The sequence below is a fragment of the Lithobates pipiens genome, unplaced genomic scaffold, assembly GCF_037356315.1.
Source record: "Lithobates pipiens isolate NorthernLeopardFrog02 unplaced genomic scaffold, aLitPip1_a1.2 Scaffold_13, whole genome shotgun sequence".
Lineage (NCBI taxonomy): Eukaryota > Metazoa > Chordata > Amphibia > Anura > Ranidae > Lithobates > Lithobates pipiens.
The window spans coordinates 177,451,069-177,523,157 of NW_027507718.1; positions in this window are offsets into that span (position 1 = coordinate 177,451,069).

A 72,089-nucleotide genomic window follows, 5' to 3' on the forward strand; every position below is an offset into this window, starting at 1 on the left:
TATATTTTTTTGATTTGTACCATTAACAATATTCAATACACCCTTGTATCTATTTATTCTCCGAATATGAGGCAAATGCATTTCATAAAAAAAAAAGCTACAGAGGAGGCGAAGAAAGTTCAAAAAAGGACACCTCCTGATATGTGGAGATTTCAATTTGATTCCAAACAATGATATGGATTCTTCTGCTAAGTCCAAACGCTATGCTTCTCCCCTTGATAAGTTCATAACTTCGAACGACTTATTTGATGTGTGGAGATGTGGACATGCTAATGAAAGGGATTACACATATTTGTCACCACGGCACAATACCTACTCCAGAATTGACTTATTCTTGACAGATAAATGGCTGCTTGACAAGATTTCATCCTCCCATATACATACGGCCACGTGGTCAGATCACGCTACCATTAGCATGTCCATAACAACCACATCATCCCAACCAAATTCATATATATGGAGAGCTAATAACTATATTCTCCAAAATGAAAATTACTCCACAACACTCCAACAACACCTTACTGAATTCTTTTCAATTAATTTGATATCTATATCTGACCCAATGATATTATGGAATGCTCATAAAGCTGTTATGAGAGGGGTGTTTATGCAATTAGGTTCTAAAGCTAAAAGAAAGAGAACTCAGAGAATGGATGAACTTACTAAGGAGATAGCCAAAGCTCAGGAACACAATAAAAATGATCCTTCTCCTTTCATTAAAACACACATTTTCCAGTTACGTAATGAATTAAGAACCCTACTTCTAGAGACACATGAGAAATCCTATAAAAAATTCAGAGCTACCACTTATGCAACAGGGAACAAAGCAGGGAAAACAATGGCATTACGCATTAAAGGTTATCGATCTAAGACTAAAATTCCAATCCTCTACCATCCTCACACTAATGAAAAATTGCTTAAGCCTTCTTCAATAGCTGAAGCATTTAGTTCATATTATAATGATTTATATAACATTAAGAACGATGGTGATACCCATCAACCTTCTCAGGAGGAGATTGACACCTTTTTGGAGAGTGTCAAACTTCCATCTATTTCCCCACAACAATTAGAATTTCTCAATTCTCCCTTTACTATCCCTGAAATTCTACAAACTATCCGTATTCTTCCTAACTTGAAATCACCTGGTCCAGATGGCTTTACAGGGGAATATTTAAAAAAAATTCAAAGTACTCTAGCACCTATACTATGTGACATTTATAATTTAGCAGCCAATTCTTCATCATTTCCCAATGAAATGCTGAATGCTCTTGTTGTAACTCTTCCAAAACCAGATAAGGAACCATCTTCACCTAAAAATTTTAGACCAATTTCCTTACTCAATTTAGATGTTAAAATTTATGCGAAACTTATAGCCAAAAGACTAGATAGTTTGTTACCCTCTCTTATCCATAGAGATCAATCGGGTTTCACCAAAGGAAGACAAGCATCGGATGCTATAGAAGAATGATAAATATAATACACCATGTAGAACTCACCAAATCGCCATCCCTGTTTCTGTCGCTTGACGCTGAAAAAGCATTTGATAGAGTTCATTGGGGATACCCGTCATCAGTTCTGACTAAATTTGGCTTAACAGGTCAAATCAACAAAGCAATATTAGCCCTGTACTCTGTCCCCTCGGCTCGAGTGTATACTACGGATTCTTCATCACCTCCATTCCCAATAACAAATGGTACACGACAAGGATGCCCCTTATCCCCCCTAATTTTTAACCTTGTTATTGAACCCCTAGCTGAGAGTATTAGGTCCAACAAAAAAATTCTAGGAATTACCATTGCTGAACAAGAACATAAAATCAACCTTTTTGCAGATGATGTTGTTCTTATGATTACTGATCCTGTGAAATCCTTAGCGGAAATTCAGGAAACACTAAATATGTTCAGCAAAGTTTCTTATTACAGGCTTAATGTGAATAAATCTTGTATATTGAACTTGGGGATAGATGAAAATACTACTAAACATCTTAAATTAAAATTCCCTTATACATGGACAGAAAGTACAATTAAATATTTGGGTATTCAGTTATCAAATTCATGTAAAACACTGTTCCAATATAATTATATTCCACTTCGTAATGCATTACAAGAAAATCTCACTAAACTAGCATCCCATGAATTTTCATGGATGGGACGTTTGGCAGCATTTAAAATGCTTCACCTTCTACAAATTTTATACTTTTTTTTAGAACTCTCCCTATTCCAATTCCATTAAAATATGTCCAATCCCTTCAGACTCTGTTTTCTAGATTCATCTGGCAGGGTAAAAAAATCTAGATGTGCTCATTCAAACTTAGTGAAGAAACGTCAAGCTGGGGGAACAGGGTATGTGGATTTCCAAGATTATTATTTAGCCTCCGTTCTTACACAGTCTAAGGAATGGTTTCTATCTCCTCCATCTACAATTTGGGGGAAGATGGAAACTGCTAAGATCCCAGGAAATAATCTATCAATTTGGATTCCTTCCATGGCACTTGGAGCCAAGATACCTTCTCGCATCTCCCCAACAATATTAGCAACACTTAAATCCTGGGTTCGATTTCTGCATCTAACTTCCTGACACCCTCTTCCTACCAAAGTCCAAATTCTGCTAAATACTCTACATAATTTCATGAAGACAACCTCATTTACACCATGGATAGAGAAGGGAATTAAATATCTATCTGATCTACTTGATAATGGGGTGATCAAACCATTTCCTACACTTCAAAAGAAATTTCAATTGCCAAATTCAGATTTATTCCTCTACATCCGAACTAAGAATTTCATTTCCAACCTCCCATCATGGACCTATAATGTTCCCCAATCGGCTTGGTCCTTCCTTAAGATCACCATACATCAACAAAAAGGGATCTCTCTTTTCTATAATCTTCTTCAACAAAAAAGTGTGTTTACAAAGACTATCCCTTTAATTAGATGGGAAGAAGACTTGGGATACACCTATACAGTTGACCAATGGGAAAAAGCTTGTAACACCACATATAAAGCCACATGCTGCTCTACATTATGGGAAGTATCCATTAAATTGACTCAACGCTGGTATCTTACTCCTGAGAAAATATCTAAATTCAACGGCACATTTGACGACAAATGTTGGAGATTAAAAAATAAAACAAAGTTTTTGTTGCGCTAAAAGCATAAGAAAATAAACAAAGAAAATACAGCGGCTAACAAATATTGCTGGAAACAATATGGAAACAAATATAAATTATGATATAGCGCTTAAACAATAATAAATATAAAGTTCAAATTATTAATAAACGGATTCCAGGGAAATGGTCTAGACGAAATCATTGTCTTTTAATTCATGAGAGGAACAGAGGGAACCACCACCAACACCCGATATTACTGACTCTTACCGTCAGTACGCATATCAAATGCACGTAGGATTGAATTGTAAAAGATCGTATTTCCAGACTTCTCCTTATCACAATATGATTAATCCACATAGAGGGAACCGTCCAAAGGCCATAAAGGAATTTTTTTTTCCTCCTCTCTTATTTCTGCGCTTCTCAAGACCTCCTCAAAAAGCGTTCTCAGAAAAATTAATTTCCCCAATGGCCACATAAAAAATATAAAAAGAATGGTTCCATTGCGCAGATTTCATGATAAGTCAATCACTCTTTAATAAAAAGATTTTAAACTCACATTTCAGATGAGGTACAAACAGCATCAAAAGTATTAGCAGCATCCAACAACAAGGATAGAAACCACTCTCGTGCTCGTTCTAATGTCACAAGTCTCTCATTCGCCCCCACGTTTCGTCACAAACGTGCGTCCTCAGGGGCATGACCGTGACAATAGAGAGAGAGCTTTATATAAGAATAAATGTTAAAAAAATTGTTAATTAAAAAGATTAACCTTTTGCAGGTGTTATCTTCAATATGTGAAGGAAACCGCCATTTCGTAATGTGTGTTCCCGCCATGATTGGCATGCTTTCCATCACATAAAGAGGTAAAATAAACTAAATGCAGAACTTCCGGTTCGCCATGCCTTCCAATGCCCGGAACTTCCGGTTCATCATGTGTTCCAGCGGCCGGAAACAACTTAGAGAAGGAGAGGAGTAAATCGTACATCCCCATTGTATCACACTAATAATGAGCCATCCACCGAAATGGTGAACATTCCGCCCAGAAGTGGCATATATGTAACACACTACTAGTCACTTTAATATTGAAACGTCCGCCCGGAGTAGCGAAACAATCTCCGCGGAAGTGACATGTGTACACCTGATGCAGGCCTTCCGGTCTACCATGCGTTCCAACGGCCGGAACTTCCTTGCGTACCAACGGCCGAAAACTTCTGGTTGGTCATGGATTGCCATTCCCCATATACGGAGCAACACATAGGCCCTGAATTGGCTCCATGGATTCAAAACGTGTTTTTCTTCATTGGTCAAAACAGCTTTGCTCAAATTGAACAAGCCAGAGTCTTTTAAATGCGCTTCCTTTTTTGCGCGGATCTGCCTCCCCCCTCTGGTACCCCTTTTGGATTTAAACTTCTTTTGTAATTTGGAGCCCCTGGAAAAAAAAAAAAAAAAAAAAAAAAAAAACCTTTCTCCCATTGGTCTTCCCCCCCTCCCTGGCATTGCGGCCATAGGATATCTCGGCTCTTGCCACCAATCATTCGGTGTTCTGGGGGATCGGCTATTATCTACATGGAAGCTATTATCCCAATGATTAGGATATTCAGTAATACATTCGGTCCTTGGGTGGACAGTTGTATTGAATAAGAAATTGGTAGACAGAATTGTAAAGATATTCTGTCTCTACCGGTTTTATATATATTTTTTTCTTGTTTTTTGAAAAATGGAGTCAAAAAAAGTCAGTTCCTGCGATTAAGACGCAATTGCACCAAAGTTGAAGATTACATAAAAGAAGCAACTCTTTTGAGGACTTGTTTTCTGGAAAAGGGCTTTCAGGAGGAAATGCTCGAGAGAGCCTTCCTCTCAGCCTTACATAGGAATAGGGAGGAGCTGCTTGTGACGAAGGAGAAAAGGGAGGACAATTCCTTCAAGTTTTCTTTTGTCACAGGCTATTCTAATCAGTATTACGACATAAAAAATATAATGTCCAAATATTGGAAAGTACTTAAAGAAGATAGAATTTTAAGCTCTTTACTACCTGAACGCCCTAAAGTAGTATATCGGGGAGTTCCCCCGTTAAAACTACAGTTAGCTCCCAATGTCATCAGTCCACTGACAAAAACTTCCTTTTTTCAAAATATGGGAGGTTTCTTTCCATGTAGGAAGTGCCCCGTGTGCAAACTGAATTCCATTACCAGTAGAAGGACTGAAATGTTTCAATCAACCTCTACTCAGGAAACTTTCCAAATAAAACCGTTCATTACCTGTTCCTCCAAATATGTAGTTTATTTGATCCAATGTCCCTGTTCAAAACAATATATTGGGAGGACAAAACGAATGCTACATGTTAGGTTGGAGGAACATATAGCCAATATTAGAAAGGGCTTTCCGAAACATAGCTTATCAAAGCATTATGCCCTTAAGCATGACAAAAACCCTCAGGGTACCACCTTTATTGGTATAGATAGATTCCAAGGACATTGGAGGGGCAGTAACATGGTACGGGAGATCTCACGCCTTGAAACCAAGTGGATTTATCAAGCCCAGTGTTACGCCCCATTTGGCATGAACATTGAATGGGATGTCAACACATTTATCAGTAATAATTAAGGTGTATATTTTTTATCTTGCATTTGTATTGTTATTTATTTTTAGTGTTTTTCTTGGATGCCACTCTCGACTCCGATTAATGATCACGGTCTTCCCTCCCATTTGAATACATTCGGTCCTTGGGTGGACAGTTGTATTGAATAAGAAATTGGTAGACAGAATCGTAAAGATATTCTGTCTCTACCGGTTTTATATATTTTTTTTTCTTGTTTTTTGAAAAATTTAGTTTTTTCTATATATTTTTTTTCTTTTTTTCTCCAATTTTTATAGGATTAGTATTCCAAAAACTAGAATGTTTGTATAATGGCAGCCGCCTTATGATATCTATTATTCTCCCCTGTAATAATGTGGTGGTGGGATCTGATGATTTGGCGGATAGCCTGCCGTTATGGGGGGTGTTTTTTGTGTTAATACTATTTTTACCACCCCCCTCTGCTATGAGGTTTAACAATTAACATCATGTGGGTATTATATTAATTACCTACATTGGTGTTGAATGTTGTCCATTTTAAACAAAATTATTGTGGGCGTTTTAAGTGCATGTTGGAACGCACGTGCGTTCCATCATCAGTATTTTTCCACAATTGGTCATTTCTGTGCTAGATGCATGGACTGTTGTGGTTTTGGTCCATGCGTTTGTGGCATTTTCGAAGCTGGTGTGCGTTCCATATGTAGCATTCTAAGTGGGAGTCCGCATGGCGAAATAAATGTTCTGGTCTTTGCCCTTTTACCCGCGTCACTCCTGGGGGTGAGTGGCATGGGTATTGTTTACCAATGATGGAGCCAATACGAGGCCTATGTGTTGCTCCGTATATGGGGAATGGCAATCCATGACCGACCGGAAGTTTTCGGCCGTTGGTACGCAAGGAAGTTCCGGCCGTTGGAACGCATGGTAGACCGGAAGGCCTGCATCAGGTGTACACATGTCACTTCCGCTGAGATTGTTTCGCTACTCCGGGCGGACGTTTCAATATTAAAGCGACTAGTAGTGTGTTACATATATGCCACTTCTGGGCGGAATGTTCACCATTTCGGTGGATGGCTCATTATTATTGTGATACAATGGGGATGTACGATTTACTCCTCTCCTTCTTTAAGTTGTTTCCGGCCGCTGGAACGCATGATGAACCGGAAGTTCCGGGCATTGGAACGCATGGCGGACCGGAAGTTCAGCATTTAGTTTATTTTACCTCTTTATGTGATGGAACGAACGCCAATCATGGCGGGAACACACATTACGAAATGGCGGTTTCCTTCACATGTTGAAGATAACACCTGCAAAAGGTTAATCTTTTTAATTAACAATTTTTTTAACATTTATTCTTATATAAAGCTCTCTCTCTATTGTCACGGTCATGCCCCTGAGGACGCACGTTTGTGACGAAACGTCGGGCGAATGAGAGACTTGTGACATTAGAACGAGCACGAGAGTGGTTTCTATCCTTGTTGTTGGATGCTGCTAATACTTTTGATGCTGTTTGTACCTCATCTGAAATGTGAGTTTAAAATCTTTTTATTAAAGAGTGATTGACTTATGAAATCTGCGCAATGAAACCATTTTTATATTTTTTATGTGGCCATTGGGGAAATTAATTTTTCTGAGAACGCTTTTTGAGGAGGTCTTGAGAAGCGCAGAAATAAGAGGAGGAAAAAAAATTTCTTTATGGCCTTTAGACGGTTCCCTCTATGTGGATTAATCATATTGTGATAAGGAGAAGTCTGGAAATACGATCTTTTACAATTCAATCCTACGTGCATTTGATATGCGTACTGATGGTAAGAGTCAGTAATATCGGGTGTTGGTGGTGGTTCCCTCTGTTCCTCTCAATTAAAAGACAACGATTTTGTCTAGACCATTTCCCTGGGATACGTTTATTAATAATTTGAACTTTATATTTATTATTGTTTAAGCGCCATATCATAATTTATAAATGTTGGAGATTGTGCGTCAAAAAAGGTGATATGTTGCATACATTTTGGACATGCCCTAAACTTGGGAAGTATTGGGAACAAATCTTTCAAGTTATGTCTGAAATTACCAAAACAGTCATTCCTCCAAATCCCTCACTGGCTCTATTATCCATTGATCTTGATCGATATCCTATCCAGTTTAGAAATGTGTTTACACATATTTTGCTGTCAGAAAGGATCAGTATAACGAGGAACTGGAAAAATCCTGATCCTCCTTCCATAAAAGTAGTGATAGAATCGACTCAAACTCATTACATTTATAAATCAATTCTAGCTCTTCGGCCTCACAAAAAAGAACATACTCATAAAATATGGCAGCCATGGTTAAAATGGGCTAGTCCCCAAAACATTGCATGAGTTCTTTGTTCCTAGATAACTTGAATTAAAAAATTACTTACCCCGCTCTAATATTTTAATCTTTGTTTTGTATCTTTTAAATGACAGGTTACTATTACTGTCCCGAACACAGTTTAGCACCCATAGGGGTGTTTCGGGAATATATTTAGGTTCATCATCTTTGAATTACTTGAATTGGCAGTATATAAATATATGAAGATAATATTTATATTACTTTTGTGTATTGTCTCCACAATGGATGTATTAACCTCCCAATCGTTATCTTTATTATCCCTATTATAATTGAGATAATTAATATGGTTTTCTTTATATTATATTTTTTATTATTTTTGGATACTATCTATGTATCTAAATACTGTAACTGATCTGTTATTTAGTCAATTTCTGTCATTTGTCTTGATAAAAATGTAAACTTTAATAAAAACTATTGATAAAAAAAAAAAATTACTTGGATGGTTTGGTCTCATTTCAGATATTCCTCAGTTTTTATTACTTACTTATAAGGGCTTTATTTTGGGGGGCCCTATTTAAATTACATCTCTTGTGTGGCAGCTTGGATGCCTTTTGGGATAAACCCTAGCCTTAACATACTTATTTCTCTACAACTCTAACCTCCCCCCCCCCCCCATTTCTTTTTCTCCTGTGCCCTTCCACTGTTACCCTTTATCTCTCTCTCTTCCTCCTTATGTCCTCTGTCATGGCTTGCCTTTTGGAATAACTGCCACTACACTTACTTATGGTATGGGTATACATTTTGTTATGGTTCCTTGCTTCCTTGGTACTCTCTCTAAACATAATCTATTGGAATTCTGTGAATATATGCATACTCATCCCATGTATATTTATATCCTTTTCTTAATACAGTTTTGTAAGCACTTAGATTTCCAGTGACTTCTGGTGTTTGATTTTTTTTTGTGGGAAAACTTCCTCCAATACAAATGGTTTTTTCTCTCTGTCAGTCATGTTTGAACTCTTTGGACTTTTCTACTGTATACTTTTAACTAGTTCTCTCTCCCCCTGCTCCCCAGAAGCTTATACACCTTTTCTATTTGCTCCTTCAGTGGGTTAAAAAGAGTGAAAGGAAGTTAAGTATATGTAGCTGGGGGATATGGACAGCAGCAGTTAAGTAAACATGTTGCTTTATCTTGCATGGGCAATGCACAATTTAACTGCACACAAACCAAAACATAGGTTAAGAATAAAGCCTAGTACACAGTCTGAATGTTGGGCGACATTCAGCCCATGTATATGACAGCCAGTCCGACAGAATACGGCAAATGGCTGAGAGAGTTGACATGAGTGTTTTGGTGTGGGGGGGGGGGGGTGTCCCCTTTTAGAAAACAATAGCACAGCAGAGGAGAAGCAGCACCATGATGAGACTCTGATTTCTCTTCCTTCCTATCAGCAGTCTAATACCAGGTTAAATTCACATATTCACACAGTTGTCATTAAGTTTTTATTTTTATTTTTTAACAATGACATTTTTATTAAACATCACAAAATAATAATACAAGAGAGTAATATTTTTACATCTAGAATTTACATTGAAATTATAATGAAAAGGTAGGAAGAGAGATCTTCGTAAGCTGAGACTCACAGCCATGGAATTTAAGAAGCAGCACAAAATTACCGTAAGCACTTTAAAGTAGGATTTATATCAGTAGGATAATGCAATGAAAGAAAAAAAAAAAAAAAAAAAACTCACAAAAATTAGAATCTCACTTTTGTACTGTAGACATTGTAATAAATCCAAATCATGTGTACAAAATTAAGTCACAATAGGAAATGTTTCTAATAATTAGAATATACAATGTAACACAATATAGATATTTGCGTCTAAGATAATGAATGCTAAAAAGATCATATGGGAAAAAAAAAAAACAGAGAAAAAGCATATTAATAGGAGAGGTGGTAGGATTTAGACCTTAGAAGTGGTCATAAAAAGGGTCAGCCAATATGTTTACATTTAAATTCAATAAGACTACAGTAAAAATGATCAGTTAAAAAGATAAACTCTACAATCAGATGAGAAAATACTGGTTTTGTTCAAGTGCCCATCAAAGTTTTGTATGTATCAGAGTATATGCAGCTAAACCAGGCTGTCCAGATTTTATGATATTTGACTAGTCTATCGCTAGTCATGGCTAAAGGTTTTTTTAAAATTGCATTTGATACATTACATGTTATAATTACAGAGCTGCCTTTGTGACCAACTACAGTATATCTGAAGTTCAGCTTTAACCACTTCAGCCCCGGAAGATTTTACCCCCTTCCTGACCAGAGCATTTTCTGCGATTTGGCACTGTGTAGATTTAGCTGACAATTTATTGTACCCAAATAAAATCAATGTCCTTTTTTCCCACAAATTGAGCTTTTTTTTGGTGTTATTTGATCACCACTGTGGTTTTTATTTTTTATGCTATAAACAGAAAAAGCCGTCAATATTGCAAAAATAAATAAAAAATAAAAAAAAGCAAGATTTTTTACTATAATAAATATCCCCAAAAAATATAAAAAAATAAATCTCTCGGTTTAGGCCAATATGTATTCTACATATTTTTGGTAAAAAAAAAAAATTGCAATAAGTGTATATTGATTGGTGTGTGCAAAAGTTATAGCATCTACAAATTTTTTTTTTTTTTTTACTAGTAATGGCGGCAATCTGCGATTTTTATTGGGATTGCAACATTATGGCAGACACATCGGACACCTTTGACACTATTTTGGGACCATTGTCGTTTATACAGCGATCAGAGCTACAAATAGCCACTGATTACTGTATAAATGGCAGGGAAGGGGTTAAACACTAGGGAGCGATCAAGGGGTTAAGTGTGTCCTAGAGAGGTGCTTTAACTGTAGGGTGGATGGGCTCACTACAACATGATAGAGATCACTGCTCCCGATAACTGTTGTTAGGTAGAACAGGGAAATGCCTTGTTTACATCTCCCCATTCTGCCTGTCCTCACCGCAATCAAGGGCCGCCGGCAAACATAGCGTTCCCGGGATCCGCGGGCACGCCCATTTGCCTGACTGTGCCATTCAGCCGACGTACATCTGTGTGCGGCGGTCAGCAAGCGGTTAAAGTGGAACGTTAATTAGAAAGGTTTAGGAACAGGCAGATTTATTTATTTTTTTATGCTGTAGAAACATTTCCTTCGACAATAAAATGTCTTACCTGCATGACTGCACTGCACACTCAGCTCAGTACACAATTTCTTCATCTGCCAAGATAAACGAACTCCTGCGCATGTGCAGGAGTGACATCTGAACCTGGGCAATCAAATGGATGAAGATCAGAACCCAGAAAAGGACCAGCTAAAGATGTAAGCAGTTGATGAGGGAGCTCGGGGAAACTGCAGCGCTGGAATGGAGATATGTAAAGTTCCACTTTAAGGAACAAGTAAAATAAGATTTTTGTATTCATAATATACAGTCAGGAGTTACCAGAGTGCTTTTTGTAAATTTGAATTTATATTTCATCTTTCCCGATTACATCTATCTTTACAGGCTCCATATTTAACCAGGATGAACAGATCTCTTCTCACCTTATAAAAGCATCTATGGAAGATGTGTAGATTACTATACATGCTCGGGTAAGAACAAACTTCCCATAAGAGAAATAGAAGTTACAGAAAATTGTACTTGGGTATTTGAAGCCTACAAATCTAAGATTCACTGGTAGCTCAATAGGACTCATTAGGCATTTGGAGAGAATCAGCCAGGTAAACAAATAAAAACAGTTCACAGACACCACCTCATGGAGCAAATCCAGTACTGCAGTTTCCATTGAATAACGACGCCCTTCCATATTTTCTTCATGTAATATTTTATAACCTGTGCTTGTAAAGTATTTTTTTGCCTTGAGTTTTATTTACTTATTGCCTGTTGTGCTAAAATTTTCCTGAATCTGCACCTTTGTAGGCACCTATGTAAACAGTTTTGTCAGTAAAACACTCCAGTCCATAGAAGATTCAGATAATATATAGACGCTTGCTGCATTTTTTTAAAACTCTACTCAGCCTGTAACACCCTGTATGGATGCAACTGTATAGTCCAGCATGATTTTTAGTGTATATATATATATATATATATATATATATATATATATATATATATATATATATATATATATATAATAAAATGCAGAGCCTACTAAGTGAGTACTTTTGTGAGAGCATCAGAACCTGCATCTGCCAGACAGCAAGTGTGTTTTTTCATTTTGCTTTTTAGCCCTGTGTCTTTGGTGTCCCTCTAAGCCCTTGTACACACAGTTGGACATGCCGACAACAAAATCTGTCTGATTTTTTTCTGACAGATTTTGTCCGAAACTGGTGTTGCATACACACGGTCAGACAAAGTTGTCGGAAAATCCGAACGTTCGGAACGTGATGACGCTCTTTCGTTACGACGGGACTACGTTGCGGCTAGTAACCAATGGCTTTGGTCTCGTAATTTGATCTGAGCATGCATGGCACTTTGTCCAATCGGAATTCTCTATAAACGATCGGACAAAGTCTGATCGCATCATGTTGTCGGAAATTTTTATATCAAGCTCTCAAACTTTGTTGGTCGGATAGAAAAAGTCAGATGTAGCCGACAACTTGGTCTGATCGGACCTTTTCCGTTGGAATTTCTGACCATGTGTACAGGGGCTAACATTGCAAGTGGCTGCTTCAGCTAGATTCCATTGTATTATCTGTGGGGGTCAATTAATACGATCTCTACTGATTGGGAAAGAGGAGCTGCAGAAGGCTTGGACTGCATCAGTTAATCACTGAAAATGTGTATACATGGAGACAAAATAGCTTGAACTACTTTGGCACGGAGCACCAGAACTTCCACCAATGCTTTTCATGGTTCTAGAGAACAAGCTATCCCTGACCTTTGAAACTGCTTCTGCTGTAAAGTAAAATGCCATTAAAATAGACTCTAAAGATGGGTTTTTAGTCAGTTTCTAACAGCTTTGAACAGCCTTTTCTTAGCCTCTTATGCCGCGTACACACGAGCGAACTTTCCGTCAGAAAAGGTCAGACAGAATCATTCTGTTGGATATTACGATCGTGCGGGCTTCATCTGACTTTTTTCTTCAAAAATTCCAATGGACCTAGAAATAGAACATGTTTCAAATCTGTCAGACGGAATCAATTTCTATCGGGAAAAACGTTTGTCTGCATGCTGGTCCATTGGACCAGATACAATGCTAGGGCAGCCATTGGCTACTGGCTATTGAACTTCCTTTTCTAGTCCCGTCATACGTCATGTTCAAAACAAACAGACTTTGGTCCGTTCGTGTGTGGGCAAGTCCGTTCAGTCAGAAGTCTGTTGTAACTCAGTCGAAACACCAGGAGGTATTGGATGTGTAACAGGAGGAATGGCACGGGTGCCTGTGGTAGGTCCCGATATCATGAATAGCCTGCATACTGCTGGAATGCAGTGGATGCTAGATTGGAACTTGTGCAAAATACTGTCACACAAATAGAGCACGGGAACTTGCAGATTCAGGAATCAAAGCCATAGTCAAAACAAACCACAGTCAACAATTGGACAGACAATGCAATATGGAAGGCAGAAGCAAGGTCAGAAGCCAGCTCAAGCCAGGGTCAACATCACATAGGCAGGGGAAGTACAAAAACAGCAGGCAGAGGATGGAGTTAGAACACAAGCCAAGGTCAGCAATAGGAGATCAGAATCAGTGTCAGGAGGCAACCTGGGTCAGAACAAAGAATAATCAGGATGGAGTTCTGGTCCTAAGTCACTGAAGTCGACAAACACTCATCAGCTTTCCTTAGTTTGGTTATGCCTCTTGGAGGAGGTTTACCCTGTAAACAAACATGTAAAATTCAGCAGCTACAAATCCTTTGGCTGCTAACTTTCAAAAACACAGGGGTTGATTTACTAAAGGCAAATAGACTGTATTTTGTAAGTGCAGTAGCACTGTGAAATTTCAGTTGCTTCAGAGCTTAGTAAATGAGGTAAAGCTTCACTTTGCAAAAAATACCCAATCACATGCAAAGAAAAAAAAAACAACAACAAAAAAAAAAACCTGAATTTTGGCTTGCACATAAGTGGATGATGGAAGTCAGACGAGCTTCCCCGCATTTAGTTTTAGGCAACTGCACTTGTAAGTGCACAGTATATTTGTCTTTAATAAATTAACCCCATACTTACCTGTCCCTGGATCCAGTGTTCTCCTCACCCAACAAACACGGCACTTTTCCAGTCTTCGAGTCCAGGTGACGGGAACATAACTGTGGGCAGCGGTCTGACACCTTGTGGCTTTACAGCTGACTGCCCGCTGCGCAACCTGCAATGCGCCTCATGAATGGTCCCACACTCTATAGAGACCTTTGAGGTGTCCCAAGAGAGTGTGGGGGGGGGGGAAGAAGGAGGGGGTTGAACTTCTGCTCAGATTGCTGCAGAGGTCTGACTGGATGTGGGAGTGGGTACCTGTCAAAATCAGGTACTTGCTTCCCTTAAAAAAAAAAAACACATTGTAATATTGTAATTAAGGGAGGAGGAGGAAAAGTCAAACTTACCCTTTTGCATGAAGCGCCACTTCTAACAAGCCACTGGATGCAAAAAGCCAATGCCAGAAAAGCACATGCATTAGTAAACACATGTTACGCATACCCAGATGTTTGGGCATTTGAACATCCTGCCATACACACACTTTGAAATGTGTAAACTATAAATTAAGGCAAGCAGATTACCCCCAGGGCAAAGCAGACAGGTGTAATTAGAAGCCGGCAGGTAATTGGCCGATTGGCTAAACATTGATCAAAAATCAGTAATCAAAAATGCCTTTACAGGGACACACTGGTGTAATGGTCTTGGCTACTAGACAGTCCTTTTGTCCCACAATGGTAGCTCAGTAAAAATAGCTCTTCTGATCGAGCACAGCTCAGTGTGGGCATATCAGGAGCCGAAACCTCAAAAAGTACCAATGGGCTGAAATCAACCAGAGCTACTATGTAAAAAGCACAAGGGGCGCACTAAAGCCACCAATGAAAGCATATAAAACCACTGCAACAGCTTTCAGTGGCAGAAACTCCTGGGACTTCTCACAGAAGCCTGGTTGAGAAACCCAGACTAAAGCCTCCTACACACGCTTAGCTTTTCGGACGACCGAACGTATTTTTTTGTGGCATGTTAGTCTCATGTCAAAAGTGAAGAGGTCTCTCACAATATGAAAATTTTTCGTACGACAGATAATGTCAGAAGTGACGTAATGTGTCGAGTAGATTTGTATGTATTCTTTTGTTTCTGAGCATGCATAGTTTTGCCCTTACGATTTTTTCTAATGAAAACTGCACTAAATAAACGGAAATCAGACGTTGAGTTCACATCCGACAAAAATGTTATAGTCTGCACATACAGGTTTTGTCTGACAAAAAAGCAAAATTGGCTGTCGAAAGCACCGTACCAATGATCCGAAAATAATCAGACAGCTCGTCGTACAAAATGTTTCCATCCGATTTTCGTATCGTGAGTATGGGCCATTAGAAACACCTGCTCTGTGACTAGCAGGCTGTGATAAAAAGTAATAGCAAAAGTGTTAATATTTCCGTTTTTCTGTTATGAAATCTGAAGGTTAATTTCTCCATAATCCCTATAGCTACAGAAATTACTAATGCCATGTACACACGACCGGACTTTGACAGCAAAGGTCCGATGGAACTAATCCACCGGGGCAATTCATTCGTGTGTGGCTTCATCGGACCTTTGCTGTCTAAAAATCAGACGGATTTTAGAAATAGAACATGTTTCAAATCTTTCCGTCGGAACCAGTTCCTATGGAGAAAGCCGCTCGTCTGTATGCTGTATGCTGTTCCAACAGACCAAAAATGACACATGCTCTGAAGCAAGTACAAGACAGAAGTGCTCGGTCTGGTAAAACTAGAGTTCGCATTGGAGCTAGCACATTCCTCACGCTGCAACTTCTGTAATCGTTTATAAATGCAGTGCATTATTGTCTTCTTTATAATGCTAGAATAAAGTTGTTTTGCTGCTCATATTCACACAGAGTTCTCACGGCAAACAGATTTCTGGATTATTTCTCCTGATCTCATGAATGATATTGTATTTTTTAAAAGCCCGATCTCAATGTTTTCAATTTTTTATGGAGTCATCTTTTATTATTTTGGATTTCATCAAGATTTTTTTTTTTTTTTTATGATTTAAAAATTATTTTCTAGTGATCTCCATTTTTTTGTGTCAAGTTACCACAATAACATTAATAATATTTAAATTTTTTGTGTGTCAAGTTGTCAATAACATTATTAATGTTTTTTTTGTGTGTGTCAAGTTTATTTTATTTTTGTTTTTTTGCATGTCAAGTTACCACAATAACCTTTTTTTACATTTTTTTTGGTGTCTAGCTACCACAATAACATTATATTTGTTTTTTTTGGAACCTCAAGGTTGGTGTCCCTTGTTAATTTGACATTGTCTTTTAGAAATGTATTTGAATAAAAACACATAGGCAAGTTTTTTCATAAAATAAAATATCCATTTATTCTGGTTAAGAAAATAAAGATGAAGGCAACGCTGAAGAAACTTTAGGAATTTGTGGCCTTTTGGCCCCAGGGCCCACATCAGGTCTGTGGAAAAGAAAATTGGGATCTTGAGGATCCATATAATAGGGAGCACAATCTGGTCCAGCAGATGACATATGTCCCCAGGCTGTGGTACTACACCAGCCTGTGTCTTCTGTCAGACCAGACTGAAACCAAGTCATCACTTTCTTCTTTTCGCTGCACCCTTCCCTGCAGCCTTCCTTGGAGGCTGTGGCTCTGGTAGTGGACTTGTGGCAGGAGGAGAAGGAGGGGCTTGCTCATATATTTGGCTGTTGGTAATTAACTCACCCCTCAGCCCCTTGTGAAGGGCATCAGAAATAATTATTTTACAGAGGAGGCATTGGCCCTTCTCCAATTCGAGCAACCTGCTGGCTATATAGCAGCCATAGGCCTCTTCAGCTTTGGGGGGCTCCTTAGGACATTTGTAGCTTCTCTAATGAGGCGCAGTGATGCCCTTCCTGGGCCTTTTTGTATGAAGGCAGAGGGGAGGCACCTGCGATTGGGTGAGGCTCCTACTGGGCCCGGCCACCTGCTGGCTGACACTGGGCCCGGCCTCCTCCTGCCTGTCACTTTCCTGAACTTCCTCCTGGCTGAGCTCATCCTGTGTATAAAAATGGGATATAGTTTAAGTTTTTGGTTCATCAGTCACACACAATTTTTAGCTCATGACTTGCAAATTCAGTGTTAATACATATAAAAGAGTATCATTCTGACCCCAGCATTTTTTCGAGCTGGTGACAAACATTTTTGGCCACTACTGTCAATTGATATGTATACATAATTTTTGGGACAAAATCATTTAATTGTTAATAAATTATAACATCTAGTTAACATCATTAATATTAGGACACTGAATATGTCTAAAAATAATATACCTGGCTCAAGCTGGGCGCATCCACTTCTTCCAGGATGGAAAGCCCAGGTTGCTCCTCATCAGCCTCTGCTAGGGAGGAGGGAAAGCTGCAGGGAAGGGTGGAGGGAAGAGTCAAAAGCAATTCCCTGGCTTCAGTCTGGTTGTAAAGAAAATGCAGTTTTTCAAATTACCACAAGCTTGGGTACATATACATCATCTGCTGATGCTCCTTATCTGAGGGAAACCAGGATCTTGTTGTGCTCCTTTCTGTACCTATTCTTATCCCAATTTTACGTTCCAAAATCTCCAAGGTTGTTTCTGGGATCCAAGTCTGCACAAATGCCAGAAGTCTCTCCAGCGTTGCCTTCCTTACTTGTTTGTTGTAATATGCACTGTGCTTGACCTCCCACAGATTCCTCATCATCCTGTACTTGTCAGTAAATTGTGACATGAATTCAGGGTCCTTAAACTTCTTATTCATTTTTACACAAGACAAAAACACTAACTTTAGCCCAAACTCTCATAATCTTATCCCAATTTAGGCCTCAATCTATAGGCAGTATAGGCCACTGATGTTCGAAAATTTGTATACAAATTACCTTTGTTTTGGTCGCTCGCAACTTCCGTTCCCATTTCCTCCACGCACGTACGGCACATGCGTATTAGCTTTATATACACTGTGCATGCGTGAAACTCTGTCTGTGTCGCCTGAGACGTTCTTTTTCACGAATATTGCCCGCCCCCTCTCTCTACGGTGCGCAGTAGGAGCAACATGGCAAAACATACAGCAGGTTAATTCTTCTAGTAACGAGCAAAGCCCGGAGCCTGAAACATCCTGATAAGGGAAGAAGAGATTTAAGGCCTCCAATATGGCCTTTGAAGAGATGGTGGAGATGGTGTACATCTTGCAGAGAAACGATTATGATGGGAAGCAAGGACCATACACCCAGCCGAATTTGCGCAAGGCCAAAATCATGTCCAAAGTTGTAAAGACCCTGCAGCAGAATTTTGGGGTACGACGCTCCAAAGATCAATTGAGGAAACGCTGGTCCGACCTTAAACTGAGGGAGCCGGATCAGTACAGAAGAATAAAGAAAGTGCTTCAAAAAAGTAAGTACGTGTCACATGTTCCTATTCTGATTATTAACTTGCATATCTCCCATCATGAGCTATCTCCCATGATGGGAGATAGCACATGTTGACATTACCTATTTGGAATACCAATTTGTGTGCATCTTCAAAATTTGGGTTTTACAGGGGCGACATCACCCCATCTGATGAAGGCAATATAGACACATTTTTTACACTATGTCTGATATTGCCTTCATCTTTTCAATGTTGAACTTTGTAAGTTCCAGAGTTGTGTATATGTTAATGTTTGAAAAATTCCTGTTTGAAAAAAAAAAAAAAAAAAATGTTTTTTAAAAAAATATATACTTTAATTTTTTTTATAAATGCACATGTGAATGTGCACAGATTAAAAAGTCTGCTAATCAACAATGTGTGGCTTCTTTCAATGCTCAATACCAGTTTTGTAAGTTATTTGGTGTTTACAGTGACAATGGGGCTTATTTACTAAAGGAAAATACACTTGGCACTACAAGTGTACTAGGAGGGCCTAGGAGACAGCCAAAAAGAAAAGCAAGCAATAAATACATTTCTAAATTTTATCTGAGCATTTTTTTTTTATTCATAAAAAATAGACATTGTCTGGCATTGCAATGGCCCCCCTACCTGTAAAAAAATTAACATATTTATCCCGAACTTCACAGGCGCTTTGGGGGGGGGGGGGGGGGGCCGAAGCCAGTATCCAGGCCTGTCAGAGGATTCTCTGGAAGTAGTCTGGCCTCAGGCCCAACTGATCCAAGATAATTTCTTGATTTTTTTCTTAAAAAATTGTGCAGGATGCAGCATGCTAGGACTATAAGATTAAGTTTGTATTCCGCCAGATGTATGGCTGTCAGAAACAGGCGGAACCGGCTGGCCATTATCCCGAAGGCATTCTCCACAACTCTTCTCGCTTTGGCCAGCCGGTAGTTAAAAACCCTCCTATCCGGGGTGAGGGTCCTTTGGGGGAATGGCCTCAACAGGTGCTCACCCAGACTGAAAGATTCATCTGCAATAAAGACAAAGGGGAGTCCTTTCACGTTATCTGCATCAGGTGGCAATCTCAGGCCACCACTCTGGAGACGCTGGTAGAACTCCATCTGGGCGAAGACTCCTCCATCGGACATCCGGCCATTCTTCCCCATGTTCTTCCCCACGTCCACATACAGAAATTCCTATTGTGCTGACACCACCGCCATTAACACGATACTATGACACCCCTTATAGTTAAAATAGTATGACCCCGAATGGGGTGGTGGCACGATGTGGATGTCCTTCCCATGTATAGCCCCTCCACAGTTGGGAAAGTCCCAACGGGTGGCAAAATGGGATGCCACAGTCTGCCATTCCTGTGTCGTTGAAGGAAACAGGGGAGTCAAACAAGAAAAAAAAATTACAAGTACTTTTGCACATAACATTGCAAGCACATTACACAAAAACATCAATATAACATTTTAAGTATTAGTTAAAGACTAAAATACAAGGCCCACTTATCAGATTCCTCACCCCCTCTGATGGCCCATTGATAAAACTTAAGGGGAGGGGGCTTATAAATTAATTTAAGGACACACAGACCATTTGGACGCATTTTTAAGGGGTGTTTAGGCTAAAGCACTACAATGGAGCTGACGAAATACATTGTTAAGTGACTAGACTAGGTGGATATGGGCCCAGCATAGCATGTTGGGGAGGTTAGTGAAGGCAAATATGCATGAAGGACAAAAAAGGAGCATTAAAATTACAGCATGCATGAGGACAAATTCACCGCATATTGCATTCATGGTAATTAGGGATTGAGGAAAGAAATACAATACATTAGCAAACATTAAATACAATAAAATGTGAGGTTAAAGCATAAATCTTACCTCAATATAGTCCTTCTGCAGGACCTGAATGATGGAAGAACAGGTCTCTGGGATAATGATCCCCAGAGCCTGGGGGGAGATGCCTGTCAAGAACTTGAGGTCCTGAAGGCTTCTCTCAGTCGCCAAGTACCACAATATGGTAACTAGTCTGTGCTCCGGAGTGATGGCTTGCATCATGCAGGTATCCTGCCTGCTGATATGAGGGTCAGCAAAGCCAAACAACTGTGAAAAACGGGGCCCGTCATACTGAGAAAGTTCCTGAAATTGTCAGGCTTATTCTCACGGATCTCACAAAGCAAAGGCATGTGAGAGAATTGGTCACGCTGGAGCAACCAATTTTTCATCCATGAACTCCTCCCCACCCTGTTCATGGACTGGGCTTGGGTTGAAGAATGAACTACAAACACACTGAATACACCAATACGAACTGAAAAGCAGATACAAACCTCACAAGCACAAACTGAACAGTAGTTAAACGATCTGAAAAACACAAGTCTGAAAAGCGCGAATCGTCTCTCACCAAACTTCTACTAACACGAGTTAAACACAAAATTAGCAGAAGGGGGCCAAAGGGTGGTGCACGAACTATTGAACTTCCGTTTTATAGTCTCGTTGGACCTGGTGTACATCACCTCAGACTTTGGTGTGATTGTGTGTAGGCAAGTCAGTTTTGGCGGAACTCTGTCGAAAATTCCTTCGGAGTTCAGTCCAACGAGAAGTCCGCTCGTGTGTACGTGGCATAAGGGCTTGTTTTAAAGTTTGTTTTCTGTTTGCACAGTATATAAAAAAATACGTTAGTGTGCATAGTCTTTGGTGGTAGTTGCAAATGATTTATTTAGGTCATTTGACATTAGCTTACATGTTTATCAGACCCAAATTTTTGAGAAACATACACTAAAGTTATTTTGTGCACAAACACAATACCCATGAAAAAGTGACAAACTCCAGCTCCATAAAATTGTCTAAAGGTGACCCTTTAAAAGCCTTTACAGGTTTTCAACTTAATATATGAATGAATGATGGCCCTAGAATTATTGCTCTTACTCAGATATGTGTGGCGATATCCAACATGCGGCACAATGATCACAGGAAAACCAAACACAGTTCATGTAAATATGCATTTGAAGGTGTTGAGGAATCAGGCTTTAAATAATAATTTGGGGATTTTTATTCTTTATCTTATTCCATCTGACTCTACATTTACCCTGCTTTCTACTGAATCAAGCTCCAATAGCTGATTCCTCGCCACAGCAGGCGGGGAATGACAATGCTAAACCCAAAAGGGATGCTGGGGGAACCGACTGTCACTAATAATAATACAGTGATCAGTAATACTACTATACACTGTCACTGTATTGCCACTGGCTGGGAAGGGGTTAACATCTAGGGCAGGGATATGCAATTAGCGGACCTCCAGCTGTAGCAAAACTACAAGTCCCATCATGGCTCTGCCTCTGGGTGTCATGCTTGTGGCTGTCAGTCAGTCTTGCAATTCCTCATGGGACTTGTAGTTCTGCAACAGCTGGAGGTCCGCTAATTGCATATCCCTGATCTAGGGCAATCAAGGGGTTAAAAGTGTGCCTCTGTGTAAAGTGTGCTGCTTTTTACAAACGATCACGGTTTCTCATCCCTGCTTTGCAGATGACTCCCTCTGTACAGAGCTCTGTGTCGTTTGTGATGCAGTCAGGCTTACTTAAGAACCCAACCAAACCTCTGCAAGTGAAAAACAAGGGACATATATTGTGCTGCTCCCAATGAAGGGATTAACAGGAAGCAGGCACCTCTTAGATAAGACTGTAGTATTTAATAAATAGAGCACATTAAAAACACCCACATTGTAATATCGTTAATCAGGCACAGTAGAGTCTGGTTACACCAATCTCCGTCACAGCTTTCAGCAGGGGTCACGTTCTATGGGTCCATGTATGTCCGGCGTCCTGACCAGCAGGAGTCTCAGTGTTCAAGTGGAGTCCAAAGCGAGGCTTGGAGGGCAGCTGGTGGATCACAGGAGAGCACTGGAACACAGCATGTGGCGTGATGGCGTCACAGACATAATTGCGATTGTTTCCGAGCATGCGCACTAGGGAGATGTCTTTAGAAGGTGCTCCTTTCTCACGCTGAATTGAATAGGCTGTGATCAGCCTTTTTATGTGCCTTGGTGGTGCTGCTACCCAGTGGGGAAAATTGTAATAGCACTCTAGACATACAAATAGAGGGTTACGAAATCTTGATTAGATAAAAGCACACTGAAGATATGTACATACATATCCCTCTGTGTATTTATTTTTATATATATATATATATATATGTTTTGTGTGTGAAATCACATATAGAACATCAGCTACAAAAAGGGGGAACATGTGATTAGACATTATAATATAGTATAGCATTCCCTCTCAAACACTACGGTCATCATCTGACTTTATCCTACACTCTCTAACTCACATCTTCAATCTCTCCCTCACCTCTGGCATTTTCCCCAATGCTCTAAAACATGCACTGGTCACCCCCATACTTAAAATGCCGTCCTTGGACCCTACCAATCTTAACAACCTATACCCTATCTCCTTGCTCCCATTTTCCTCTAAACTCCTTGAACGCCTGGTTTACAACCAACTGAGTGACTACCTCATTAAAAACAACCTTCTTGATCCCCTTCAATCTGGATTTCACACTCAACAGAAACTGCTCTTTTAAAACTCAGAAATTACCTACTAACTGCAAAAACCAATGGACACTATTCTGTACTCCTACTTCTGGACCTTTCAGCTGCCTTTGACGCGGTTGACCACCCTCTCCTCCTCAAAAAACTTTACTCCCTTGGTCTCGGGTGACTATGCTCTTCAGTGGCTCTCATCCTACCTATCCCAACGCACCTTCAGTGTCACTTACAATTCTACTTCCTCCACTCCTCTTCCCTTCTCTGTCGGAGTCCCCCAAGGTTCTGTTCTTGGACCTCTTATTTTCAATCTACACCTCTTCCCTGGGTCAATATCATTTCTATGCTGACGACACACATCTATCTCTCCACCCCAAAACTCACTCCATCAGTCACATCACCAACTTACTAACAGACATATCTATATGGATGTCACAACACTTCCTTAAACTCAACTTATCCAAAACCGAACTTATAATATTTCCTCCCCCACCCGCCTCTTCCCCTGACTTTTCTGTCAAGAGCAATGGCACAACCATCCACCCATCCCCACGTGTCAGGGTGCTAGGTGTTATCCTGGACTCTGAACTCTACTTTCAGCCCCACATCCAATCACTTTCCAAAGCTTGCCTCCTCAAACTCCAAAACATCTCTAAACTATGTCTCTTTCTAACCAATGAAACCACAAAGCTCCTGATTCACTCCCTGGTTATCTCCCGCCTTGACTACTGCAACTCCCTCCTCATTGGCTCACCTTTAAATAGACTATCCCCCCTTCAGTCCATCATGAATGCTGCTGCCAGACTCGTACACCTTACAAACCGCACAGTGTCTGCTACCCCTCTCTGCCAATCCCTCCATTGGCTGCCACTTGCCCAACGAATTAAATTCAAAATACTAACACTTACTTACAAAGCCATCCACAACTCTGCCCCCAGCTACATCACTAGCCTAGTCTCAAAATACCAACCTAATCGCCCACTTCGTTCCTCCCAAGACCTCCTGCTCTCTAGCTCCCTCATCATCTCCTCCCATATCTGCCTCCAGGACTTCTCCCAAGCCTCGCCCATCCTCTGGAACTCACTACCCCAATCTGTCCAAATGTCTCCAAATTTATCCACTTTTAGGCGATCCCTGAAAACTTTCCGCTTCAGAGAAGCCTATCCTGCCTTCATCTAACAACTGCACTATTTTCTCCATTAGCTCATCCCCCCCAGCTATTACCCTTTTGTATAACTTGACCGTCCCTCCTAGATTGTAAGCTCTAACGAGCAGGGCCCTCTGATTCCCCCTATCTTGAATTGTATTGTAATGTCTACCCTAATGTTGTAAAGCGCCGCATAAACCCCGTATAATAATAATAATTCTTCATTAATTTGTCCAGGATTTAAAGTATCTAGTGAATATATCCAATATGTCTCACTCTTACATAGTCTATGGAATCTCTCAGCCGCAGATTTTTGGGATTTTTTCTATGATCCAGACTTCCAAGCCCTCTGTGGACTTATGATGTTCAGCAAAATGGCGGGGGACACCGTTTGTCCTTGCCCATCTTTATTTTCTTTCGGTGTTCGCAAATGCCTCATTAAATATATACGGTACAAGTTATGTGGGAAATTCAAAAAACTTAAACGGCTCATGCACTCTGTTTATTTGCAGTGGTGGGACAAATATTTTTTAGAAAAATATTTGGATAACAGAAACTCACCTAGAGGTCTTCCGATTCTAACAAAAACTGTTCCTTTTTGAATCTGAAGATGCCAAGGAGTGGGGGTAGTTTAGCAGAATTCTGCACGACCAAATGGATTCATATTTTGGTGAAACACAGAACTTCAAAATTTGAACAACTTAAGAAGACAGTGCAAACCTTGTCTCAGGAGATAGTTGATATGGGCCATAAAGCCCCCCCTACCCTGGCTAGAAATCCTCAAAAACTAAAAAAACAGAAGGTGACCTTATCTATAGCAAATTAGGAAAATTTAGGCGTGATATTAACCACTTGCCGACCGCCGCACGACGATGTACATCGACAGAATGGCACGGGCAGGCATATGGGCGTACATGTACGTCCCTGCCTTCCCGCGGGTGGGGGGCCCGATCGCCCCCCCCCCCCCCGGTGCCAGCGGCGGTCGGTTTTCGTTCAGAAGCGATCCGGGATGAGGGGGCGGCCATTCATTCATGGCCACCCCCTCTCGATCGCTCCTGACGAATGGAAGTGAGGCGTGACATCACTTCCTCTCCTGTAATGTAAACACAGGAGAGGAAGTGATGTAATCTCTCCTCCGTGTCGGTATTTTTCGTTCCGGCACCGAGGAGAGAGGATCGGTGAGTTGCACCAACACGACACTTCACAGTAGAACATGCCAGGCACACTCACACCCCCCCTTCACCCCCCGATCACCCCCCCAATCACAGTGACACCAATAGCATTTTTTATTTTTTTTTGCATTGGTGTCATTTGTGACTGTAATAACTGTTAGGGCAGTTAGGGTTAGCCCCCTTTAGCTCTAGGGTACCCCCCTAACCCCCCCAATAAAGGTTTAACCCCGTGATCACCCCCCGTCGCCAGTGTCACTAAGGCTGGGTTCACATTGCAGCGGTTTATGAGAACGGATGTGATTCGCACCGCACTGCAGTGCAAATCACATCCGATCTCTGTGCGATTCGAGTTCAGCCATACTGAATTCGCGCCGCACCCGCCGCAAATTCGCACGGGACCCTTTTTTTTGGTCCGCAGCAGAATCGGATCGCATGGGTGTTCACACCATGCGATCAGAGTTTGCAGATCGCACTGCGATATGCAAACTGATCTGGGGGTGTCATTAACATTTCACTGACACTCCCAGCAGTTCGCATAGGGCAGTGTGAACTGCCGCCGGGAGGCATGCGATGCGGGAACCCGCCGCGGATTCGTGGCGTTCCCGCATCGCTCCAGTGTGAACCCAGCCTAATAAGCGATCGTTTTTCTGATCGCTGTATTAGTGTCACAGGTGACGCTAGTTAGGCAGGTAGGTATTTAGGTTCGCCGCAGCTTTTTATAGCGCCAGGGACCCCCATATACTACCGCATAAAGCCCCCTGATTGCCCCCTAGTTAACCCTTTCACCAGTGATCACCATATAACTGTTACAGGTGACGCTGGTTGGTTAGTTATTTTTTTATAGTTTCAGGGCACCCGCCATTTATTACCTAGTCTCACTAGTGTACCCCTAAATTTAGGGGTGTCTACTTTCCAAAATGGGGTCATTTGGGGGCGTTTGTGCCATCTTGGCATTTTATGGCCTTCAAAACTGTAACGCCCTTAGAAAGCCTAAAGGCGGTGCTTGGTTTTCGGGGCCCCGTACGCGGCTAGGCTCCCAAAAAGTCCCACATATGTGGTATCCCCGTACTCAGGAGAAGCAGCAGAATTTATTTTGGGGTGTCATTTCACATATGCCCATAGCATGTGTGAGCAATATATCATTTAGTGACAACTTTGTGTAAAAAAAAAAAAAAAAAATTTTTTTTTGTCATCATTCAATCGCTTGAGGCAAAAAAAAAAAAATATTCAATGGGCTCAACATGCCACTTATCAATTTCCTTAGGGGGTCTACTTTCCAAAATGGGGTCATTTGGGGGGGTTTTGTACTGCCCTGCCATTTTAGCACCTCAAGAAATGAGATAGGCAGTCGTAAACTAAAAGCTGCGTAAATTCCAGAAAACGTACCTTAGTTTGTAGATGTGACAACTTTTGCGCAAACCAATAAATATACAGTTATTGACTTTTTTTTTACCAAAGACATGTGGCTGAATACATTTTGGCCTAAATGTATGACTAAAATTGAGTTTATTGGATTTTTCTAATAACAAAAAGTAGAAAATATCATTTTTTTTCAAAATTTGCGGTCTTTTTACGTTTATATCGCAAAAAATAAAAATCGCAGAGGCAATCAAATACCATCAAAAGAAAGCTCTATTTGTGGGAAGAAAAGGACGCAAATTTTGTTTGGGTACAACATTGCATGACCACGCAATTACCAGTTAAAGCAGCGCAGTGCCAAATTGTAAAAAGACCTCTGGTCATTGACCAGCAAAATGGTCCGGTCTGAAAGTGGTTAAGGACTACACCAATAACAACATTTTTACATGGCTGCAGAAACCTATATCTAACCCATTATTTGCCAATTACTCACCATCCCCTCATCAAGCTGGTGCCTCATTACCCTTCATCTCTAATGCTCACCCCCCTTACCCTCCCCACCTCTATTACCAAAAGGACAGACTGTTCATGGCCACAAAAATGCTCTGCGACTCCATTCTCCCATGAGTTGCACTACACATAGAAATAACATTCCTATTCAAAAACCGTCACAGAATAAATTATTGCATGATCTCAATCATTTCTATAATCGCCCCCCACCCCGAGATTTATACCCAGACTAAGAATAATACATTGCTGCAGGACACAAGTGACCCAAAGCAGATAACTGATGATCATGGGCCCTCTATTACAAATTGGACAGCCTTGTAATGATCTTCCTCTGCACATTCCCCCAACTATTACTCAAACAAAAATGACAAATCCAGGCTATTCAGTAAAAACAGTACTCACTGCCTCCATCACTATGGGACCAGACATTATCTTTGAACCACATTACTGTAGTTGAGAACAACATTAGCACATCGGCCACTACCGCTTTGGGGGGCACTAATAGGGAACCCATCACTTTTGGATCAAATCGCACCCTAGATGGTTCTTTTTTTTTTATTATTGTCACACCCCTCTCCAGCCACTCCAACAAAAAGAAATTTCATCGGAGAGGCTGCAGAGGGGGGACAGGTAGACAGATGTCAACCCGTCCAAAAATCAAACTGTTATCTTTAATTTGTCCCAACACACCCTATCCCCTGCAGAACCATCTTTGCTAAGTCGGAGGCTTAATTTTGCCCCTTCAAATAAGTCTGATCCCTCTATTAATCAAGGATTTGAATAGGTAAATTAGAAACCTCACTTTAAAAAGATTTTTTTCAGATAAATACAAAAAATGCTTCCAACATAGACAATGTGGAAAACATTGCTATAATTGAGCCTCCATTGGAGTCACATGAATTTGATTTGGACACTGACGTGATTGAGATGTTGGAACAATCACAACCATTCTTATACAGGACTCGATCTATGCACACAACATCTACACACATCTCCACCAGTTATACATTCCACACTAAAACCTGAATCCATATTTTATCCATATCAAAAGGCCCACATCCTACCACTTTTTATAATATGGTATTCTCAGATCTAAACAAAAAAAAAAAAAAAAAAAAAAAAAAAGGTGTTCTTACACAGCACCACAGACCACTGATCTTGGTCATCTCAACACTCAAGAACAAGCAGCTTTACAATCCTTAAGTAAAAACGATTAATTGATTATCAAAACTGCCGACAAGGGCGGCAGAATCGAGCTATCCAACAAAAAATTCTCAATAAAGGTGAAGCTTCCTTTTTATGCAGAGACTACTACCATACTGTGTATTATTATATTGCAAAAATACATAAAAAACAGACAAACCCTCCAGGTAGACCTATTATTGCTGCAATGGGCAGTATTTCCGATCTATCCAAATATGTTGACCATCATCGACAACCCCTAGCCCAGGGCTTAAAGTCCTACATCCGTGATGGAACTCACCTGTTGGACTTACTTAAGGAAAGCAGGTGGGAAAGTGAGTATATTTGGATGTCATTGGATGTCAACTCACTATACACGTCTATCCCTCAGGTGCAGAGGATTATAGTGGGCATTTTTATAAAAAATAAAATAAAAAATAATTAAAAATGCAAACAATTTTTTGTTATAGAAAATGAAATTAAATAGAGAGAGATGATGAGAGAGAAAGAGAAAGGGGCTGAGAGAGGGTGAAGGGTAAGGGAGGGAGGATGAGAGAGGCGGGGTGAGAGGATGTGCATTAGCATGCGTGAGAGTAACAGCAACACAGCCCAGCTAAGGCAAGTAAACGAAGGCACAGAACCCGGAAGGAAGACTGGGTGAAGATGAAAGCACCCGGGACCCACCGGATTGATCAAAGTGCAGCGCTGGAGGGCTCAGTCTGACAGGTAAGTGTACCCTAATGTGCAAATATGCTGTGCATACTAGTACATTATGACATAACCTACCTCAGGACGTCTAAAAAGTAGTAATGTTAGCAAAATTTACTACCGCTTTAATATCATGGGGCTGCCTACTAACCCGGTGGCTCTTGAGCAGTGCCCAAGTGCACAGTTGCCAACATTGCAAAAATATTTTCAGGGACACTTTTTCCAGTGGTATATTTAAAGTAGTTGACATCCCCTATGTTTATATATACATCACAGTAGTAGTCACAATTAAATGAGTACTAACAATGGGCAGAACAAATATGAGGACTGAGACAATTTCCTTTAGTTGAACTAACAAAAGTGTGCCCATTCTAGAGCTGGTAACATTGAGGATATTCAATATAAATTTTAAAGAATTGTTTTTGTGGGTAAGAGGCATAGGGGAGGAGTATGGATGGTATACAAGTGGGAAGTATGTGCAGGTGAGGGAGAGGAATGCGGTGGGTATAACAGTGGGCACTATGTACAGGAGAGGAGTGTGGAGGGTATGCTAGTGGGCAGTATGTACAGGAGAGGAGTGTGGAGGGTATGATGGGGGCAGTATGTACAGGAGAGGAGTGTGGAGGGTATTATGGGGCAGTATGCACAGGAGAGAAGTGTGGAGGGTATGACAGTGGGCAGTATGTACAGGAGAGGAGTGTGGAGAGTATGACAGTGAGCAGAATGTACAGGAGACAAGTGAGGAGGGTACGACAGTGGGCAATATGTATAGGAGAGGAATGTGAAGGGTATGACAGTGAGCAGTATGTACAGGCGAGGAGGATGAAGGAATCTGGGAAGGAAAAATGTAAAGGTTTGTGGAAGGATGTTTAGGGACTGCATAGTGGTTAAGCAGGCCATACATTAATTGAAATTAAGCCAATTAAGCAGAGACCAGCCATAGTCTATGTATTGGCTAGCTGGTTGTACAAAAGTCAATCCATTGATCAACTTGCGTACAACCACCCTGTCAGGTTTTTCCCCAAAACAATCAGTGCTGACAGCTATAGTTAGCAACACTGATCATTGTATTCTATGGGTAGGGAAGGCTCTCCACTGGCAGAACACAACACCGCTGTGGGGGTGATTCCCCCATCCACAGGTCAGCAGGTGAGATGGTATGTGGAGACAGGCTGGGAAGAGAGGTCTGTCAGCAGGGGGGTGTGAGGTGGTCATGGAGGGATATCAATCAGTGGGTGTGGGTGGTGGGGGAGTAACTGGGAGTGATATCTTTTAGAGTAGGGTCTGTCATCTGCAGGTTGGGAAATGGTCACCTGTGATATAAGTTGAAGGGAGGTGGCTAACATGGGAAGTGGCTGGGGAGTGACCTGGTTGATGGGGAGTGTGAAATGGATGATGCATTTCAAGCTTCTTTCACATTTGCGGTAATGCTTACTGCCCTCTTAAAAGTGATCTCTGGTGTATTGCATTTCAACGAGTAGTATAGTAGCAGCCGATAGGCGTTCATGAGGTGCTAGTTCTTTTTTACATTGCTGAATGGCAGTTTTACATTGTTGAACTACTGCTACTGCGAGCGAGTTTGGCTTACAGTTGCAGAGAGGCCCCATTGAAATCAATAGGCGAGTTTGACAGGCGGTGCTGCCTGTCAAACTCTGCAAGCTCCAAGCTATCCATTGAGCTCAGTGCCTCTGACAAGTGAGGAGAGGCACTGTGAGCTCATCCTCTCAGTCTGCTGCAGAGTGGCTTGTATTTAAACTGGCCGCTCTGTATGTAGCTTCTGACAGGTTGCACAAGGAGCCCTGTATCTCCGGAACCATGGATGATAGGAGCCCCACATTTTGACCAGTGGTTGAGTAGGTCTTCAGCTACATACCCTCCAAATCTATGTGACCCCTGGTCACTGAGCCATGAACCTCAAAGTCGGTGGTTTGTTTTTTGTGATTTTCTTTGTTTTTTAATGGGCCCATCTTAAGGTAAGGGGCCTGAAGCTGCATCTCCAATAGGCCCTATGTTAATCTGGCCCTGCTAGCAGCCCTTGACCATTTTCTTTCTGAAGATCCTTATACAAGTCATGGGCACACTGACCTTATTTTAGACTGTACCAGATTTTGCCTGACTCATAACTACTTCTGTTTTGATAACCAATCTTATTTACAAGTACATGTGACAGCAATGGGCGCTAATTTTGCACCACCCTATGAAAACCCGGCCATGGCCTATGGGAACAAACCTTTGTCAAAACAACCTCTATTTAAAACATCTCATTTTTCGCGAGGTACATTGATGGCATAATCAGCATCCCCATAAAATAACAGCAAACTGGGGGATCTTTACTGTACATAATTAGCAGGAGCATACCACCACCCTCTAGTCATAAACTAGGGAAGAGGCACCCATGTATGTAAATAAAAAAGCAGCAAGGAACCTAAATGGCTACAAAGATTTACAATCTCACCAGAGGATCTGCCTTGGAAGGAATAAGATCCAAACAGGATCTGCCTTGGAAAGAATAAGATCCAAACTTCACTTATGACGGCAAGCAATATATTTAAAGTGGAGCTCCACCCTAAAGTGGAGCTTCCGCTCATTGGAACCCTCCCCCCCTCCGGCGCCACAATTGGCACCTTTCAGGGGGGAGGGGGGTGCAGGTACCTGTACCTGTACCCACTTCCGGCATAGATATCTGCAGAAATTACACCCCTTTCCGCAGGTCCCCCGCTGTCTGCTGGGAAACACACGGATTCCAGAGACAGCGGGGACCATCCTTATTGCGCATGCGCAGTAGGGAACCGGGAAATGAAGCCGCAAGGCTCCACTTCCTGATTCCCATACTCAAGATGGCGGCGGCAGCATCCAAGAGACGATCGAGAGATCGGCTTCAGGTGCCGACATCGCGGGCGCGCTGGGCGGGTAAGTGTCCTTATTTTAAAAGTCAGCAGCTGCAGTATTTGTAGCTGCTGGCTTTAAAAAAAAAAAAAAAAAGGCGGAACTCCCGCTTTAAAGACCTTCAGGGACTTGAACCCCCTTTCTGGGAAACACCTTGGTCAGTTATTATTGCATAGAGTTCGGTATAAGCAGGGTCCAGCGCCAGGTGATCACACTACAGGCAGTCCCCGTGTCCAGATATCTTCCAATGTAGTGGGGTCTGGGAAGCATCAATTTAAGCAAAATAGCTATAGGAACAGATCTGGATAACAGCAATTTCTTGATTCCAACTGGAACCATCTGAGCATCTGGTATTGAAAATATTTTTGTAACAAAACACTGCGCTATTCTTATTAAAAAATGAAAAAATATATAAAAATATATAAAATATATGAAACACACAAGAGAGCTGCTAACACATCACTGGGGTATCGAGTGTAAGGTAAACAAATGCTATATAAAACTATAGCGCTTCTCAGAAAATTTTTTAGACACCAAACATAATTATGCCTTACTTATAAGTGCAAAATTATACAAATGTGTTCAGTGAAAAATCTCACTGTGGAATGGTGCACATAACACATAAATTCTTACATAAATATTAATGGCTTATATAAACATGTATTTGTGACTCAAAAATGAAAGAAAATACTTTTCCAAAAAAATATATTCCAGAAAACGAAAAAAAGAAGAAAAAAAGGGGAAAACAAAGTCCCAATAACACAGTACAGAGTCCTTTGTGTATAGTATCCTTCTATAATCCACAAGTGTGCAGGAAATATGTTACACCTCCTTTCAGAGAAACTCGTGCAATAACCACATGAAGATTCCCGTCACCAGGCGAATTGAACGCTTACCGGAATAATTGGATCCTCACAAATTTACATTTGGGGGATCATACAGACTTTTGCAACCATATGCAGATTCTCACAGCAGCCAGTTATCCAGGGGGGCCTCGAATATAAACAATCCCTTCATATGTTGAGAGGTAATTTTGACTCCAGCCAGATATATCCATAGGCATGTTTAAATACATACGAAGAGAAAACAGGGACCAAAAATAGTGTAATTCCGTTTTTATAGAAAAATAAAAGATAAAAGTACAAAACTCACATGTGTACAGTAGTTTAAGCGCTTAGCAAGGTAAAACACGATTGCAGTAGAGTCCCGGCGCGTTTCGTCGTAGAAGACGTCATCTGGGGTACCACTCAACTGCAACCTACTCACTTAAATATAAAAAACAGTGCAGCGCTTAATGTATAACACGTGACTAAATGTAGTGAAACAATAAATCAGGACAAAATACGTTCCAAGTTAATGCTTTCAAAAAGTAAAACATCAATAATAAACAATACACATGTGCATAATGTGCAATAAAGAAATGGGCTAGTTAATGCTTTCAAAAAGTAAAACATCAATAATAAACAATACACATGTGCATAATGTGCAATAAAGAAATGGGCTATTGAACCAAAAAAAGGATCAAAAAAAACTTTTAGGAGGAAAAAATATTGTTTAAACTACAGCTTAGTGCTGTGAAGCACAACCTAGTGATTAAGTGAGAAAACAAACAACAAAATTGAAAAATAAATCAAAACAAATCCCATGCTTTGGATAAATGAAGTGATTTACAAGGCCTCATAAATGTGAAGATATAAGTTCATTGGGTAGAACGTGAATGGAACTTTAAAGATGAACGTGAATGAAGCTTTAAAATTGGTCCCAGGTGTCACTGGTGCAGGTGCTTGACCACGTAAATTCTTTCACTCTACAGTTTAAGTAAGTAATAAAGGCTTACCAGAGCCACCTTTAGTATGCGCAAATACGAACTCCCCAAATGTTGGGATCGGGCAGGATCATTCCTCCGACACTCCTCGTGTAGATGGATAACTCGAATCACTTTTCCGGATAAGAAGGTGAAAAATGACCCACACCTTCGGGTGCTCCTTGAGCGTCGTCCGTTCCGGTCCGTTCGAGAAAAGTTGGCGTGTCACCAAATGGATGAGAAAGAAAAAACGCCCAATCGTATAATAAAGTCTAAAATATATGTACTTTATTTTCCAACAAAATAGGCGTTGAAAGATACAAATAACTCAATAGAGTCGTATAAAATTAAACGAAAAAAATTGCTAGCAAAGATGTAAAATAAAGCGGATAAAAATAGCACGAGATGTAGACGTATCTACCCGACGATCGTTTCGTCACAAATTGACGTCATCAGGGGTACGCCCACACCCTCGTGCTTAAGGTTTAAATAGCCTATGGGTGAGGTAGGGAGCCCTGCCATAGGTGCAGACCAAAACGTCCGTGCTTGATGGGATTAACCCACAAATGACCAGTCCCTTCGGAATGGTTACCACACATGGAAAAAAAGAAAAAGGAAAAAAACGGTCAACGACCAGTTAATTCCAATAAAGTTTGGGTACCATCATAACTAAATGGTGGGACTCAAATGTATAATAGACTAGCAAAGGTGACCACTAAAAAAAGCAAACAATGAATTCTGTGATAAATCACCTTTGTTTAACAGATGGCCAAATACAATAATGATGGCTGTCTCACTATGTGTATGTCTCAAAAAGGTTCAAAAATATACAAAAAGTATATGAGTGCAATACATGCGTATAAATTGCCATACACAGAGAAAGAGGAGAATGACCATACTATTGGGTCGGGGGCAAAAACAGCATTAGCTGCCCTCCATCACCCTTAGTCCAGTTAAAGAAATACATGGATGAGACATAACCAACAGGTTTGGAAAGAACATTACAATCACTCTATTATCGTAAATACAGTTTCCATAGAAAAATCATGTAAACTACCTAGAAAACATTGCTACACAAATACAAATAATAATAGTGAAAATGGTATATAAGACACAGACTGAATACAAAATCAGTATAAAAAGCAAAAAAAGGGGACTTTAAATCAACTATTGTTGATAAAACAATTTATGTCCCACTCAACGTTGAGCCCCCCAGGGATATGTGTCCCTAATTTGTGGATCCAGTTTGTTTCTGCCCTAGAAATGGTGCGCTTAGCATTACTGCCGCGCCAGTGTGGGGTATATTTTTCTAAGGCCAGAAAGGTGGTACCTCTCGGATCCCGACTGTGTTTAAGATCGTAATGTTTACTAACGTTGTGTTTGTCAAATCCTTTACAAATGTTAGTAATATGTTCCCCCAGGCGCACATGTAACATGCGTACTGTGCGTCCCACGTACTCCAAACCACATGGACATCTGAGTAAATACACAACGCACTTAGTGGTGCATGTGATGAATGTTCTTATGGGATATGTAAGTCCATTGCTAGACGAGGTGAACTCAGTAAACCTCCTACCTCGTAGAGCATTTAGCTTACAAGCTCTACATTTCCCACAGGGGTAGAAGCCCTTCAAATCACCAAAAAAAGTGGGTCTAGTTGGGGGATCCGGGACATTTGGAGCAATCATATTTCGCAAGTTAGTTGCACCCCTAAAGATCACATTTGGTTTATCAGGAAGTTCGGGGCCCAAGATTCGGTCATTTTTGATGACCGACCAATGTTTCTGTAAAATTTGCTCCTAGTATGGCCAATCTCTTCATGGCAAAGTGGGAGGAGGATATAGTGTTTAGTGACAAACCTCCGGAACTAATCACCTGGAAAAGGTTCATTGATGACATCTTGTTTATTTGGGATGGTGACAGTTCATCGGCAGAGCTCTTCCTGTCCCAATTAAACAACAACAACCGGGGGATAGTTCTCAGCTATGTCTCTAGCCCCATTAACATCCAATTTTTAGATCTGAATATTTCCATCCGGGATAATAATATAACTACCACAACGTTTTTTAAGAAAACTGACAGGAATAGTTATATTCCACTCGACTCCTGCCATCATAGGTCATGGCTCTCAGCGGTCCCCAAGGGCCAGTTTCTTCGCTTAAAACGCAATTGCACTTTTAATGATGATTTTCTTAAGGAGGCACTAATCTTAAAAGAGAGATTCTTAGCTAAAGGTTACAACAGTGAGTCCCTTGACTCCATTATAATGGAGGTCAACAGTAGGGAACGTAAAACATTGTTAGCTGAGAGACCACCCAGGATTGACAACATGGACAACTATGGAGTTTCTTTACTTACAACGTTTTCCAGCCAGCATTGGGCTGTGAAAAGAATTTTACAGAAACATTGGTCGGTCATCAAAAATGACCGAATCTTGGGCCCCGAACTTCCTGATAAACCAAATGTGATCTTTAGGGGTGCAACTAACTTGCGAAATATGATTGCTCCAAATGTCCCGGATCCCCCAACTAGACCCACTTTTTTTGGTGATTTGAAGGGCTTCTACCCCTGTGGGAAATGTAGAGCTTGTAAGCTAAATGCTCTACGAGGTAGGAGGTTTACTGAGTTCACCTCGTCTAGCAATGGACTTACATATCCCATAAGAACATTCATCACATGCACCACTAAGTGCGTTGTGTATTTACTCAGATGTCCATGTGGTTTGGAGTACGTGGGACGCACAGTACGCATGTTACATGTGCGCCTGGGGGAACATATTACTAACATTTGTAAAGGATTTGACAAACACAACGTTAGTAAACATTACGATCTTAAACACAGTCGGGATCCGAGAGGTACCACCTTTCTGGCCTTAGAAAAATATACCCCACACTGGCGCGGCAGTAATGCTAAGCGCACCATTTCTAGGGCAGAAACAAACTGGATCCACAAATTAGGGACACATATCCCTGGGGGGCTCAACGTTGAGTGGGACATAAATTGTTTTATCAACAATAGTTGATTTAAAGTCCCCTTTTTTTGCTTTTTATACTGATTTTGTATTCAGTCTGTGTCTTATATACCATTTTCACTATTATTATTTGTATTTGTGTAGCAATGTTTTCTAGGTAGTTTACATGATTTTTCTATGGAAACTGTTTTTACGATAATAGAGTGATTGTAATGTTCTTTCCAAACCTGTTGGTTATGTCTCATCCATGTATTTCTTTAACTGGACTAAGGGTGATGGAGGGCAGCTAATGCTGTTTTTGCCCCCGACCCAATAGTATGGTCATTCTCCTCTTTCTCTGTGTATGGCAATTTATACGCATGTATTGCACTCATATACTTTTTGTATATTTTTGAACCTTTTTGAGACATACACATAGTGAGACAGCCATCATTATTGTATTTGGCCATCTGTTAAACAAAGGTGATTTATCACAGAATTCATTGTTTGCTTTTTTTAGTGGTCACCTTTGCTAGTCTATTATACATTTGAGTCCCACCATTTAGTTATGATGGTACCCAAACTTTATTGGAATTAACTGGTCGTTGACCGTTTTTTTCCTTTTTCTTTTTTTCCATGTGTGGTAACCATTCCGAAGGGACTGGTCATTTGTGGGTTAATCCCATCAAGCACGAACGTTTTGGTCTGCACCTATGGCAGGGCTCCCTACCTCACCCATAGGCTATTTAAACCTTAAGCACGAGGGTGTGGGCGTACCCCTGATGACGTCAATTTGTGACGAAACGATCGTCGGGTAGATACGTCTACATCTCGTGCTATTTTTATCCGCTTTATTTTACATCTTTGCTAGCAATTTTTTTCGTTTAATTTTATACGACTCTATTGAGTTATTTGTATCTTTCAACGCCTATTTTGTTGGAAAATAAAGTACATATATTTTAGACTTTATTATACGATTGGGCGTTTTTTCTTTCTCATCCATTTGGTGACACGCCAACTTTTCTCGAACGGACCGGAACGGACGACGCTCAAGGAGCACCCGAAGGTGTGGGTCATTTTTCACCTTCCTATCCGGAAAAGTGATTCGAGTTATCCATCTACACGAGGAGTGTCGGAGGAATGATCCTGCCCGATCCCAACATTTGGGGAGTTCGTATTTGCGCATACTAAAGGTGGCTCTGGTAAGCCTTTATTACTTACTTAAACTGTAGAGTGAAAGAATTTACGTGGTCAAGCACCTGCACCAGTGACACCTGGGACCAATTTTAAAGCTTCATTCACGTTCATCTTTAAAGTTCCATTCACGTTCTACCCAATGAACTTATATCTTCACATTTATGAGGCCTTGTAAATCACTTCATTTATCCAAAGCATGGGATTTGTTTTGATTTATTTTTCAATTTTGTTGTTTGTTTTCTCACTTAATCACTAGGTTGTGCTTCACAGCACTAAGCTGTAGTTTAAACAATATTTTTTCCTCCTAAAAGTTTTTTTTGATCCTTTTTTTGGTTCAATAGCCCATTTCTTTATTGCACATTATGCACATGTGTATTGTTTATTATTGATGTTTTACTTTTTGAAAGCATTAACTAGCCCATTTCTTTATTGCACATTATGCACATGTGTATTGTTTATTATTGATGTTTTACTTTTTGAAAGCATTAACTTGGAACGTATTTTGTCCTGATTTATTGTTTCACTACATTTAGTCACGTGTTATACATTAAGCGCTGCACTGTTTTTTATATTTCTGTTTATTGGACCTAGTATCTGGTTTTTTGTGCTCAGCTGCTTTTTTCTTCATTGAATTTTTCCATATCAATTATTCTATTTTTTACCAAGCGCAAGTTTCACCCCCTTTTTTTCTACTCACTTAAATACCAAGACCCCCCAATTAGGCACAGATTAATTCAACCCGTGTCACCGGAGCTCATTTCCGGTCTAAAATGGCCGCCGGCGTGCGCTCCACACCTCATTATAAAAACATTTCAAGAAACCAGAGTTAGTTTGCATTAATTTAAATTGTATACAAGCCCATAGTTTATAACCATAGTGGACCTCTTGTTAGAATTATAAAATATCACGTTAAAAGAGCAGTTAACAGCTGTAAAAAATATAGCTCCGACCGTACCTCTCCCGGAAGACAAACAGACACTTCCGGGTTAGTATATGTTATAGCCAATGACGGGGAAGACGACAATAGGCGCGAACATGAATGCGTTCGCTTCGGTCATCGCTCAGCCAATCAGTGACCGACTGTAAAGAGGCTGTCCTCCGCTGCCGGAAGTGAGGTGAATACGAACGCCTCACCTCCGGACTGCGTGGCATGCAAATGAACGTGGGGTGGAACGCACTGCATAGTCACCATATCATGGCCAACTCCCACACAAAGGAAGTGAGGCGAACGAAGTCACATCACTTCCGAAGTCTGTGGAGCGCAAAAAGACATCGGGCGGAACACAGTGCCTAACAAGGTTAAAATAACTTTATTAAATTATGACAATAACACAAAATAAATCACGTATATGTCCAAGAATGTCACATTCCCAAGCTGGGTTACAGACATTCTACAGAACATCATAGTGGATAAATACATGCACCAGACGTCCCATCTATGTAGGCAGGCATTCACCTGGTATCGAAAATACCAAAAATAGACATTAGTGTGAAAAGCAATAGTTCTATTGCCTTTAATAGGCTGTAGTGAAAAGTTGAACATCTATAGCTGTTTAATCTAAATAGTAGCCATTTATGTGGGGCTAGACTACCATAGATATATTTTCCCTAACTTCACAATATAAGACGTACATAAAGGACACCCTAATGACGCTGCCATATGTCCATCGCTCACACGGCAGCATCCAAAGAGTTACCCTATATTTAAACACGAAAATGGATTAGATCATCTTCACAAAATTGTAGATGACATAACCCCTATATAGCCATCAACAAGAAAGGCATACAAGCCCAGATATTTGTTTTAACAATTATGCGCATAAGGTATACATTTCTGATATGCAAGTTAATATTGAAATAGAGTGTTCGACAAGACATAAATGTCACTGTCTTATCCCTCATTGATGAACTTATGTTCATAAACTTAATTTATGTTCAAAACATTCTTTAAAGCAACGGACCGTAATAGTTTTATCCCTCTGGATAGTTGTCACCATAAATCCTGGTTAAATTCAGTTCCACGTAGTCAGTTTTTATGCTTACGGAGGAATTGTACTGATTTGAATACATTTAAAATCCAAGCAGGAATACTGAAACAAAAATTCCTGGATAAAGGATATGATGTCAAACTATTGGATGGTGAACTTCAGAAAGTTATTGACACCAATAGGGATAATCTTGTCGCAGAAAGACCACAACGTGAATATGATGACACCCATAAGTGGTCTATGTTGACATCTTTCTCACTACAACATAGACAGATCAAAACTATTATAAATAAACATTGGGGAATATTGAAAAATGATCCAGTCTTAGCATCTAAATTACCTGAACAAGCCAAGGTGCTCTTTAGAGGGGTTCCATCCCTGCAGAGTCATATTGCCCCTAACGTCTTGGATCCACCCAGTCGCCCGTCATTTTTCCATAATATGACGGGATTTTTTCCATGTAAGAAATGTGTCGTATGTAAACACAATATATCTGGGAGATTTAAGACAACTGAATTTACATCAACTGTTACCAACAGGACACATACCATCAAACCATTCTGTACTTGTAATACTAAGTACGTAGTGTACTTAATCACGTGCCCATGTGGCAAACAGTATATAGGGAGAACAACCAGAACTTTCGCAATTAGGGTAGGAGAACACATAGCTCTCATAAAAAGAGATTCAAAGCATACGGTTCCGAGACATTTTAAAGAGCATCACAACAGTGATCCAACTGGAACACAATTTCTGGTCATTGATAAATACACACCACCATGGAGGGGAGGTGCTATGACCAGGGGTGTGTCCAGATTGGAGACTTACTGGATATACGTGATTAAATCCTGTAAAAAAGCTCTTTTAACGTGATATTTTATAATTCTAACAAGAGGTCCACTATTGTTATAAACTATGGGCTTGTATACAATTTAAATTAATGCAAACTAACTCTGGTTTCTTGAAATGTTTTTATAATGAGGTGTGGAGCGCACGCCGGCGGCCATTTTAGACCAGAAATGAGCTCCGGTGACAAGGGTTGAAAAAATCTGTGCCTAATTGGGGGTCTTGGTATTTAAGTGAGTAGGTTGCAGTTGAGTGGTACCCCAGATGACGTCTTCTACGACGAAACGCGCCGGAACTCTACTGCAATCGTGTTTTACCTTGCTAAGCGCTTAAACTACTGTACACATGTGAGTTTTGTACTTTTATCTTTTATTTTTCTATAAAAACGGAATTACACTATTTTTGGTCCCTGTTTTCTCTTCGTATGTATTTAAACATGCCTATGGATATATCTGGCTGGAGTCAAATTTACCTCTCAACATATGAAGGGATTGTTTATATTCGAGGCCCCCCTGGATAACTGGCTGCTGTGAGAATCTGCATATGGTTGCAAAAGTCTGTATGATCCCCCAAATGTAAATTTGTGAGGATCCAATTATTCCGGTAAGCGTTCAATTCGCCTGGTGACGGGAATCTTCACGTGGTTATTGCACGAGTTTCTCTGAAAGGAGGTGTAACATATTTCCTGCACACTTGTGGATTATAGAAGGATACTATACACAAAGGACTCTGTACTGTGTTATTGGGACTTTGTTTTCCCCTTTTTTCTTCTTTTTTTCGTTTTCTGGAATATATTTTTTTGGAAAAGTATTTTCTTTCATTTTTGAGTCACAAATACATGTTTATATAAGCCATTAATATTTATGTAAGAATTTATGTGTTATGTGCACCATTCCACAGTGAGATTTTTCACTGAACACATTTGTATAATTTTGCACTTATAAGTAAGGCATAATTATGTTTGGTGTCTAAAAAAATTTCTGAGAAGCGCTACACTTTTATATAGCATTTGAGCATCTGGTATTGCTTGTGCAGTGATCATCACCTTCAGACACTGGCAACTTCTCCCTGTTATGGCTTAGTCTGCAGTTTCCCGATTGTGAAATTCTTACCTCCAGAGGTTCTGCTGGACCTGTGGTTCTACTGACATGTGCTGCTGACTTCTGTGTTAACCTATGGGGGTCGCCTGCTCTACTGTGTATTTATATCCCTTTCCCTGCTATTACTTTCTTTCAGCCCTGTGTCCCATGATGTACAATAAATATTGTTTTTCTTTTTTACCATTTCTTTTATTCTTCTGCAACTTCTATCAAGATTTGATTTCTTATTGTGATGTGGAAATATTTAAATTCATATTTATATCAAGGAGCTTCAAGGAAACCGTTGTGAGGACTTTCCAATTAAATTACTATGCCCCTGTTTTTTATATATACGTTATAGGAACGTGTGTACTTAACCACTTCAGCCCCGGAAGATTTGGCTGCTGAATGTGTCACTGTAACTGACAATTGCGCGGTCGTGCGACGCTGCACCCAAACAAAATGGACGTCCTTTTTTTTTCCCCCACAAGTAGAGCTCTCTTTTGGTGGTATTTGATCGCCTCTGTGTTTATTTTTTGCGCTATAATCCAAAAAAGTGACAATTTTGAAAAAAAAATTGCTATAATATACCCTTTAAAAAAAAAATAAAAAATTTAAATCGCATTAAGCGTATATGAATTGGTTTGTGCAAAAGTTATAGCGTCTACAAAATAGCTGTTAGATTTATAGCAGTTTTATTATTATTTTTTTTTACTAGTAATTTTGGTGAGCTGCAATTTTTTATCGGGACTGTGACATTATGGCTGACACATCGAACACCTTTGACACATTTTTGGGACCATTGGCATGTAAAAATGTCACTGGCAGGGAAGGGGTTAACACTATGGGGAGATCAAGGGGTTAACAGTGTTCCCTGTGTGCGTTTCTAACTGTAGGGGGGGGGGGCTGACCTAGAGGAAATGACAGATAGTGGGTCTTAGCTATTAGGAACTCACAATCTGTCACTCCTCACAAAACAGGGATTTGTGTGTTTACACACACGTCCCTGTTCTGCCTCTCATGCCCGGCGGTCATCACCACCACCGGCCACGAGCATTGGCACTCACCTGCAATCCCGATCCTGCGAGCCGACTTATAGCTACAACGTCTTGCAGTACTGTGCTGACCTGCCGCAGTATGATGATGGCGGCTGATATGTATTTTTGGGTTTAATCATGAGAGGTGGGCCTAGTTATTGTTTTCTGTATCTCAAAAGACCAACGTCTTGTCTGCATAGTGAATAAGTTACTGTTACTGTTCTGATGATGGTCATAGGAAACGTAGAACATTGCTCAGGGTGATAGTTGTTCCCTAGTTTTCTCTGCTTTCATTACTCCTAGAACCTTTGGTCTCCAGGTGCAAATAACACTACACTACTCTCGACCTGACTCAGAATTTGTACCTCCAAACCTTCTCAGATGGTAAAGCTGCCCATTCCCCTTGGCAAAAAGCCAAGGGGAATCCTGTAAATGCTTGGGCTGTCTTGCATGAACTGCACATTTGAGATCTCCCCAGAGTAGCTCAATGATATTGAGGTCAGGTGACTGAGATGGCCACTCCAGAACCTTCACTTTATTCTGCTGTAGCGAATGACAGGTCGACTTGGCCTTGTGTTTTGGATCATTTTCATGTTGGAACATCCAAATACGTCCCATGCGCAGCTTCCTGCAAATGCTCTTCCAGTATTTTTTGATAACATACTGAATTCATCTTGCCATCAAATTTGAACAAATTTCCTGTGCCTTTGTAGCTCACGCATCAGCGATCCACATCCGTGTTTAACAGCAGGAATGGTGTACCTTACATCACAGGCCTTGTTGACTCCTCTCCAAATGTAGCATTTATGGATGTGGGCAAAAAGATACATTTTGGTCTCATCACTCCAAATGACTTTGTGCCAGAAGGTTTGAGGCTGGTCTCTGTGCCGTTTGGCCTATTGTAAGCGGGATAACTTTGTGGCATTTCTGTAGTAATGGCTTTCTTCTGGCGACTCGACCATGCAGCCCATCTTTCTTCAAGTGCCTCCATATTGTGCATCTTGAAACAGCCACACCATGTTTTCAGAGAGTCATGTATTTCACCTGAAGTTATTTGTGGGTTTTTCTTTGCATCCCAAACAATTTACCTGGCAATTGTGGCTGAAATTTTAGTTGTCTACCTGACTGATTTGGTTTCAACAGAACCCCTCATTCTCTACTTCTTGATTAGAGTTTGGTATAAATAAAGTGCAGCGCTATAGACTTTGAATATAATAATTCAAGTCAATCCCAAAAATAAAAAGATTGCAAAATATCAAATTCATTTGTGATATTCAATAGTGATCCATATATATATATAATATACTATATCATAGATTAGATTGAACAACTCCTATGATGTGTATTATCAGTATCTTCACTGTGCAAAATGTATGTGATCAACAGTGCATTGAATCATATAAATATAGAAGTCCAACCAAGTAGATATATTAAAGTCCATAAAAATAAAAATAAAAGTATGGTGGCGAAGTGAAATATCTTCAAAATTAAAGCGGGGTTCCACCGCCTTTTTTTTTTCGTCTTAATTGCAATAATTACGTTTTCTAATTATGTTACTTACTTTTATTTTTTCTAAAAGTGTCTTGCTGCCGTTTTTCGGTCTTAGAAAGCCTTTATAAAAACGTCTGACGTTTTCCATTTTGCCTGTGGGCATGTGAAGCCCACAGGCATTGTCTTCCGGGACACTGTGCTGCTAATGTCCCAGCATGCACCGCCCGTATAATCTCCGATCTCACGCATGCACAGATTAAACTGCTCGAGCGCTGACAACAACTCAGGTTGCCATCACAACGGGCGGCGTCTTAGGAAGTCCTGCCCCATTGTGATGGCAGCTGAGATGCGCGCGCACGAGAACTCGAGCCTGGGCGCCGGACAGACTCCTGGGAAATTGAAAAAACGATCCCAGGAGCCAGTGCGGCTGACAGGAAGAGCTGACCTGCCGCTGAAGCCCTGCCCATATCCGCAGCAGCACCGCCCCTTTCCAGAATCTCCAGGATGGCTTGCACTCCAATCCTCGTTCTAATGTGTATATATCCGGTCATGATAGATCAATAACCCGGAAAGGCGCATCTGAATATATTATATACATATACACATACACACACACATTTATATCTGTAAATAAATAAGATCACCTGGCCTAAACCACATAACTAAATTATATATATATATATATATATATATATATATATATATATATATATATATATATATATATATATAAATTATTTTTTCCGAGTGAAAATATCTGACTCTAAAGGGGATGTAAACATGAAGTCCAACGTCCAAAAAATGGCTGCTGGACTGGAAACGAGTCATCCGCAAGACGTCCCATCGGACGGCGAGCAAATGAACCGCAAAAGTGGCTCGAGCCTCGCTCCCACTCCAGAACACACTTCCTGCTACACTACTCAATACACAGTAAGCAAACCGGAAAAAAATATTTAATTAGAAGTGAGACTAATGTACCACATAGCGGCTCAAACCTCACTATATCCACGGGGGGAAACAGCCTCACAGGTCTCGCCAATGCTATGCACTGCCCACAAGGGCAGATCTAATAGCACAGCGATGTCCCCAATTGAACAACTGAAGCCCCAAAGTCTGCAAAACTTGTTGTTAGGGACAACATTCTATAAAATTGAGAACAAATTATTGAACATAATAGAAGCTCCTTACGGGGAAATTACCCCACTGTGTGCCTCCTTATAATGAATAAATAAAAAAAAAAAAACATTAATTAAAAGACCAGAACAGGACAATATGCACAAAAATATTCTGTATAAAAATATGTGAATAAAATATGTAAATAAAATAAAAGTATTAATAATAAAGGAACAGAAATTAGTGCCATACTCTAAAAGTACACTATAGACATACACACTAAAAAAAAGGGGTACAGAACATGTGGAATGTATGCTTTATTAAAAAAAAAAAAAAAGGCATTAATGTCCCATTCCACATTTATACCCCATGGCTGATAGGATACATAAACAGATTACACGTAATGAAGGGTCCTGAAGGCAAGAAGATTGGGGTGCTTGTAACAATTTATCCCGACATGTTTCGCAATAGCTTCTTCAGGGGATGTACAAGCTAATAATAAGTAACATCAGAGAAAAAGAAAAATTAATAACAATAAGAGATACATATTGAATGGTATCACATAGATCATTACACAATTTATGTAACAACAATATATTTAAGCTTTCCACGCAAAAGTTCCAAAGGAGTGCTTACCCCCCGCCGAATCTACCATACAATGCACGGAACCCCAGCCTCAATGTAGTAAAGAGTGTGTATGACCCTGCACCCAACGTTGGCCACTCAACACAAAAGGGCACAGACGGAGTTAAGTCTGGGCAGTGAAGAATGAAAGAAAGAAAAAAAAAAAAAAAAAAAAAGGAAAAAAAAACATCTGTAAAAAAAAAAAAAAAAAAAAAATCTTGAGTATGAATATAATGTTGACCAAATCAGGTCATAATTAGTGAGGTAATATCCTCTATGCTGAGGAGGGGGCATATAGCCTCAATAAAGGTAAAAAAAGAATAAAAGAGTGAGGATTAGGAACAATTAAACAGCAGAGAATAGTATGGTAGTGTGACTAGTATACGGTATTCAAAATAGTAAAAATATTCATCCAAAATATTATACAAAATGGCGCGGCAGCCTCCCTCTCCCAGAAAGCACGGACAGATCCAAGGATGCAGGTAAGACCCCCCACAGGCACAAAGAATGTGGCTGAAGGCCTGGAGGCTTTGGCGTACTCCAAAGCCAATAAAAAGTTCCCAACATATGTACTCTTACAAAAGGTATGGAATAAGCTTAGGCAGTTGCAGTCTGTGGAGCGATTTACCAGCTACAGTCCGATCTGGGCTAATGGACACTACGAGGAGTTGCAGTTCCTCGGGGGTGGGGGGCAGTGGAGGAGACACGGAGTTACACTCCTGAAGCAAAATTTTTGCTGATGGGAAACTGCGCCCCTTTTCTGAGTTGTGGGAGTGGATTAAATTTACATTGAATGTTTCTTATAAATTGGAATCACTAGTTATGGTCCTTTACCGTATGTTACTGACTTTTCTGTGTGTTGGTGCCTTATTTGTGCAATGCGAACATGGAGCGTTGCTGGATTGTTTTTTGAGAAAATGCTATGTATTTTTCGGTCTGTGTTACAATAAAAACTGTTCTGATTAAAAAAAGATATTTGCAAAGGATCAGCAACATTCCAGCAGTACTTATTAGTGAAAGGCGTTGTATCAGGCTAAACTGTGGCAGAGAATATAGTAAAATGTGTACAGCAGTTAAAGGGTTTTTTCCAGCTAGTCTATAGATATATAGCTCAGGAAGTCAGAGTTTGCACCAATTGGCCAATGACTCATTCACCATTCACCTAGGGAAATATAACCTAGTATAAATATAATGATTATGTATCCCAAGAGGGTATGCAGTGAGCTTTCAATCAGCAAGACATATGTAAAGCTTACTATGATCTGCTGTAGCATCGGGTATGGACACAGTTCCTCCGTGCCTGTAATCAGCTGAGTAGAGCCTGACTTAAATACCTCCGTCCATCGAGCCAGCGTCTGACATCACCGGGTCGATGCGGACACATCAGGCAACACCGTGCATGCCCGGGAAGAAGGAGGAAGGAACAGAACTACATAAGACCAGTGTTTCTAAGGACAAACTTTAAGCTAGACAGTGATAACAAATCACTGAATGCTTGGGAAGATGTAAAGCTGGAAAAAGGGGAATGCAAGAACCAATTCATAACTCCCACGATCTAGCCACTACCGGGACAGATGCAGCACCAGCGCCGCCCAAAAATGGGCATCTGGGTGGGACAATCCCACTAAGCATTGTCAACCCACCGTCCAGGATGACCAAATCTTTTCAAATTTCTAGCATTTATTCATTTGTTTTCCCAGGAGAACACAGAGGGGAACACTGAGGAGGACCATCTACACAATATTTCTTTCTTGGCATAGAACAGAAAATAAAAGATCAGCAATTTACTATGATGGGATCTCTGTTCATTGTCCATAATGCCCAACAAAGCCAACTCAGGCACCATGGGGACAGAGAGCTCAAGACGGGTATTCGATTACTCAAATATCCCTGACCAAAAGGCCAACAGGGCAGGGCATGTCCAAAACATGTGTAAGAAAGTGCCCGGCCCCCTTCCACATCTTGGGCATTGCGGGTCCCTATCGGGGTACATCTTAGGCCGCGTACACGCGGGCGGATTGTCTGCCCAACTAAGTTCGTCAGACAATCCGACAGACAGTCCGTTCAACTTTTGAATGAACGGACTTGACCACACACGATGAACAGACAGTCCGCTGAAAGCTTGCGCGATGACGTGTACAGCACGTACGACGGGACTAGAAAAACGACGTCCAATACACTGCAATGCAACCTTCGGCCGTGTAAATCCTTTCTGAGCATGCACCATACTTAGTCCGTCCAACTTGCCTACACACGAGCGGACTGTCCGCTGAAACCAAGTTTGGACGGACAAAACCAAGTTTGGACGAACAAAATTACGGAAATTCCGAAAGACTAAGTCCGTCAGACTGTCCGCTGAAAAAGTCCGCTGAAGCCCACACATGAGCGGATTGTCCGCTGAAATACGGTTCAGCGGACTAAGTTGGGCAGACAATCCGCCCGTGTGTACGCGGCCTTAGCCAGGCGCACCGGCGTGAAGTACACTCTATGGAGAAATTTTGTCTGTATAAGTATCTCCTGCAGAGATAACTTGCTTGGGGCCCCTATCCAGACAATCCTCCCAATCCTCTCTGTTCAAATCAGGAATGTCTTCCCTCCACACGTTACAGAGCCTGTCTAATTTACCCAAGTCAATGGGAAGCAAAGTGGAATTATAGAGCAGATAGGAGACGATTTGGTCAAGCCCCTAACAACAGATCCTCAACCGGATCCATTTGAAGGAGCGGGGGCATGGGGAACTGGGCCCTAGCTGCGTGTCTAAGCTGGGCATAGCAGAAGTACATCCAGGCAGGTAAATTGTACTGTTTTGTCAATTGAGGAAATGTCAACAGGACTCCCGATGGCATAATATCCCTCAGGGTCCTTATGCCGAACCGTGCCCAGACCTGTGGGTCTGGCGTGGACCGAAAATGAGGTAAGCTGAGGTAAGAGAGGCTGGACCGGAGACCAGCGCTCGGCCCGAAATAATCTGCGTCTCACCGCCACCCACACTCTGAGTGTCGCCCTGGTTGGGCCGGAAAGATCCATGTAAGACCTTGCCCCCCTATACACTAAGTTTAGTAGAGCCGGCAGTGAACCCAGTCCCGCCACCTCCACTCATACCGCAGCGTTGGAGCGCTCAGCCCGGAGCCACCAGTAGACAGTGATCAGCATCGCCGCCCAATAATACACTTTGAAGTTTGGCAAGGCCAAACCACCCAACCCGATGGGCCATTGCAGAGTGGACCTAGCCAAGCATGGAACCGACCCACTCCAAATATGCACTTATCTACCTCCCGAAAAAAGGCCGCCGGGATCCAGACCGGACTATTTCTAAAGAAGTAGTTGAATCTGGGTAGTACACACATCTTTATAAGGTTAATTCGGCCAATCAAGTTCAAGGGGAGCCCGGCCCAGGACTGACATCGTTCCCTCAGGAACCAGATCAGGGGGGAGAATATTTAAGGAATAAAACTGGGAATAGTCTCTAGCGACCCTAATCCCAAGGTACTCAAATTCTGTAACCCAGGTGAGTGGTGTCGAGTTAGGTATAGGGGGAACCTGACCATCCAGCGGGAAGATGCTCGACTTGGACTAATTTATACATATACCTGATAGAGAGCCAAATTTGTCAAATAGTGCCAGGGCAGCTGTAAGTGCTGGGCCGGCGTCGTTCAGATGCAAAAAAAAAAAAGTATCGTCGGCATAGAGAGATTTTCTCCTCTACGCCCCCAACCCACAGTCCCCGAACCTCCAGCAACTGCCTAACCACAATCGCCAAAGGCTCCAGAGCCAGCGCGAACAGGGCAGGTGACATCCCTGCCGTGTACCCCTATTCAGGGCAAGAGAGTCCGAGATCCAGTCATTAGTCCGCACCCTGGCCCTTGGCGCGCGATAGAGCAATCTGATCCAATGTACAAATTTAGGGTCGAACCCAAATCTCTGCAGCACCTCCTAAAGAGATTCCCATTCTACCGAATCAAATGCCTTTTCGGCATCATGGGAGGCAATGACCCAGGACCCCATGTTTGTGTGCGACAGGGAAAGATTTAGGAAGAGACGCCCAATATTAATATCGGTACTTTTACCTGGCATGAAGCCAGTCTGGTCGGCCTGAATCAGCTTGGAAATTATCGAAGACAGACGGGTAGCCAATATCTTCGCCAATATTTTTGTGTCAACATTGAGTAACGAGATAGGCCTATATGAGGCACACTCCTGTGGGTCCTTGCCAGACTTAGGTATGAGTACAATTACAGCCTCCTCCATGGACCCAGGTAATGCATCCGCCTCCGCCAGACCAGAGAAAAGGGCCCCAACCCTAGGTTTAAGGAGATCAGCATGCTGGGTATAAAATTCGGTGGGCAGACCATCCACTCCGGGGGTCTTACCCCCTTGTAGACCCCTCATTGCAGCCTGTACCTCTTCAAGTGTTATGTCCCCATCTAGTTTTAGTTTATCCTCCGCAGCCAGAGAAGGGAAGGGAATAGTATCCAGATATGCCTGCAAGTCAGCCGGTGAGTAATGAGAGGAGTATATCCCCTGAAAGTACTCAATGAATTCAGCATTAACACCCCCAGGGGAGGTCACCAGCTGGCCCTGAGCACCCAGATACAGGCAATATGAGAGGAAGCAACCTGAGTCCTAGCAAGCCAAGCCAGTAATCTACCATTCTTATTGCCGTGCTCGAATATCCTGTGTTTGGAATACAGCAAATCTTTTCTCGTCTGCTCAACATTATGAAGGGATAAGTCCCGCAGGGCCCTCTGCCACTCACTGTAAGCAGAGTCACTGGGAGATTGAATATATGTCCCCTCACATTGGGAAGCCCTCTCCTCCAGTGCCTCCCGCAAAACAGCCGCCTCCCTCTGAACTGCCGAGATACGGGATATATACTCCCCTCTAACTACTGACTTAAATGCATCCCACCCATTGTGGATCCCCAATTGCAGTCCAGTAGTTACATATAGCCTCCATAATCGGTAATCTAGCATCCACTGCCCAGAACCTGGACAGATGCCAAAGCCTCAGACCCAGGGACCTATTCAGAGAAATTGTAAGGTGTAGAGGAGCATGGTTCCATATATCCCACGTGGCAAGTGCTTCGCCCCCCTCACCCACCTCAATGCCCCATGAGAGGCATATACTAGATCTATACGGGATAGCGCCCTATGAGAGGCCGATTGTCAGGTATATTGCCTCTCCCGGGGATGGAATTGACGCCACACATCCGTGAGGCTAAAGGTTTCCGCCCAGCTCTGTAGAGCCGACGAGGGCCGGGCCACCACCCGCAGTCTGTCCATGTCCTGGGACGGCACCATATTAAAATCACCAAATAGAAAAATTTCCTGAGTGCCATAACCCATAACAATCTGCATGATATCATACAATTGTACATCCGCTGGGGGAGTGGGGGGGGGATATAACCCCACCAGCACCATTTGTTTCTCATGCACTACTGTATGTACAATGATGTATCTGCCCCCAGGGTCTGTCCGGACATCCAATATCTGCAGGGGGAGAGACCTGCAGACCAATATGCTTACCCCCCTAGCATAGCTAGAGTAGGTAGAATGATAGTGGGAGCCCACCCAAGCCCTCCAAAGACCAAGGACCTTATTGCCTAACATATGCGTCTCTTGCAAAATACATATCTGGGGATTGTATCTCTGCAAATATTTGAAAACCAGAGATCACTTAGTGGCCGAATTCAATCCCCTGACATTCCATGAGACTATTGAAATATTCGCCATGATCTGCCAGTTGAAAAAATTCCTATGATCCGCATGTCCCTCCCCCCCCCACACCAAGCCCCAAATGGTGCAGTCCACCCGACATAAGGGCCCATAGAAGCCCGTAGGGCCAGCAGTGAGCGTAGTATCAGGCATAAAGCATGCAAGCAAAACATCATGCAGCTGTATTGACAGAAAGACTCCTGACTCAAAAACTGACAGTAAACAAAAGTCCCCAAAATCTGCAACGGCAGAAACTGTATCCCCCCTCCCCACACCCCCCGCAACCTCAGGAGGTGTGTCAAACCCCGAACCACAACCATAACAATAAAAAAGGGTATTTAACCACTTCCCACCCGGCCAATGCATATATACGGCCGGGTGGGAGCCGTCTACTCCTGATAGGCCGTTCAGGAACGTCCTTCAGGAGTAGCGGGATCGCGCTCGCGCAGCGGCGCGATCCCGATGTGCTCGTGTCACCCGGACACGGCACATCTCAGATCGGCAGGAGGGCTCTGTGATTGGCCCTCCTGATCACATGACGGCCGTGTCCAATCACGGCCGTCATGTGATCTAAACAAACAGCCGGTTGCTAGGCAATCGGCTCTCCTCTCCTCACACGGAAGTCACCGCTGAGGAGAGGAGAGCAGAACGCTGCAGCCGGCTGATGATCAGTGAGTATGGGCTGCTTTTTACTCACTGATCATCAGTGTAGTGTAAACACACAACACACCACACAGTACAAACACAGTCCCCACATGTCCCCAAAACACACATGTCCCCAAAACATACATGTCCCCAAATAATAAAAACATGTCCCCCACATATGTCCCAATGATTATCTGCACACATATGTACGTGATCACCTGCACACATATGTACATGATCATTTGCGTACATATGTCCGTGATCACACAAACCAATTATTATACACTTAACGGAATTTTTTTTACCAAAAACATGTAGCAGAATACATTTTGGCTTAAATTTATGACAAAATTAGATTTTATTGGATTTCTTTTCAAATAGAAAAAAGAAAATATTGTTTTTTTTCCAAATTTCCGCTATTTCGCAAAAAAAAAAAAAAACGGAGTTGTGAATAAATAACACCAAAATAAAGCTCTATTTGTGCGAACAAAATGATAACAATTTCATTTGGGTACAGAGTAGCATGACCGCGCAATGGTCACTGAAAGCGCTAGAGCGCTGAAAGCTGAAAATTGGGCTGGGAAGGAAGGGGGTGAAAGTGCCCTGTATTGTAGTGGTTAAGGGAGCGTCAACTAAGTGCGATTGGCACGTGCAACTGATCAATAGAGATGCTGGTGCATAGTGATCAACCTTAGTCTCCTGGGCAATCCCAGGGGTACAAAAACTGTTGGTCACCCCCACAACTCTAACCCATGTCCTGGGCTTCATTAGCTTATAAAAACAAAAACGGGGCAAAAATAAAATATAAAAATACAAGCCCCCCCCACCCACACCCCACAGCAAGTCCCATCCCAGGAGAGCAAAGTCCCAACCTCCAGAGCCCCGAGACAGGAGACCATCCACTCCCCAAACAGCACAGCCACAGTCTATATCCTCCCCCATCCCAAGCAGGGAGACAGCTGCCTGCTGGGCTGCAGCAGACTAAAGCTCTCCCGTCCGGGGGGGGAAGCCCATCCAAGAGTCATGAGACAATAATGGTGAAGAAAGTTTTGACTCCAGCGTTAATACCACCAACACCCCTCCACCCCACACAGAACCCAACTCATCCACGACTGTGCCATGACACGCCAGTCTTGGTAGTCTCAAGGGGCCATAGCCATGCTGGTCAGCCGGGACTCTGCTACAGGAGCAAAAAAAACAAAAAAAACAACACACTAATGCCTTTCCTCGAAGATCCACTGTGGAACAGTGTCAAGCAGGATCCAAAGTCACCAGCGAGAACAGTTAGCCTCTAAGAGAGAGGAACTAGTACGTCTATGCATCCCCCATGGAAATCAGTTTAAACCAACAGCGACAAATACAAACGGGGGGTGAAGGGGGGCACATAATAGACAAAAAGTCCGTGAGAACCTCGTCCGGCATCGTCAGAGGGGGGGCAGCAACTCCAGGCACGCCGCAGCATCCCGAGGGGTATTAAAAAAATCTCACCGTTCGCCGTCCTGGACCCTCAGTTTTGCAGGAAAGAGGACCCTGTACTTTATATTCCTCGCCCGCAGCCCCACTTTAACTTGGTCGAAAGATCTTCGGAGCTTCTGTGTCTCCATGGAGTAATCCGGGAAAAAAAAAGTAGGCTACCGTTTTGGTATTTCAGTTCACCCGCCTTGCGGGCTGCCCTAAGGATCTCATCACGATCTCTGAAATTGAGCATCCGAAAGATCAATGTACGCGGGCGGGAGCCAGGTGGCCCAGGAACCGGGGGATCCGATGAGCACGTTCCACAGTGTAATACGGGGAGAACTGCGCCTCCAGCAGCAAGCTCTTCAGCAACTCCTCCACGAACACAGTTGGATTCCTTCCCTCCGCACCCTCCGGCATACCGACAATCCGAAGGTTGTTCCTTCAATTTCTGTTTTCAGCGTTGTCCACTTTAAATTCCAGGGTGCGGACGGATGCTGTGTGTTCCTGGACGGTGTCCTCCTTGTGGCCCACTCTCTGCTCCACCTCCGAGACCCAAGAACAGAGTTTATCCAAGTCCTGCCGTATAAGCCCCACGTCAAGCTGAACTGCTTCGATCTTGTTCGTTAGTGTAGCCTGGCAATTGGCAATCGCCGCCATCACTTCCTGAAACCCAGGCTGTGCCTCCTCCAATCGTGGTCTGCGTCGCCATATTACGTGCCTTTCCAGCAGGAGCCGGCACGTGCGGGGCTTCTTTCGGGGTAACAACCTCCGAGTCAGGTGGAAAATAAAGCTTCTTGCCCCTACGTCTGGTCCTGCAGGACATCCGGAGCCGCTCGGGGTCTTTTAAAAGGTAGGATTAATGCCAGATTACCAGCAGAGATCTAGACCATGCCTCCTCTCAGTTCGCCATCCAGACCACGCCCTTCAATTGTTCAATTGGGGACATCTCTGTGCTATTAGATCTTCCCTTGTGGGCAGTGCATAGTATTGGCGAGACCTGTGAGGCCGATAGTGAGGTTTGAGCCGCTATGCGGTTCATTAGTCTCACTTCTAATCAAATGTTTTTTTACGGTATACGCATTTCCGGTTTGCTTACTGTGTATTGCGCAGTGTAGTAGGAAGTGTATTCTGGAGCGGGAGCAAGGCTGGAGCCGCTTTTGTGGTTCATTTGCTCGCCGTCCAATGGGACGTCTTGCGGATGACTCGTTTCCGGTCCAGCGGCCATTTTTCAGATGTCGGACTTCATGTTTACATCTCCTTTATAGAGTCAGATATTTTCACTTGGAAAAAATAATATATATATATATATATATATATATATATATATATATATATATATATATATATATATATATATATATATATATATATATATATATATATATATATTTAGTTGGGATTTAGGCCCAGGTGATCTGATTTATTTACAGAGATTATATATCCGCAAGACGTCCCATTGGACGGCGAGCAAATGAACCACAAAAGCGACTCGAGCATTGCTCCCGCTCCAGAATACACTTCCTGCTACACTGCGCAATATATATATATTGTGATATTTGGGGGTTATTTAGCCTCTGTGTAGAGCACACCAGTGAGCAGAGTCCACGCCAGTTATGCCATTTAAGGGCTTGTTGGCCCACTTTTATTAAAAGTAAAAGAAAACAAGTCCCATAACAGGAGGGTTCGGATTCACAGCAGTAACAAACGAATAAACAGAAAAAGTAGCAAGCCCCCTGGCTCTCCTCAGCAATACTGACGTTTAGGCTTTACCCTTCAGCCCTCTCGGCCACATAAAAGAGATGTCGTACAACTACTGTACCTCTTTTTATCTTCTTTGCTGCTCAGCCCACAGCTTTGGGCCCTCTGGCTATACCATGCAGACATGCATGCATGCTTCTCCCTTGCTTGCCTGGACTCCTCGGGAGAGTGGAGCCCAGAACCATGGTCTTGACTCTGTTATAAGCCCAGGACCCATCTGTGCAATCAACCAGCCAGACTTCTGGCTGTTTCCAAAACCCGGTCCCAGGATTGGAGATTCCATCCCACCCATAACACTATGGAATCTCCGGGCTCCAGGTCCCCAACTGGATTTTTGAAAATAATGAGGAAACTGAAAAGCCAGTTTCCTCCCAAATAAACAACTCCCCTGGAGCCCCTCAACCTGCCTGGTTGAGAACCCTGCATCCTTCTGCTGGTGGGGTACCTTACTACCACATATCCCCCCCCCCCTTGTTTCGACCCAGAGGGCGGAACACCCAAGTTACTTTTGGCACCTCTGTGCCAGATACCATTTACAGAAGTCCAATCCTGTCCAACCTCGCTTCTCAACTCTACCCAATCCCTCTTTTGGCGTCTCCCTCTAAGCCTTACTGGTTGCTTCCCAACCTTCCCAACTTTTCTTCTGAGTGCATTTCCATAAGCACTTCCTCTCCTGAAATCTTAATGGGTTCCCGTTGTTCTTTCTACCAACCCTTCTGCCTCCACGCTTCAGGTTCCCAGGTTTCCCCCAAACTCTCTCAGCAGTACTGTTCTGAGGCTGTAGGGGGCCTATTTCTATAGTGTTTATAACGGAACCCACCTCTTATTTCTGGTACCTGACTCAGCAGTCACTAATTGTTTACCAGGTTTACCTGTACCTTTGGACACCACATCATCATGTACCGTTAACACATTACTTGGTTCATCATTGACAGACATATTCAAACCAACATTAGACCTCTCCATGTTGCACATGTCACCAATGCCTTTTTTTCCCCCAACATTTGCTAGGGCAGAGTCCGCAGAGGGCACACATACCGGAGGGCCTTCCTTACCCACAGGAACCTCATAGGACGTCACTTCCCCTGGGTTCACCCACTCTGCAGGCAGCTGTCCTACCACCTGACCTGTTCTGTTGCCATCTGTATTTTTATCCACCGGAACAGGCAAGCTCTTGTCTGATCCACATACAATTTTTATCACGCTCCTTGTCCATTCCCCTGTCCCGGGACCTTATTAGGTTTGTCACCTAAACCAACCATTGGACTGGGGACCCCAGTCTCTTTAACCGCCTTTGTTTGAGCCCTGGTCAGGATCTCTGCACACATGGCCCTTCCACCTCATGTGGTTTTTCTTCTGGTGCAGTATACGCGCCCTTCACCAACTGACCAGCACCACACTGGACCATAGCAGCAGAAATGCTTCCCATCTGGCTGTTAGGAGGTGTAACCACAGGCAATTTAGGCTTATTTTCAACTTCTCCAAAGTCTGTCTCCAATATTTCTTCTGGACGTAATCCAGCAGCATACGTAGGGGCAATTTTTAACAAAAATCGCAAATTTAGGAATAAACCATTCCTGTCCTGTTTTGCTTTGCTCTGTACAGCCTGCCATACAGTGCTCCACCTAGTGGTACTCCACAGTACCAGACCATCAGACTGTGGAGGAGACACACTAGCATAGATTGGCTGTATATCCAAAGTTCAAGCATCTCTTTTAATGCTTCGGTTATAAACCAGGCCCTTGAATCCAGACCCAAGTCCTTCCTGGGGACTTTCATGACACTGGGGATGCAGAGAGACTCACTTGCTGAGACTTAAAAAGTTGCGACGGTTAACGGAACCTCCTCCCAGCTGGAGGTAAACACAGCCTGGTGTTCCACCAGAGCGCTGCCAGGTGCTGGACTTATACCCAACTTCTCAGGCTCAGCATCAGTGAACTGCTCCAGAACATTACTAGTGACAACGTCACGTTGACACTCCATGCAAACCTCAGATTTGTGGGTCACAGACAATGTCTCTGCTGTGCACTTATTTGGTTCATCCTGCTCACGAGGGTTAAGCTGTTCTGCAACCCCTCCTGCTGGCACAGCAGAAACCGTGTCTACCTTATTTTTGTGCATAAAAGCCTTATCTATCAGGGAGATAAGATTTTTACCCCAACTATTCCAATCTATTGTATGTGAGCTCCCTTCTGCGGTACTCCTCAGAACCGATCCATCTGCCCAAGGAGACACACAAGAACAGACTGGCTTAGTTGCAGACTCATTACACCAGTCATTGTAAATCATGTCAGACTGTGGTAGCACAGGTTGCAATACACCATATTCATCAACTTTCTCTGCTTGCTTTTCATAAAACTCACACATCTTTGCATTTTTCACAGGTTGTGTTAATCCACCATTTACCTGCAGATTTTTAGTACTAGCAGTTTGCACTAACAGATTACCATTACACGGTACAGTTCCATTCTGTCACACCAGAGTGACATCGCAGTTGTCCAGAGCAACCTCTGACTCCAATAGATGAAGTTCCCTGTGGACAACTGTGCTGTCTTACCACCGGTTGCTACAGGCAATGGCCCATTTTTGATAACCCCAGGTTCTTTCAGAGCAAAAGTTTTCCCAACAGCAGCAAACTTTTCATTAACAGTAACACTTATAGCATTTTTAGTTTTTGCAGGCTGTCCTAGCCCACGGCCCACTTGAGCCTGATAGTCATTAGACACAACACTTTTGGTCACCAAAACAGGTTCTATTTGGACTTTAACCCTTGCATTCCCACTGTATAGAGAAAAGTCAGTCTCAAGTGCACATTCAATGGCCCCACTAACTGCGGTCACTCTCACATCATCATGGACAGTCTCATAACCAGTCCTTTTATACATGAAATCAGCAGTTCCAGCTATCATTTCATTAAAGACAGTCTTACCCACCGCAGTAGTTGGGGTCACCATCTTCATTTGAGTACGTTGTCTTATGCACCAGTCCTCTGCTGCACTTTTACTGGCCAACTCCTCCTGGTGGCCATGGGATGAAACTACAGCAGGCATCTCCCACTGTTTAGCACCCCCTGCAGGCACAACAGGAAATTCCTTGTTGCTAGGGGTGACTGCAAACATATTTTCATAGGAATCTGGGCCTGCAGACAAAACTTTCTCAGCAATAATATCTCCAGCCGTATTCCATAACCTGGGGCAAGAAAACACACCATGCCCCAGCTGGCCACATTCCAGGCATGGGGCTGGACGATTTTTTCCCAAAGCGATTCTCTACTGGTGATTCCCAGCTGGCCAAAATGCACAGGCCTCTTCGTGGGGTCGCTGAACCAAACCTCTACTGCAGCTCCTCCTTCCAGGCACACATTTCACTCTGGTCGCCATGGGAGACCGCACTCTCCCAGCAGAACTTTGCTGGCTCTCTCCAACATGATATATGGGCTCCTCCTTAAGCCACTTTCCACGATCCTTATTAGACATAGCCCATGGTACAGAGACAGCCCGACTGGATTCCTCTGCGTTGCTATGGGCAACCACTCTCATCCTCAGCCTTTGATCAGCCTCTCTCCTTGCATATAGCATGGGCTTCTCTCTGCTGGATCCTGTCTCATGCTGTGACACATTCACATCTTTCACAATAGCTACGGTTTTAACTGCAGCAGCGTTGCCTGGGGCAACAACACCCCTCTTCCAGTTATGGACATCCAGCCGCTCTCCCCTTGCACTGAGGGTTGGCTTGCTTTCCTCTGTAGCTTGGTTAAAGTGGAGGGCCACCCTGAAAAACAAAAACATTTTAAAAATTAGAAAAAAATCTAAAAAAAAAAAAATGAAAAATTTTTTTTTTTTTTTTACTTACCAGAAATGCCTGTTGCTAGGCACTTTATCCTAATCTTCCTCTTCCTCCTCCGCGGAGATCTTCTGTCTTCGTCGCGGTGTCTTCTGGGTAATGAGTCGCGCTGTGTTCTGGGAACTGTGTGTTCCAGAACACAGCGCGTCCCATTCGGAAAGCGCTGCGGGACTCGCGCATGCGCAGTAGCTGCGGGACTCGCGCATGCGCAGTAGGAAACGGGCAGTGAAGCCATAAGGCTCCACTGCCTGTTTCCCTTACAGGGAATGGCGGCGCCGGGACCCGAGAACCGAGGGATGGGTCGGCCTCGGGCGGCCGACATCGCGGGCGCCCTGGACAGGTGAGTGTGTTTATTAAGTCAGCAACTGCAGTGTTTGCAGCTGCTGACTTTTTTTTTTTTTTTTTTTTTTTTTTTAACCGGCCCTCCTCTTTAATTCCTGCCAGGTGCTGCTTGCACCAATCCACTGCAGATTCAAATTCTGGTGGACTCTCCATATTTGCAGACACTCCACTACACAGAGCAACAACAGGAATACTGTCTTTTTAAAGGGGCCTCTCCCTTCCAGGTACACCACCTGCTGCACACACTGCAGAGCACAGGCAGTTTCTGGCAATAGCTCACTGGTATATGCAAGGATCTTCAGTTATGCCTCTTTCCGAGCACCACTTGTGATATTTGAGGGTTATTTAGCCTCAAAAGCGACTCGAGCATTGCTCCCGCTCCAGAATACACTTCCTGCTACACTGCGCAATATATATATATTGTGATATTTGGGGGTTATTTAGCCTCTGTGTAGAGCACACCAGTTAGCAGAGTCCACGCCAGTTATGCCATTTAAGGGCTTGTTGGCCCACTTTTATTAAAAGTAAAAGAAAACAAGTCTCATAACAGGAGGGTTCAGCTTCACAGCAGTAACAAACGAATAAACAGAAAAAGTACCAAGCCCCCTGGCTCTCCTCAGCAATACTGACGTTTAGGCTTTACCCTTTAGCCCTCTCGGCCACATAACAGATGTCGTACAACTACTGTACCTCTTTTTATCTTCTTTGCTGCTCAGCCCACAGCTTTGGGCCCTCTGGCTATACCATGCAGACATGCATGCTTCTCCCTTGCTTGCCTGGACTCCTCGGGAGGGTGGAGCCCAGAACCATGGTCTTGGCTCTGTTATAAGCCCAGGACCCACCTGTGCAATCAACCAGCCAGACTTCTGGCTGTTCCCAAAACCCGGTCCCAGGATTGGAGATTCCATCCCACCCATAACACTATGGAATCTCCGGGCTCCAGGTCCCCAACTGGATATTTGAAAATAATGAGGAAACTGAAAAGACAGTTTCCTCCCAAATAAACAAACTCCCCTGGAGCCCCTCAACCTGCCTGGTTGAGAACCCTGCATCCTTCTGCTGGTGGGGTACCACAGTGCTCGACAAAACCCGGGCGCCAGGTCGCATTTGCGACTAGAATCAGCGACCTGGCGCAGCACAGCTGGGGGTATCCTGTCTCTGTGGACCCCCCCGGCGTGATCGCGTCGGGCCGCGCGGCAGGCGGCTGGTAATTGAGCCCCCGGCTTTGAGGCCTTCTGTGATCCTATGGTTCCTTCTGGAATCTGGCGCCCTCTTGTGGTGGCCGTTCGAATTACAACCAACAATGCTAATGGAGCTTGCCTGCCAGTCTTTCTCCTTCCCTTTACCCCTTTACTTAGAACCCCTAAACAAAACAAAAAAAAAATATATATATATATATATATATATATATATATATATATATATATATATATATACATATACACACACACACACATATATATATATATATATATATATATATATATATAATTTTTTATTTATTCTAACACCCTAGAGAGTAAAATGGTGGTCGTTGCAATACTGTCTGTCACATCGTATTTGCACAGCGGACTTACAAGCGCACTTTTTTTGGGGAAAAATAATTTTTTAATAAAAAAAATAAGACAACAGTAAAGTTAGCCCAATTTTTTTTTTTTTAATATTGTGAAAGATAATGTTACACCGAGTAAATCGATACCCAACATGTCACGCTTCTAAATTGTGCCCGCTCATGGAATGGCGACAAACTTTTACCCTTTAAAATCTCCATAGGCGATGTTTAAAAAATTCTCTTAAAAGATCATGGAGTTGAGTGCGTGGCACCCTGTGATGGGCGCTTAATACAGGGCTCCGCACAGCTTCTGTCCACTCGCACACCCCGAAGCGGAATGCTGACACAGTAAGCAGACAGATCGGGGCCGGAGGTACCCACGGACATTGGGGCTATATTTGATGCAAGGGGGGACAGCAAGGAGAGGACTGGGACCCCTTTTTACTGCGCTCCCGGGAGTGGCCCAATCCCACAAGATGGCAGCGGAGGGGCCGCCTCATGAGGCTTTCACCAGCCACAACGGAACCTCTCCCTGGAGGGACAGACTTCATGATGAGGTATGTGGATGGGTCCCCTCTCCCCCAGCCACCACAGTCTGCCTCCTTAATCAGACGCTGGAGGAGATGCAGGGGCTTTCTCCCTCTGGAGCTCACACACCCAGCCATATTCCCCCTCACCAGGCAACAGCCCAGCATGTCTCTCAGCACCAGCACAATTCTCCTCATCAAGACATTTCTCTCACGTTCTCTAAATTTGCTGAAATGCTTGATAAAGGATGAGCTCAAACAGCTTCCAAGATCACTAATTATATAAAGGCTGATCTTCAAATCCTGGGATCCCCAGGTTAGAGCTGGACCGTGCTCATAGGGCACGTGGTCCCACACGCCAGGATGGCCTTTCCTGTGACATTGTAGTTAAACCGCACTACTTCAGTGTAAAGGAGGAAGTCATGAGGAGCCGACACCGCAGATACAACTACAGGGACACCATATACAAATCTATGCGGGCATATCGCCCTTCACCATCCAGAAGAGAAGGTCTCTTAAACCATTGCTGGCGGTTCTGACGCTAAAGAACATCAAATACTGGTGGCTATTTCCTTCCAGCCTGAAATTTGATTATAATGGCAAACCTTTTAGGTTTTCATCAATTCAAGAAGGGGAATTTCTACTACAGAAGCTGGGACTAATCCCCAAGGATCTTGCATCCCCCCATGAGGCGTCCTCATCTGGAATGTCCAAACGCCTGCCACCATCAAGCCCTCTCACCTCTCTCTGGAATACACCCAGGAACAAGAAAGTAAAAGATGAACTGCCTCCGTGATTCTGGGGGGACTATTTCACCTTCACAATTCCTGACTCATTGAATGTGTCGGGACCTCCACTGACCCCCTAAAGCTTTTTAAATTTTCTTCCGGTTTAATCACCCAGTGGGTCTCGGTGGGCCTACCTTTCCAGATTGTTTCCTGATCTGGCTCCCCCTCCGGTAACTCTGATCCACTCTTCTGGATACCTGATCTGCTCATATTTGAGGATAGAGCAAAGGGAAAAAAAGAAAAAAATGCATCCCTATTTTTTGGGAATTTTTTTTCTCGTTTTTGCTGTTTATCTCATGCCTATTTGATCTCTGTATACAACTAGTCCTGGTCTGTACTTCAGCAAGCTCTTTAGGGTCTCTTAACCTTTGCTTAAGCGTTCATTCACTATATTAATACTAGATTAATAGTTTGGGGTGCGGGGGATGGAGCGGGCCTTTGCCGCACTCCCCCACGCTCGGACAGGCAACCCGTGCCTCTCCTGGTATGGGCTTTACCCTCTCACTGGGGTACTCCATGTTTTTTTCCTTAGGTAGGGTGAACCTGATTTCGCCCCAGCCTCAGGACAACTCTCTCTCTATTCCTTCATCTTTCCTCTCTCTTTTCCTGCTCTTCTTAATCTCTTTATTTTTTGCAGCTTTAGAAGCGGTCTCTCCCATCCGAGGTAACTATCAGGGTACTGGGCTGCTGCCACGTTCAATCCCTCTTAGAGAGTGGAATTCTAGCATGAAGGTAAGTGATCCGGAGTCGTAAGGACCTCAGATGGGAGGGAGGACGCTTCTACCACCAAAAGGATAAACTTGGGACTCTCCTAGCAAGATGACTAACTCCTAAACCAGATCGTATACTCTCCTCAAAATGAAATAAAAAAATGGTTCCCTCTCACAGAATCCTCGAAAGATTATGGAAGCCTTCCATGAGTTTTACCTTGCCCTTTATAGCAAACTAGAGTCGGTCCCCCCCACTTGAAGCCATTAACGCATTCCTGTCATCCACACAAATTCCTAGGTTGAAAGAAATTCATAGAGAGGAACTTGAGTCCCAAATTTCTGCTGAGGAAGTTGAGCATGTCATCAAAAATCGAAAAACTAACTTTGCGCCGGGCCCAGATGGCTTCTCGGTCCCTTACTACAAACACTTTTCCCAGACACTGGCTCCATACCTAGCACACTTCTTTAACCATCTCTGCTCTCGTCTTTTGGGACCGACTGGGCAAACTCTATAAAAATGACCTTTCTCCCCCGCATCCTGTATCTCTTTCCATCGCTACCCATCCCCAGGGACTGGATTCGGATCTTTCAGTCCAAAATTATGATGTTTATTTGGGGATCCAAGGGGCATTGAATTGCAAGGGGAACACTTTTCCACAACAGAGACCGGGGAGGACTGGGAGTGCCGAATATTCTTTGGAACTACCAGTAAGCTCAACTTTCCCAACTCTCAACTATCTATTCGAAAATAGCTCACCCAGATTGGGTACACATGGAAAGACAGTCTATACTGCGATACACCCTCGACTACATCCTTTGGTGCCCTTCCAAAGACAGACCGGCCATACTAACATCCACCCTTTCACACTCGCTTACTCTCTGGGACTTCCTTAGAACCAAGCCGAACTTGATCTCTAGCTGGTTTCCACTATCTCACATTTTTAGGAATCCCCTCTTTCTCCCGGACAAAACATTAGGGCCTTTCACTGGTGGCTGGATAAGGGGTTATACAGGATTGGTCACTTTGTCACCTCTATATATGCCACGAACTGAGAAATTCAGATTCCAACAAATCTCCCACTTCTTTAGATCATTAGGGCTCTCTTCATCTAAACCCCCAGCTATAACTGAATACGAGCTTTGGTGTGGTCAGGCCATGGAGCAGAGGGGAGGGATATCAGTGATTTACCGAGCTTTGGCTCAAGCGGACTCTAAAACACTCTTCATGCGTGAATGGGAAACTGACCTACAACAACATTGGTCTCTAGCAGAATGGCATAAGGCATCAGTCTACACCACGAAAAGTCTACTTAACACAGCTCGAGTAGAAGCAAATCTAAAAGTCCTGATCCGATGGTATATGGTACCGCTATGACTAGCCAGAATTTACCCGACTGTTTTGCCCTTGTGTTTCTGCAACTGTGGCCATGTCAGCTGATTTCTACATATTTGGTGGGAATGCCCAAAAATTAGGAATCTGTGGAACCTTCAATATTATCAGGAAGCTTTCCTCATTTCCTGTACCTAAATCAACTCAGTTTGCATTACTTCATTTTCCCCAACAAGGTATCCCAAAATGATCTCAAAAGCTTATAAGGTTTATCCTATTAGGAACTAAAATGACCATTGCTCGGCCTGGAAGGAGCCCACGGTATCCTTAAGGCTAGTTAAACGGAAAATATCCTGGATTATGGTTCAGGAAAAGACAGGCAGCATCTTCTTAGACATGGTGGACAGACACACAGCAGTGTGGGAACCCTGGATCAACTACATTTCTAATTCAAAATTTTCCTCGGCCCTTTTGGACTGACCCTGAGAAAGAGAGACCCCCTCCATCTAAAGCTACGGATATGCGCCGCTTTTCTTTTTCCTACTTTATCACTTTCCCTGTTCACCCTCTCTTCTCTATTGACTCCTAGTATCCTTAGTATACTTTAAAGTTGATTGTTTCAGTTGAATTTTTATATTTGACAGAATATGTGGTATAATGTGATAGACGGTTCTGTCTAAATTGAGGACTTGTTCCCCAAGCCCTTTCAGTACTTGTAACTTTACATCACACATGGCCTCTCTCAGGTATACTGCGTTCATGTCTGGCTTTCGGTAGTACTTGGTTTTCTGTTTGTTAAATGAGGGGGGGGGGGGGGGTGTATCCCGTCTCCCAGCACATTTAGCTCCCTTTAGGGGTGCTGGGGCTGGGATGTATCCTCCCACCCCAGATATAGCTCATCTCCCGATTGTCGTGAGCAAGTTCGACGCTCACCAAGAAGTGGCTTGGATTCAAATCGAACAGAGTTTCAACATACTAGAAATGGAATCAGACAGTTCTCATTATAGAATTTTATTATTAGACAAAATATATATTTGTGTCACATTATTCTTGTTGGATATTATATGCATTGTTCCTGTTTCTGTGTATTTCTCTGATTATTCAATAAAAATGTAAAGGAAAAGAACATTGAGTTTTGCAACAATTAGAATGTGCCGGTCCTTTCCTACGGCGTTGATGGGCTTCTGGATATTGTATGTCTCATATACAGATCCTTCTCTCTGTACACATGCAAAGAACTATTTGGCTTAAATGTTTTTCTGCTGAGCAGAAGTGCATAAAAACACTTAAAAGATGTGACTAGGGAATAGATTACCCATTTACTCAAGTACATAGAAAGTTAAGACTCTTGTAAAACCTGTTCTCTTAAAGCGGGAGTTCCGACTTTTTTTTTTTTTTTACAAATACTTTATGCTGACTTTTAAAATATGGACACTTTCCTGTCCAGCGCGCCTGCGATGTCGGCACCCGAAGCCGATCAGTCGCTCGACTCTCGGGTGCTGCCGCTGCCATCTTCGGTATGGGAATCAGGAAGTGAAGCTTTGCGGCTTCACTTCCCGGTTCCCTACTGCACATGACGGTCCCTGCTGTCTCTGGGACTTGTGTGTTTCTCAGCAGACAGCAGGGAAGGGACAGAAAGTGGCGTAAATACCCACAGATTCTGCAGCTATCTATGGCCGGAAGTGGGTGCAAACAGGTATCTGCACGCCCCTCCCCCCTGAAAGGTGCCAATTGTGGTACCAGAGGGGGGGGGGATTCCGATGAGCGGAAGTTCCACTTTAGGGTGGAGCGCCACTTTAAGAAGTGTTCCTTTTGTTTCTCCCAGACCTCCAAGCACAAGTACAGTATGAGACGTCTGTCTCACGACCAATGTCCTCGCAACAAATTATCAGACATCCCCGATGCTCTGACGCAATTCCCCTCTCAACAATTAATTTCCATCATACAAGGTTTCAACTGTAACCTTAGGGTTCACCTTCTGGCACTTGTGAACATTAAGGACGCCTGCTTGTATGCCTCCATCTCATCAATGCCACCTGCAACACTACCAGTTTGTTGGTCTTCCCTTTTGTCGCTCAACTACACCTAAAATGTAGCCCATATGCTAGCCTATGCTCAGTTTCTGGGTCTTCTGGATACTGCTCTGTCCAGGATTTTTGTCCCAAAAGACAAAATCCTGACTCATGTGCAAACTTTGCAGTTAAGATGTGCAACTCTGCTTTTGCAAGAGAATTATGGACTTGATGGTGGCCTCTGAGGCAGTTCCCTTCACCCAAATCCATGCTAGACCATTGCGACATTGTGACTACCTGGAACAAGAAAGCACATTCTCTGGGCCAATTCAGTATGACGTTATCTATGGCCTGAAGGCGCACAAATCTGGCCCTGGATTTGGGGAAATACTTCCAGCAGTCTGGAAGATTTATACCAGGAGTCCGCAAACTTTTTAAACAGGGGGCCAGTTCACTATCCCTCAGACTGTTGGGGGGGGCCAGACTATAGTTTGAAAAAAAAAATATGAACAAATTCCTGTGCACACTTATTTGTAGTGCAAAAAAGCCCACAATATTTAAAAAATGAAGAACAATTTTATTCAACAAACGTAATAGTATTTGAATGGGAAGTATGGACCTGCTTTTGGCTGAGATGGTCAATGTGCAGTTCTACATTTGTCTCTGCTAGTTGTAACAAGTGATGATGCAAGTGTGCATGAGTTTAGATCTGGTTGGAGATTTCATTCTGAGAAAAAGTCTGTTCACAGACATAGTTGCGGACAAAGATGCTTGCCATTTTGAGTGCATGGTTCCTGAGATTGGAACAAGCTCCTGCTTCAACGCGAGGTGCATTGGATTGTTGAGCTAAATGCCACCTCTTTTCCAGGCCTTAACACACAATTAAGCCATTGTCCCTTCCTAGAAGGCTATGCCTCAGGAGGATGTGAGAAAGAACAAACTCACCTAGTGACTTTCTCCCCGCTAAAAGTTAGTACTGATAAAAACTCCCTTTTCGCTCCTATTATGTAATATGGTTTGTTTTTTGGTGTATGATATTTGGAATGACTTAACTGTTATTTCTTTGTATTATAGTTAGCTTGCTCCACCTCTCTGGTAACCGCATGTAAGTAGGACATGTATGCATTGTGATGTTTAGGTACATCCCTAAAATAAAATTTTCCAATGTTTATCATTATTTGTTTAATCATCTTTGACTATATTTAAGAGTCTTTTTTATTGACCCTTTACAGAGTCAGGATAAATAATGACAATCCCCATTGTTCCTTTTAAATTTTTATTTTCTAACCTTGTGACCCGCCAGCTTCCCACCCGGCGCATGGAGGCTCGTCCCCCTTTTTCCTGGTGGTGGGCCTCCGTTTTATGGGGTTGGTGGACGATCTGAGAGGGTCCCAACATGGTTTGGTGCACTCCTCCCATTTCTGCATGTCTTTACGTTATTTGCACTGGTGAGTAGGGATGAGCTTCGAGTTAGACTCGAACATTGCCTGTTCGCCTGTTCAGTGAACAGTGAACAAATTGGGCTGTTCGCAGCAAATTCGAAAAGCTGGAACACCCTGTACAAGTCTATGGGAGAAATCTAAAGTGCTAATTTTAAAGGCTAATATGCAAGTTACTGTCCTAAAAAGGGTTTGGGGACCTGGGTGCTGCCCCAGGGGACATGGATCAATACAAAAACAAGTTTTAAAAACTGACGTCTTTTCAGGAGCAGTGATTTTAACGATTAAAGTGAAACAATAAAAGTGTAATATTCCTTTAAATTTCGTACCTGGGGGGTGTCTATAGTATGCCTGTGAAGGGGCGCATGTTTCCCGTCATTACGTCATAAGGGAAGCCATGGCTTCCCTCCCCAGCGTCAGAGGGGGCAGGGTCAGGCGACGGGTGGCCCCGCCCTCCTAATATAAGAAACGTTAGCGCTGGGATCCCCGCAGTGTCTCCTCAGTGGAGACAGAAGACAGATGCCTGGATGGACTGCGCTGGACTGAAAATCACCCATCGCTGGATCAGATCAGCCATCACTGGACCCTGAAGAGAGGATCATCCATCGCTGGATAGCAAGAGTGGATTAGCACCGCTGGAATCTTTATTTTTTATTTTTAATAAAGGAATTTTTCAAAAGTGTGTTTGTCTTATTTAACAATTTTTTACACTTTCTTTGTGAAATGGTAGGGGTACTTTTGTACCCCCTTACCATTTCAAACGGGGGGGGCGGGATCTGGGGGTCCCCTTGTTAAAGGGGGCTTCCAGATTCTGATAAGCCCCCCACAACCACCGGCCAGGGTTGTGGGAATGAGGCCCTTGTCCCCATCAACATGGGGACATGGTGCTTTGAGGGGTCACAGACCCCAAAGCATCCTCCCAATGTTGAGGGCATGTGGCCTGATACGGTTCAGGAAGGGGGGGCTCTCTTGCCCCCCCTCTTTTCCTGCGGCCTGCCAGGTTGCGTGCTCGGATAAAGGGTCTGGTATGGATTTTTAGGGTGAACCCAACTTCAATTTTTTTTTCAATTTGACGCGGGGTTCCCCTTAATATCCATACCAGACCCGAAGGGCCTGGTAATTGAATTTAGGGGAACCCCACGCTTTTTTATTTTATCAATGAATTGTCGTATTACGGGAGCCGACAATTGAATGTGATTTTAAAAGACTTTTTTTCCTTGCGAAATGACACTTTGTGCAGGGACAGTTTTAACCACGGAAAACAATGGCCCCTTCACAGGCATACTATAGACACCCCCCCAGGTACGAAATTTAAAGGAATATTACACTTTTATTGTTTCACTTTAATCAAAATTTAAATCACTGCTCCTGAAAAAACGGCAGTTTTTAAAACTTTTTTTTTTTGCATTGATCCATGTCCCCTGGGGTAGGACCCAGGTCCCCAAACACTTTTTAGGACAGTAACTTGCATATTAGCCTTTAAAATTAGCACTTTAGATTTTGAACGTTCGAGTCCCATAAACTTTAATAGGGTTCTAAAGTTCACACGAAGTTTAGGTCTGTTCGCAGGTTTTGGTGCGAACCGAACAGGGGGGGTGTTCGGCTCATCCTTACTGTGAGCTTCTTTGCATGACGCCTGCCCAGCCCCCCACTTGCAGTCGGGTGGTCTGGGGTCGCGCTGTGCAAACCTTGCTCTGAGGTTCCCCATGTATGTCCCCCGTGAATGTTTTCTAAACTCTTTTCAGCAATTGTCTTTTTTTCATTACTTTTTTCACCCTTCTTTATGTCTTTCATCTGGCTTGAAGCTATTGTTTTGTCAATCTCAGTATTAACCTGTACACTCCAATCCTTTCAGGTCCATTTTGGTCCTTGTGTATTTATACTTAGACATTCTGCTCTGATCGTGTGATTGCAATAGACGCTGGATGTGGCATCATGCCTGCCATGTGATTCGCTGCGATGGCACGGTACGTCTAACTGCGCACGCATCGGCATCCCTATTTAATCCCGGATGGTGCACCGGATCCATGCGGTTACTACCGCCTGAGATTGTGTTTGAGAGACAAATGCCGCCATCGTATTGAGGTACAGTCCTTTTTCATTTTGACTATCTCATGAATTTGCTTCTTTGTTTTTCCCTCTTTTATGAGAGGAAGTAAAAAGATTTAGGATTTTATGGGCACTACCAGATGCATGTTATATGTTTCTGCTCTGCCCCTTTCTTTTGAAATCATTAAGCATATTTTTTAATTTATAGGACTGTTCCCTCAATCAGTGCAGATATACATCAGTCTACTCTTTCCCCTTTTTATTGAGAGGAACTACTTCATTTTCGGGGACCCTTGTGAGGGATCTTGCATGTCTCAAGGATCCATGCTTTTCCACTTTGGTAATCTTTTTCGCACCTGGATTATTGGTCTCTATACCCAGTTGGTATCACCTTCAATTATCAAAGTTAAAATTTCATGAAATATTGATATGTACACATTCTTGGTCATGATGTTTTTCCATGTTCAACATCGTTTGCTTCCTTTCTTTCTGTAACGCTAGATTTGATCAGTTTTTTGTTTCAGAGCAATTCCAACCATTGTCTCCTTCATGCACCCAAAGAAGGGATTTACGTCAAAACATCCTGAAACGTATCGAGTAATAATATTTTTTTTCTATTTTTCTAAACGTTTATATACTTTTTTCAAAAAGTTCACCCGTAAAGTCCCTTTTAGTATTGGGGGTACTTTTTGTACATGATATAATGGGACGGTGGCAACAATAAATTGATTTTTATCTCCATAATGGATCTCCTCTAATATAATGGAGATTAAGATATGCCCCAGAGGACAGAAATACATAGAAAGTAGAAAGGCTGCTTGACTTGAATGCATCTTTCAGAGAGTCACAATTCTCTAGTTCAGACAGTTCCATTAGATAAATTGGATCAACAAATTTCAATGTCAACAGAAAACGGGTTCCGGAAAAGCTGTATGTCCCTTCATGGAGATGAAGCTCTTTAAATCTAAATAGAAACTCCTTTTGCAACTTTTCCAGCGACTCCACACATGGTTTGGTAATGCAACTGCTGGCTTTTCCTCCAACAGGTTTTGAGTTGTGGGGAGATGGCAGAAGTTTTCCTCCTTCACTTGTTTAATGAGGAGGTGTAATTTTATTTCAAATGCTTGCACATGATTGCATATCATAGATGAGCTTCCCCTTTCCTTGAAGTTGCACACTGAAACGGTTGAGTAGCTCTGTTAACAGCTGTCAGCAATGCAAGGTACCATTTCCATTCTGCATCTGAGCTCTGGTACTTCTGTTTTTTGAAAGCAGAAATCCGTGGAAGTCATAAAAACATTTCAAAACTCTCCCTTGACTCAGCCAACAGACCTGTGTGGTACAGAATATCTTCATAGGCAACATTTATTTCAGACAAATTCCTGAAAAGGTCTGTGGTTTAGTGAATTAGAGCTAATGAAATTAACACAACATACCACAATTTTCATGACAGAGTTCCACTTCAGTGGATTTATAACACAGTGCTTGTTGGTGGAGAGGCAGTGTATGGCTATTGGATGTGAATGGTTGCGTTTGTCCATCTCTTAGTTAATGCGGGTAACCACTCCCATCTTAGACCCCACCATGCTAGGAGCATCATTAGTTGTCACACTGGCTAGTTTAGCCCAGTCCAGCTCAAATCATGCAGAGTTTGGAAAACCTTTTCATAGATATCTCCTGTTTCTTTGATGCTTTTCAGTGCAGCAAGCTCCTCAGACTTCAAAATA